Here is a 72,089-nt window from a genome sequence, read left to right on the forward strand (position 1 = left end):
GTGAGCCATGTTGAATACGATTTGTTTCTCTAAGCTTCTCTTCCCTACAGATCAAGTATCAAAGTGATGTACTTGGTATTCAGTTTTGTGTCCAACAGTAGGTCAGGCCCCAGGTCAACAATGGTAAAATGCTCCATTTAACACAATTAGAGCCCAGTATCCCTTTTGTACCTCCTGGCCCCCAAACCAGTTCCATATAAATTAAATCTTTACTTTATATACTATTGACTCCACTCTGCCTATAAAACTTTGTTAATCCTGCATTACAGCAAAAACGTCACTGCAACCATATATCCTTCACCCGGCATAATACAACACTGTTCACACCTGTCTTGAAATAAATTATGTTATTGTATTGTTATACCAGTAATTATGTGAGACATATGTCAGAGTCTATTTGACTTGACTTGACTATGTGTTTATATGTCAATGTGAGGTTGTGACCGCTCTTGAAATACCCAGTTTGGTGTTATTTTAACAAAGAAAACCTCTTTTTGAAATCAAGCATTATTGTTCTGTACTATAAATGACCTAGGGCCCGATGTAGGTAAATCCATTTTACCGATTTTTAAATACCGAATTTTACTGATTTTTACAGAATCGGTATTTAAAAATCGGAAAATGATATGTAGGTAAAAAATCGGAAAAATATACCGAATCGGTAAAAATCGGTAACGGGTGATCTGTATTTACCGATCGGTATTACCGATCGGTAAATACCGATCGGTATTACAGATCGGTATTTCCAATGCATTCCTATGGGCCAAAAGTCCCATAGGAATGCATTGGAAATACCGATCTGTAATACCGATCTGTAATACCGATCTGTAATACCGATCGGTAAATACCGATCGGTAATACCGATCGGTATTACAAACAAACGTGCAGCAAACAAAAGTGAAACTGAACACAACAGCCAATCAGGTGCAACCACCCTCCCCCTTCCTCCCAGGAAGTGCCTGCCCAGCCAGGTGCAACTCATTAGAAAGTTCTGGAGACAGGCAGAGCAGAGCACACAGAGAGAGGAGCAGGGAGAGAGTTGTTTGTGTTGAAAACCCAGGAATAATGTCAAGCAGCAGTGAGAGAAAGAGAAAAATTAAGTTCAGCAACACTGAGCTTGAACTCCTAGTCGAGGAGGTGGTCAAGGTGCACACCCAACTATTTGGGAAGCTCTCCCTCACCATGGCTGAGTCAGCTAAGCGAAAGCTGTGGCTGCACATAGTGGAAAGGGTAAATGCAGTGGGAGTCACCAGCAGGAGCATGGAGGATTTAAAGAAAAGATTCTATGACCTCAGGAGCCAAACCAAGAGGAAGCTTGCAGAGCTGCATAAACAGGCTGGTGTCACTGGAGGAGGCAGGAATCCAGCACCCCCCCTGACTGAGCTGGAGGAGTTGGTGGCGTCTACCATCGAGCCAGACAGTGTGGTGGGACTGGGAGCAGTGGACAGCTCAGCCCGAGCCAAATCAAAAGGTAAGATGCATGCGCAGCACAACACCCCCTACCAAGCAGCATCCCTTAAACCTCTGAGCACAGGCCAAGCCCAGTCCAGTACTGCTAGCACTATACAGGAGCAATGCATAATGGGAAATGTAGTCTGCCAATATTAGACCATGTATAACTGAACAGACATCAGCAAGGCATTGAAAGTATTGCAGAATCATGAAAGTTAAATGTGTAAAGATTTATTTACAGTCACTGTGACACAGTAACAATCAATGTACATACGCTTATTTACACCTAGGGGCACCATCAGCCAAGCAAGGCACATCGACACCAGGGACTGCAGCAGCGAGGGAGGAGAGTGAGGAGGCAGGGCCAAGCCATGAGCAACCATCGCAAGATGAGGAGGACACAAGTGGCATTGCACAGGAGGAGGAGACAGGCCTCACCCCCGACCTTCCACACTCCCCACACCTGTCACAATCACCTGCATTGGTATTCTCACCGGAGACTTCCCCAGTAATGCAACAGGCTGCACCTGCAACACCACCAGCCAGGAGGCGACTCGTGGCCACACTGCCCTTGATGGAGGCAGCATTAGATCAGGCTGAGCAAACTCCACCTATGCCTCATGCTGCACCGCAGGCAAACACTGATGAAGACACCATGCCAAGACGTCGCCGCATGCACAGCACTGCAGGAGGCACTGGAGAAGGCACTGTCTTCCGGGGGCTGGAGGGAAGCATGGTGCGCATCCAGCGCATGCAGGGCAGATCCATCCAGGCCTGCCACCGGCAATTCCGTGCTCTCAATGAAACTGTAGGAGAGATGGGGAAGGGCATTACTGATATAGCCAATTGCAGCAGGGACATGGTAAAATCAAATGACAACCTAGTTGCTGGTATTACGTCTGCTATCACGCAGCTGTGCGACAAGATGGACCACATAGAGAATACAAGGCGCAGGGACACCCGCGCTACCAACAGGGCGCTGAATCGCCTTGCCACTGCCACTGCACAGCTATGCAGGAGAGGAAACAATATGCAGGAAAGTCTAACACAAAATACAGCAGAGGTCACAAGGGGCATAGCCAAAATAACCAGTGCCCTAGAGGCAATGATGATCAGTAATGCTGCTCACAATCCTGCCCTGGATGTGGCTGAAGGGGAGGACAGTAGTAGCCGCAGCAGCTTGGGTAGTGCTGTGGTGCCTGCTCGTAGGGGCCGGAGGCGCACAGCTGAGCCTTCAAGCCTGGAGGAAGGCAGTGGGGATACTCCCAGTGTGTCTGGGAAGCGGCAGAGAAAGTGACTTTAAAAGTTTGGGTGAAGTAACCCTGGACATGTTGTCCCCACCTTTGTACATGTTAATTTGTTGCACCTAAGTGCTGTAAGTTCGTGCCAACAGATAAATACTTTACTTCCATTCACAACCTGTCTGTGTGTCATTACTTACTCAGAAATAGTTGGCTGTTATTTCGTCACGCCTGTATCTCCCATCACTTGGTGTTGTGACTCCAGCAGGTTGTATGTCAGGCACGGCATTGTCGTCATCATAGTCCTCGTACTCCTCCAACTCCACCTCTGTACCCTTTTTGACAGCCAAGTTGTGCAACATGGCACAGGCAGCTATGATTTTGCAGCATGTTATGGGGGTATACTGCCTTGCGCCTCCACTCTTGTGAAGGCATCTAAATCGGCTCTTCCAGATGCCAAATGTCCGTTCAACCACATTCCTTGTACTTTTATGTGCCCGGTTATACCTCCTTTGGCTGGGTGTGGAGGGGTTGAGGTAGGGAGTGAGAATAAAAGAACGTAGGGCATATGCACTGTCTCCTAAAAGGGAAATGGGAGTACATTAGTCACATGTATACTTGTAAGTCTCACTGCAATATGTGTGAATGCTGTCGCAGACTCTGTCTTACCTAGGAGGTATCCTTCGCCAAATTCCCCTGCTGACAGCCGTTCATAGATGCCGCTGTTCTGAAATATATAGGAGTCATGTGTACTTCCAGGGAATTTAGCTACAAGGTCTGTGATAACGTACTTTGCATTGCAAATCACCTGGACGTTGATGGTGTGGCTTGACTTCCTATTGCGGTAAATGTATTCGGTGGCAGCAGGGGGACAAATGGGGATGTGTGTCCCATCAATGCATCCGATGATATGGGGAAATCTTGCCATCTGGTAAAAGTCTGATTTTGTTTGTACCAGTTCAGCATGGGTGGATGGAAATGAAATATAATGCTCCATCCTGTGCAACATGGCGTCAAGGAATCTGTGGAAGAACCTTGAGAGGCTGCTCTGGGTCACCCCTCCCGCCACAGCAACCACGCTCTGGTAGCTCCCTGACGCCAGCAGGTGGAGGCTGCACAGCACCTGCACATGTGCTGGTATTGCATGTGCCCTTGGGGTGGGGTGCTCCAACAGTGGTTTAAGGTCCCTGATGAGCTCCATGATGGTTTCTGGAGCCAACCTGTACCTTTGTACTATCTCCTCCTCTGTCAGCATCAACAGGGTGACCCTCTGCCTGTAGACCTGCTCCTGTCTCAGCCATTCCCTCTCTCCTTCCTCCCGTAGCCGTAGACGTCTTGCTATTACATAGAATGCCGCCATTGTGCAAACTGAATTGCATTTTGGGTCCTTTTTTATAGGCTGCACCTGGTTACCACCTGATTTGAATCCATGGTAAATTCCGACTCTCAAATACCGATTTTGAGGCAAAATCGGTATTTCTGGGCCTCCCTACATCTCGATTTTCAATTTTACCTACTTTTATTTACCGATCTGTAACATTTCCGATCGGTAACAATACCGATCTGTGACATTACCGATCGGTAACATTTCCGATCGGTAACTTTACCGATCGGTGACATTACCGATAGGTAAAATTACCGATAGGTAACATTACCGATCGGTGACATTACCGATAGGTAACATTACCGATAGGTAACATTACCGATAGGTAACATTACCGATAGGTAACATTACCGATAGGTAACATTCAATTTTCGGTATTTTACTGCTCGGTAATCATAACGATCGGTATAATTACCGATTCAGCCTATTTTTGGTCACCTACATGTCGAACGCTCACTACCGATCGGAAACGGCCGAAAATCGGTATTTTCGGCCGATTCCGATCGGTAATAGCCTACCTACATCTGGCCCCTAATGTCCAATACCATTTTTTTTATCGTGGCAGTCCATATTCCGTCAATTAACTTTATTCCTCCCCCAAACTCCACTAAATAAATTTCCATGACTGAACTACTTATCTTAACGAGAGTCATTTATTTCTGTGAATTATTTTCCTATCCTTTCTTGCTAATAGGATGAGCCATGTCTAGTCTACTCACTCAACTTTCTACACCACACAGTTAATCTTTCTTTTCGTTTGCCCATTCCTACCAGAGTATATGCAAGCATTTGAATTTTCGATAAGTGCTACATCTAATTATTCTAGGAGTGGAACTGTTAGACATGGCATCTTTTGGCGTGTTTCCCCTAGGTTTTTGCTATCTGACCTCCCGGTTTTGACTCTGTTTCTGCTGGCTTAGTGTTCTGCGCACTTTTCTCACTGCTGATCAGTGGTAAAGTGCAAGTGCTCATGTGGTAAATTGTGTTATGGATTGGTGTTTCCATGATTGGATATTTGATTCACTTGTTAGTCCCTAGTAAAGTGCACTGAGTGTACCAGGGCCTGTAAATCAAATCCTACTAGTGGGCCTGCAGCACTGATTGTGCCACCCACATTAGTAGCCCAGAAAAGGTATCTCAGACCTGCCATTTCAGAGTCTGTGCACAGTTTGTAACTGCCATGTCGACCTGGCCAGTATACACACTTGCCAGTCCCTAATCTTACCTTTTTCTTACATGTCAGCCACACCCAAGGAAGGCCCAAGGTACCCCTGTGGGCAGAGTGCAGTGTATGTGAAAGGTAGGACATACCATGGTGTGTGGCATGTCCTGATAGTGAATTACGGCCAATTTTGTTTTTCACTATTGCAAGGCTACCTGTTCCCGATAGGAAAGAATGGGGATTTTGTTTTTTAACATTTTATAAACATAACTGGCCCAGCGAATTAGTTAGAAAAATAACGTTTAGCCTGCCTGAACTCAGAATCTAAAGATGCATCTTTTAGTGAAGGTAATTTTTACATTCAGCCTTTGAAAACTACCACTTTTAGGGCCCGATGTAGGTAAATCTAATTTACCACTTCTAAAATACCGAATCATACCGAATCGGTATTTTAGAAGTGGTAAATTAGAGGGGGGGAGATGTAGGTATTTCAGAATACCGAATCGTTAAGATTCGGTATTTACCGATTCTGTAAATACCGATTCGGTATTGCCCATTGAATCCTATGGGCCCTAAAGCCCATAGGAATCAATGGGCAATACCGAATCTGTAATTACAGATTCGGTAAATACCGATTTTAGCAAGGGTGCAGGGGGTGTCACTTTGACACCCTCTAGCACCCCAAAGACTGGCATGTTTGCCATGTGGCACACAGACATGTCTGTCTGTCACATGGCTAGGTGTGCATGCACACATGTGCATGCACACATGGAATCGGTATTTTACCCCCCAATTGGATTGGGTGGTAAAATACCGATTCTGTAAGGCCATAGGGACTCTGAAGAGTCCCACCTACATCTGGCCGTTACCGAATCAGTAAAAATACCGATTCGGTATTTTACAGATTCGGTAAATTTACAGAATCTGTAAAAATGGCCCCCTACATCTCAAGATGCCAAATACCGGTCGGAAACGGCCGAATTCGGCCGTTTCCGACGGGTATTTGCCACCTACATCGGGTAGGTATTTTCTTGCTCAGTCATCCTGTGTGCTGAGGGTTGTGATCACTCAGGTCGAGGGATCACCTAGTATTCGATCAGTTTTGGGCTTACATTTTTTAGAAATAAAAGTGTAGTCAATGATTGAACCATGTTTAGAATTTTTAAAAGATGGAACAAATCTGGATATTTCTTTTAGCAGAGTAAATCCAAGCTGGTACATTTCACCCCAACATTCTTTTCCAATACAATTACTCTTTCCATTTACGGGATTTGAAGCGACTAGATGCAAATTAAAATCACCAGAAACTATAAATCCGGCTTTTGAGTGCCGAATTATTAATGAGCTTATGAACCCCATAAGGTATACAACTGGGTAATCTTATTTTTCTTGCACTTAAACATACATTAAGTATTATCAAACTTAGACCTTTATACTGCAATACAAGGCACTGTAACCAATCCAATTGAAAATCAACTACTTCTACAGTTAAATTTAGTTCAGCCGCAATATAGCATGAGAGCCCACATTTCTCAAGGCCTGATTTATTAGTGAGTACTGCTGGGAGATTGAACTCATTAAACCCAAGAAAAGGAGTAGCTTGTTCTCTCCACGTTTCTTGGAATAGTAGATTTGCAAAAGAGTTCAAAAATAGAATAGTATCTAGATCGAGGAGGTGTTTGGAAGATTTATGAAAGCACACAGAATTGTTGAGGTATGCTGGGCCAGTTCCATGTAGTGCCTTGAAAGTGTGGGTAAGAAGTTTGAATTGTGCTAGTTTTTTAATGGGGAGCTAGTGGAGTTCCTTCATGTTTGGTGTGATATGAGTGCAATGTGGGAGGTTGAGCATGTTTCTGGACGCTGAGTTGTGAATGGTCTGCAGCCTTGTGGTTAATATTTCTGTTGACCTATACGTGGAATTTATTCCCATAGTCCAGGTTCCAAATTATGGTTTTCTGAGTGCTGATTGCGAACTGAGGAAAAAGGGACACTGGTGATATACCTACAGCAAGGAGAGGAGCTGCCTAGAAGAACCATCTGCTCTCTAGTTACCTTAACAAACTGAGGAAAACTAGAAGTTGTGTGAGAGTGATCAAAGCCAGAAGTGCAAAGCATTGAATAAGGCATTGGAGAAGGAGCTCAGTTGCATACAGTTGTGATCTGAGTTGTTCCTTCCCTCCCCTGCCAGTCTTCAACTGGACTGTGTCTCTGGATAGGCTTGATGCTCATCTGTGAGTGCATTACACCTGGCAGAGCCCCCCCTTCTGATCAAGGTCACAGGCAGGGCTGTGGACCTTGGTAGCCTGAAGGGTGTTGACCCTTGTTGGTTTGCTGTCTATAAATGAACAGTGACCTATCCATTACAAACATAGGCTAAGACTGAAGCACAGTCTAGAACTCACCTTCTTCGCACCTGCTGAGAAACTCTGGTGTGCTGGCCACAGATGCTTTCAATAGCCTCCCCCCACCCCACCTTGCATACCCATCAGCAACCCGGCTTCTGCCCTACAGCTAGCGGCTCTCCAGTTTACATTTGTGCTGGGGTTTGGACAGGGTCTTCACGATCCCTTGGTGACCACCACCAACTCCTTCTGCATCCCAGGACTTTGAAAACAACAACAATCATGTGTTTCTAGCAGCAGCAATATGCCTTCTGCTCTCCAACCAGGAACACCAGGGTTAAGTTAGCTGCCTGCAAGCATGCCCACCAAAGAGAAAGAGAAAGCACCTGGCAAAGCCAGTTTATGAATGAGTGCACTAAGATGCACACTGGACTACAGGTTAAAAAATACTCTCAAAAAACTTTTAACCATCAAAATGCTGATGCTGAAGAACTTAAAGTGCACAGTAAAAGTCAAACTTTCTGGGGTGGGCCAAAGCTATTGATGGATTCTGACGGCAAGTGGAGAACCTTGGCTTACAAGTCTTTGAGTGCACCAGTGATAGCTCTGAAAACAAGTCATAAGAGATTGTGGCAGCAGGCATGTGACACAGAAACAGCTATCCTAGTTCAGCACTGGGATTCACCTATTACCCATAACCACAGTGGTTTGATTAACTTGAACATTGACTGCATAATATTATATTATTAGTGGAATAAAGCAATTTCTCTTTTCAAAACAAAGCATAGTTGGACATTAATATTTTGTATGGTATGTGAGCCATGTTGAATACGATTTGTTTCTCTAAGCTTCTCTTCCCTACAGATCAAGTATCAAAGTGATGTACTTGGTATTCAGTTTTGTGTCCAACAGTAGGTCAGGCCCCAGGTCAACAATGGTAAAATGCTCCATTTAACACAATTAGAGCCCAGTATCCCTTTTGTACCTCCTGGCCCCCAAACCAGTTCCATATAAATTAAATCTTTACTTTATATACTATTGACTCCACTCTGCCTATAAAACTTTGTTAATCCTGCATTACAGCAAAAACGTCACTGCAACCATATATCCTTCACCCGGCATAATACAACACTGTTCACACCTGTCTTGAAATAAATAATGTTATTGTATTGTTATACCAGTAATTATGTGAGACATATGTCAGAGTCTATTTGACTTGACTTGACTATGTGTTTATATGTCAATGTGAGGTTGTGACCGCTCTTGAAATACCCAGTTTGGTGTTATTTTAACAAAGAAAACCTCTTTTTGAAATCAAGCATTATTGTTCTGTACTATAAATGACCTAATGTCCAATACCATTTTTTTTATCGTGGCAGTCCATATTCCGTCAATTAACTTTATTCCTCCCCAAACTCCACTAAATAAATTTCCATGACTGAACTACTTATCTTAACGAGAGTCATTTATTTCTGTGAATTATTTTCCTATCCTTTCTTGCTAATAGGATGAGCCATGTCTAGTCTTCTCACTCAACTTTCTACACCACACAGTTAATCTTTCTTTTCGTTTGCCCATTCCTACCAGAGTATATGCAAGCATTTGAATTTTCGATAAGTGCTACATCTAATTATTCTAGGAGTGGAACTGTTAGACATGGCATCTTTTGGCGTGTTTCCCCTAGGTTTTTGCTATCTGACCTCCCGGTTTTGACTCTGTTTCTGCTGGCTTAGTGTTCTGCGCACTTTTCTCACTGCTGATCAGTGGTAAAGTGCAAGTGCTCATGTGGTAAATTGTGTTATGGATTGGTGTTTCCATGATTGGATATTTGATTCACTTGTTAGTCCCTAGTAAAGTGCACTGAGTGTACCAGGGCCTGTAAATCAAATCCTACTAGTGGGCCTGCAGCACTGATTGTGCCACCCACATTAGTAGCCCAGAAAAGGTATCTCAGACCTGCCATTTCAGAGTCTGTGCACAGTTTGTAACTGCCATGTCGACCTGGCCAGTATACACACTTGCCAGTCCCTAATCTTACCTTTTTCTTACATGTCAGCCACCCCCAAGGAAGGCCCAAGGTACCCCTGTGGGCAGAGTGCAGTGTATGTGAAAGGTAGGACATACCCTGGTGTGTGGCATGTCCTGATAGTGAATTACGGCCAATTTTGTTTTTCACTATTGCAAGGCTACCTGTTCCCGATAGGAAAGAATGGGGATTTTGTTTTTTAACATTTTATAAACATAACTGGCCCAGCGAATTAGTTAGAAAAATAACGTTTAGCCTGCCTGAACTCAGAATCTAAAGATGCATCTTTTAGTGAAGGTAATTTTTACATTCAGCCTTTGAAAACTACCACTTTTAGGGCCCGATGTAGGTAAATCTAATTTACCACTTCTAAAATACCGAATCATACCGAATCGGTATTTTAGAAGTGGTAAATTAGAGGGGGGAGATGTAGGTATTTCAGATTCGGTAAATACCGAATCGTTAAGATTCGGTATTTACCGATTCTGTAAATACCGATTCGGTATTGCCCATTGAATCCTATGGGCCCTGAAGCCCATAGGAATCAATGGGCAATACCGAATCTGTAATTACAGATTCGGTAAATACCGATTTTAGCAAGGGTGCAGGGGGTGTCACTTTGACACCCTCTAGCACCCCAAAGACTAGCATGTTTGCCATGTGGTACACAGACCCTAAGGGCATGTCTGTCTGTCACATGGCTAGGTGTGCATGCACACATGGAATCGGTATTTTACCCCCCAATTGGATTGGGTGGTAAAATACCGATTCTGTAAGGCCATAGGGACTCTGAAGAGTCCCACCTACATCTGGCCGTTACCGAATCAGTAAAAATACCGATTCGGTATTTTACAGATTCGGTAAATTTACAGAATCTGTACAAATGGCCCCCTACATCTCAAGATGCCAAATACCGGTCGGAAACGGCCGAATTCGGCCGTTTCCGACCGGTATTTGCCACCTACATCGGGTAGGTATTTTCTTGCTCAGTCATCCTGTGTGCTGAGGGTTGTGATCACTCAGGTCGAGGGATCACCTAGTATTCGATCAGTTTTGGGCTTACATTTTTTAGAAATAAAAGTGTAGTCAATGATTGAACCATGTTTAGAATTTTTAAAAGATGGAACAAATCTGGATATTTCTTTTAGCAGAGTAAATCCAAGCTGGTACATTTCACCCCAACATTCTTTTCCAATACAATTACTCTTTCCATTTACGGGATTTGAAGCGACTAGATGCAAATTAAAATCACCAGAAACTATAAATCCGGCTTTTGAGTGCCGAATTATTAATGAGCTTATGAACCCCATAAGGTATACAACTGGGTAATCTTATTTTTCTTGCACTTAAACATACATTAAGTATTATCAAACTTAGACCTTTATACTGCAATACAAGGCACTGTAACCAATTCAATTGAAAATCAACTACTTCTACAGTTGAATTTAGTTCAGCCGCAATATAGCATGAGAGCTCACATTTCGCAAGGCCTGATTTATTAGTGAGTACTGCTGGGAGATTGAACTCATTAAACCCAAGAAAAGGAGTAGCTTGTTCTCTCCACGTTTCTTGGAATAGTAGAATTGCAAAAGAGTTTAAAAATAGAATAGTATCTAGATCGAGGAGGTGTTTGGAAGGTTTATGAAAGCACACGAAATTGTTGAGGTATGCTGGGCCAGTTCCATGTAATGCCTTGAAAGTGTGGGTAAGAAGTTTGAATTGTGCTTGTTTTTTAATGGGGAGCTAGTGGAGTTCCTTCATGTTTGGTGTGATATGAGTGCAATGTGGGAGGTTGAGCGTGTTTATGGACGCTGAGTTGTGAATGGTCTGCAGCCTTGTGGTTAATATTTCTGTTGATCTATACGTAGAATTTATTCCCATAGTCCAGGTTCCAAATTATGGTTTTCTGAGTGCTGATTGCGAACTGAGGAAAAAGGGACACTGGTGATATACCTACAGCAAGGAGAGGAGCTGCCTAGAAGAACCATCTGCTCTCTAGTTACCTTAACGAACTGAGGAAAACTAGAAGTTGTGTGAGAGTGATCAAAGCCAGAAATGCAAAGCATTGAATAAGGCATTGGAGATGGAGCTCAGTTGCATACAGTTGTGATCTGAGTTGTGCCTTCCCTCCCCTGCCAGTCTTCAACTGGACTGTGTCTCTGGATAGGCTTGATGCCCATCTGTGAGTGCATTACACCTGGCAGAGCCCCCCTTCTGATCAAAGTCACAGGCAGGGCTGTGGACCTTGGTAACCTGAAGGGTGTTGACCCTTGTTGTTTTGCTGTCTATAAATGAACAGTGACCTATCCATTACAAACATAGGCTAAAACTGAAGCACAGTCTAGAACTCACCTTCTTCACACCTGCTGAGTAACTCTGGTGTGCTGGCCACAGATGCTTTCAATAGCGTCCTCCCCCACCCCACCTTGGACTGCAATGAAATATACACCCAACAGCAACCCGGCTTCTGCTCTACAGCTAGTTGGTCTCCAGTTTACATTTGTGCTGGGGTTTGGACAGGGTCTTCGCGATCCCTTGGTGACCACTACCAACTCCTTCTGCATCCCAGGACTCTGAAAACAACAACAATCATGTGTTACTAGCAGCAGCACTATGCCTTCTGCTCTCCAACCAGGAACACCAGGGTTAAGTTAGCTGCCTGCAAGCATGCCCACCAAAGAGAAAGAGAAAGCACATGGCAAAGCCAGTTTATGAATGAGTGCACTAAGATGCCCACTGGACTAGAGGTTGAAAAATACTTTCAAAAGACTTTTAACCATCAAAATTCTGATGCTGAAGAACTTAAAGTGCACAGTAGAAGTCAAACTTTCTGGGGTGGGCCAAAGCTATTGATGGATTCTGACGGCCGGTGGAGAACCTTGGCTTACAAGTCTTTGAGTGCACCAGTGATAGCTCTGAAAATAAGTCATAAGAGATTGTGGCAGCAGGCATGTGACACAGAAACAGCGATCCAATTCAGCACTGGGATTCACCTATTACCCATAACCACAGACTTCTGATTAACTTGAACATTGACTGCATAATATTGTATTATTAGTGGAATAAAGCATTTTCTCTTTTCAAAACAAAGCATAGTTGGACATTAATATTTTGTATGGTTTGTGAGCCATGTTGAATATGACTTGTTTCTCTAAGCTTCTCTTCCCTAAAGATCAAGTGTCAAAGGGATGTTCTTGGTATTCAGTTTTGTGTCCAACAGTAGGTCAGGCCCCAGGTCAACAATGGTAAAAGGCTTCAATTAACACAATTAGAGCCCAGTATCCCTTGTGTACCTCTTGGCCCCCAAACCAGTCCCATATAGGTTAAATCTTTACTTTATATACTATTGACACCACTCTGCCTATAAAACTTTGTTAATCCTGCATTACAGCAAAAACGTCACTGCAACCATATATCCTTCACCCGGCATAATACAACACTGTTCACACCTGTCTTGAAATAAATAATGTTATTGTATTGTTATACCAGTAATTATGTGAGACATATGTCAGAGTCTATTTGACTTGACCTGACTATGTGTTTATATGTCAATGTGAGGTTGTGAATGCTCTTGAAACACCCAGTTTGGTGTTATTTTAACAAAGAAAACCTCTTTTTGAAATCAAGCATTATTGTTGTGTACTATAAATGACCTAATATTCAACACAATTTTTTTTTTTAATCGTGGCAGTCAATATTCCGTCAATTAACTTTATTCCCCCCAAACTCCACTAAATAAATTTCCATGACTGAACTACTTATCTTATGAGAGTCATTTATTTCTGTGAATTCTTTTCCTACCCTCTCTTGCTGATAGGATGAGCAATATCTTGTCTACTTACTCAAGTTCCTACACCACACAGTTAATCTTTCTTCACGTTTGCTCATTCCTACCTAAGTATGTGCAAACATTAGAATTTTCGATAAGTGCTACATCTAATTATTCTAGGAGTGAAACTGTTAGACATGGGATCTTTTGTATGTTTCCCCTGAGTTTTTGCTATCTGACCTCCTGGTTTTGACTCTGTTTCTGCTGGCTTACTGTTCTGCGAACTTTTCTCATTGCCGATCAGTGGTAAAGTGCAAGTGCTCATGTGGTAAATTGTATTATGAATTGGTGTTTCCATGATTGGATATTTGATTCACTTTTTATTTCCTAGTAAAGTGCACTGAGTGTGCCAGGGCCTGTAAATCAAATGCTACTAGTGGGCCTGCAGCACTGATATTGCCACCCACATTAGTAGCCCAGGAAAGGTATCTCAGACCTGCTATTTCAGAGTCTGTGCACAGTTTGTAACTCCCATGTTGACTTGGCCAGTATACACACTTGCTAGTCCCTAATCTTCCCTTTTCTAACATGTCAGCCACCCCCAAGGAAGGCCCAAGCTACCCTTGTGGGCAGGGTGCAGTGTATGTAAAACGTAGGACATACCCTGGTGTGTGGCATGTCCTGATAGTGAATTACGGCAATTTTATTTTTCACTATTTCAAGGCTACCTGTTCCCCATAGGAAAGAATAGGGAGTTTGTTTTTTAACATCTTCTAAACATAACTGGTCCGGCGAATTAGTTAGAAAAATAAAGTTTAGTATGCCTGAACTCAGAATCTAAAGATGACTTTTACATTCTGTCTTTGAAAATACCACTTTTAGAAAGTAGGTATTTTCTTGCTCAGTCATCTTGTGTGCCTCTGCTGGAATGTGGATTGCCTGTCTGGGTTTTGGATGACAGAATGCTGGGGAGCAGGAGTGGCTCCAGATAGTCTAGGTGGGTCAGGAAAGGGCTGAATAGACCTGGGCTATAACTGGGGAAGGGAGAGGAGATTTCCTTGCACCTCAAAGGGCCGGGTCTGCCTCTGACCATGCCGTCTCCACCTCCTGCCAGGAAGTCACACCAGAGAAGGCAGAACTGGTTCTGGGTGGGCACAGACACCTTCTGCCTAAGAGATCAAAGTATTTTAGGATATAAACATTGGGGCCCAGACCCCTGACTTTTAGAACTCTTTTGGACCAAGAAGACTGCCAGGAAGAAGAGCTGGAGAAGTTGTGAGGACAAACTACCACTTTGCTGTGTGCTTTGCTGTGTTGGCCTGCAATGGCTGCTTCTGTCTTGGGCAGTGAAAGGACTGGACTGAACTTTCTGCAATCTACTTTTGTGAGTTTCTCCAAGAGCTTGCCCCCTGTTCAAGAAGTCTCAGGAACAGCAAAGACTTCAAGCTCTTCTGCCCTCAGCACTGGGGACTGTGTGCTTTGTGCTGCAACAGAAGAATAAGCAACCCGATGACGTCGCTGATTCCGCTGCTGACTCTGTGTCCTAAAGGCACCACAGAGGGCACCGCCGCAATGCCACACCATGACCCTAGTCTCACCGACGACACCTGCTGACGCCACCACAGAACCGCTGCTCGCACTGCGACCTGTGGGCACTGCACTTTGCACCGCCTCACTTCACGACGATACCTTGGTTTCCCAGACGACGATGCTCCATGCAGCTGCTTGCATGGTGGTTCAAGGGCACTGCTCGTCAAGTTACATGACGTACTGCCCTCATCCCGCACCGCAGCCTTGGCCTACCGATGCCGGCACCATCGACTCCTGTCTGCAGCCGACGACAGCGCTTCAGCAACGATGACCCCGCTGCTTGCACAGCGACCTGCCAGCACCACGACGTGCATCGCATTCCCTTTGCATCACGACCCTGTTCTCACTGACTACGCCATCTGACGCTGCCACCGAGTCGCTGCTCGCACCGCAACCTGAGGGCACTGCACGCTGCACCGCTGCACTTCGTACCGCAGCACCCCACGCATACCGACAACAGCGCTCCTGACTTCAAGGGCCCCGACGACTCCTGCACCGACCTCCAGAACCATCGCCTGCGGATGCTGTGCTTTCGGAAGCTCAATGAGAGGTCGCCGACGCTCTGCTTTTCTGAAAGGTACTGTTTGCAGGTCTTCCCAACATTGTAGCTGTCCCGCGACGCCGCGGTCAGCCAGAACTGTTTGGATTTATTTGTTCATGACGCTGTGATAGCCCCGGACGGAGGAACTGTATTTCAAGCATATTTTGATAACAGAGAATTTTTAAGTACTGTATAGAGGAGTTTTTGGTCTAGTCTTAGGTATATAAAAATATTGGATATTTTTCTAAATTGGTGTGGTGTCCTTTTGTAGTGCTTACACTGTATTACTGTTGGTTATGTACAAATGCCTTACACACTGCCACTAAGATAAGCCTGACTGCTTGTGCCAATCTACCAAGGGGGTTATTTTAGGAGTGTAACTTACTTATACTGACTAGAGTGGTAGTTTCTGCCTGGCTTTGGCAAATGCCCTAGCCTACCACAAATCCCATTTCTAACATGAACCCTCAAAAAGTTAATAATCATTCATCATAAGGACCTATACTGTTTTATAATGTGTACATGTATGTGCAGTAATGTGACAGGAAATCGTAATGTACAGGGTTGCACATCAAACAAAATGGTCTTCATTTTATTCGGGTTTCACCTGACAACCAGTGAAGAAAGTGTGATGGTAGAGTTATGGTGCTGGAAAAAAGACATAGGTGTGTTCTGCCCCCCTTTCAGTAGAGATATGGGTTCAAGGAGCGAGGAAAGATTTTTTTTCCATAAAGCTGGTGGGCTGACACACTTTTTTTCTATTTTTAGTTGAATAATGCCATGATTTGTAAGTAAACACAAGCAGATGATGGTTTCTACGCACTATCGCTGGAGTGATAGGCACAGAGACATCCAGCTGGCATGAGTTTTATATTGGCTAACATTATTGGTGAGAAGGGGAGTTTTACTGAAATTGACCTTCATTTGATTCAACCTTGTCACACCATTTTTTAGAAGAGATGTGCGAAATTTAAATGTATGTTGCATGACTGAGTTTAATTCATAATTACGTACTTGGAATTGTGCAACTGTGCCATTTTCTTTGCTAAATTACCTATTAGTTACGTTTTCTGCAAACACGGATCTCACAGGAGAAGGTTTCTGCAAAAAGTGCATTGGCAAGACTTTTCCCAGCAATGTAAGAGAAAACTCTTTGATAAATTATGTAGGAGGTTCCTCCAATGTTGCTATATCTCGCCTTATCATGCCCTTTCCGTATGGACACAGAAAAATTAAATAACTTTTGATAAATGTAAAATAAACCTCAGCTTGTATTAGTTTAGAGCAAAATAAAATCCTGAGTAGGGTATTTAGGATAAATATATGTTTTTTCTTTCTGCAGGAGGGTTACCAAAATCAGCTTTTCTAGGACAGTCATAAAAAAAGGAGAAACATGTTTCTCTTACTTCAAATAAAAAAAATGCAGGTGAAAATAAGTAAAAAATCTTACGATTTTGCTTTTTGTTGGAAAAGAATCACAAATATAATTAACAGTTATACCTCTTGTTTATCCTTACGATCCAAAAGTGAGTGCAAAGATGTGCAGAATTTCTTAAGTTTTGTTGATGTTTATAGAAAAGTAGATTTGTTCCATTGCTATTGTTACCCAAATATTTGCAAGCCACATCAACTATGATAATGTTGGGAACATAAAGTGATGCTTTTCACAATATGTATGTTCGACAACAACTGAGTACTTAACACTCCGCTGCCTTTTGGCTAGGTTTGTGCTTTAGAATTTTCATATATACTTTCACTGATATCCCATTGTTAAGCACTTAACTCAAACTCATCACCGTAAATACATGATTGTGAAATAACATATGCATACCAATAACATAAGGTGCAGCATAGGAATTTCGTCCTTTGTAATATAACATCCACTTTTCATAAAAATTGATTTTATGTATGTTAGCACGATTAATACATGCAAAGTGCAACCTACAGGACTCGATCCAAACTTCCACAAGCATCAGATTAGAAGCCCCAGCCTCAGAATCACCATCTTTCGAGCTGGAAGTAGTAGTAAAGTTGAGAATTTGTGGCATTTATGTACACTTGCTTGGCATGAGGGGCCTACGGCCCCGTCAGTTATTCTAAGTGAGAAGTGGAGGAAGTGTAATAGACTCACATTTCCAGAACAATTGCTGTATTTCAGAAATGTCTTACATGTTATTTGAGAACTGTAGAACAAAAGATTGATTTCTTCAGGGTCCTTAAAAGAAAATGTCATTCATTCATATATTTCATAACATGGATTATAAGATGATCATTCTGGTGAGTAGATGCCCTACAAAATCAAATCGATAGGTAGACATAACCAACATGTGTTTTGAGCCTATGACCCTGATAGGTCTAAGGCCTTTTCAACGCTGACCATTCCTGATAAGGAATGCAGTAGCAGAAGAAATCTCAGTAACTGGTGGTATGAAAGGACTGAAGTATATCTTAGTCTTCAAAGGCGCAAGAATTTCTAGGTGTAAATATGGAAACAGGATCGAATTTATACGGTCTCATAAAGGAAATGTATTGATGTGGTCTAGATCTACACTGATCACATTATAACACATTTTATTTAAACGTAGACGAATAAAAACATCTCCCTCAAACCAAACTGACCCTATAATGTCTGAACCAGTTTCTAGTTCCCATTTTACTAGAATCTTTTCTACTATGGTAGACTGGACATTTCGACTAAAATAGCAATATCATTGACAATATCCTTAATAAATAAAGGTTACCAAACATCCTCTCAATTAGTAGGTAGCATCTTAAAAACTCATATCAAGTTATCATAACATAAACCTTTTTTTGATGGAAAGGAATTGAGCAGCATAATATTACAATGAGTACTGGTATTAAACCACCAGATTAGGCAGAGGTAGTTTTTTTTCTTCAGGGGGGGCACAATATGCATTTTGAAGGCTAATGCAAGGACGATGGCCAGCCCATATGAAGCTAGGCATCATAATTTCAGCATACTTAAAATCTGTATTTATGGCGGCATGACACTTTTGGAAACAAAAATAGAATTATGGAGTATTGACATTTTTAACCAGGGGAAAAGCTAATAATAGATAAGGGGAGGAGATCCAAATGATCAAAAAGATCTTTGCGTTTTTCAGGAGTGGCTTGTAAAGTAGATCAGACACATCACTGGGAGGGTTTTACAGCTAAATCCCGTTTTGAGGAGGCTAAATGCCCTAACAGAACAATGTCGGGTAGCCCATGAGCAGGTTCATTATGCAACAGGAGCATCAGTTTTTCAATTATTGATTTTATAGCCGTATCTTTCAGTAATGCAGCTGATCATGTCAAGTTTAATATACTTTTAAACTTTTCACTATACTTTACCATATGTAGATCTCTGCCAAGTGTGTGGACTGTCAAATACTGTTGTAAAGTCATTACAATAGTCACTTTAGGGTCATAGTTGATGTTTATACTGGCTCCTCACCCATTTTCTGAGGATGGGGACTTGTACATCTACATTTCTGAGTATCTTTATGCTAAAAAATGATGAATTCTCAAAGTAGTAAGATTACTTAAAAGTGTGAGAGTTAACTTGCACATGTAGTTTTATTCACATGCAAGATTACCTTTGTGATGCGCCCCCAGAATGTTTAAACGATCAGCTAATAGAAACTAATAATATATCATCAGCACAAATCCTTATCTAAGCCATGGCTGGGTGAGGAGAGAGAACTTCATCAAAACAGTATATAGTAATCACCAATTGCGAGATAAGCAGGCTACATAAGATCAGTGATAGGGCACCCTTTCCAAGGCCCCTTGTCACCTTATCAGAGCCCACCACCTGAGAAGAGATGATTATAGCTGTGGTATTGTATTTGCATTTAGTATTTATAAAGCACATGTTTGCCTAAGCTTCATGGCACTAAAAGAAAGAAAAAAGGTCATATAAAACATTGTATAAGAAAATGATACAAGTGATGTGATGATACTAAGGGCTGGGGAGCAGATGATTACAGCAGCTTGAACAAATCCGTTTTTAATGCTTTGTGGGAGGAAAGCAATTGAGAAATCTACTTAATATTGCAGGGAAGCTCGGCCTATTTTCCAAAAGACAATTTAAAAGGCTCTATCACTGAAGTTCTTTGGTCGCTTTCTAGGAATGGTAAGATTTCCAGTCTCAAGTTCTGGGTGGCCATAGAAGATGAATTTGGCTTTCAAAACGTACGCAGCTTTGCCATGTCAAATATAATCTATTATTATCACAGCCTTAAAAATGGCTCCCTTTTTTGCTGGTAGCCAGTGTAACTGGCTCAAAATTGGAGAGATTTGTTGAAACGTACAACTGCCTCTTAGCTGGCAAGAAGCCACATTTTGAATCGCCTGTAGCTGTTTCAGAGATGTCACCACCATAGCTAGCTAGCAGGAATTCCCATAATCGAGATTTGATAACATCAGTGCCTGTTCTATTGGTACTTGGTAAATGTGGTCCACAGACTTGGACCAAACCACAGAATCAAGTTCGGCAACGCTATTTTTAGTGATCCAAAGTTCAGTCTTAGTTGGCTTTATCTTTAGAAAGTTGGTAGACATCAACTGATGTACCTCCAACAGGGTGTAAGTCAGGTTGAAGTGTGACGATGGGCTATATATGACCAGATGAATTCTGCTGGTGCAGATTAAATAAAATCTGCATTTATTTATAATCTTATAAAGTGCAACAGCTACCCACATAGGGTTTCTTGGCGCTAATGAAGAAGGTAAGGTGACATAGCCACTGTTTAAAATAACCAGGTTTTCAGCTTTATTTCGAAATGCAAGAAGTGAAGTACACTTTATCTGAGACTCAGGAAGAGTGTTGCACAGTCTGGGGCCCAAAACACTGAAAGAGTGACCATCCATATGGGCCAGTCTAAACCTGGGCAGAGAACACAGGTCCTGGTTCATTGAGCTTAGCATATGAATGGGTTGATAAGGCACCACCAGCCCTTGGATATAACGCAGACCCAAATCAGCTTTAGACCTGTTCATATAGCACAGGGCTTTGAATTAAATGCACTTAGTAATCGAGAGCTAGTGGAGCTCATGGAAAATATGGGAAACAGAAGCATATTTTGGCAGCCAAAACAGAAGTCTGGCTGCTGAGTTCTGGATAAGCTGTAATCGTCTAATCAAAGCCTAATCCGATGCTTAAATGCAACACATTGCAACAATCTAGCCTTCATAGAGTAAGGGCTTGAATCAGAGTCCTTTGAGCTGGCAAAGTGAGCATCCAGATAACCTTTCTCACTCACTTGAGCACCCTGAAGCAGGAAGAGGTGACCTTGGCTACCTGAGGATTCTTAGATAGACTATCATCCAGCAAAAGGTTTTTGGCCTTAGATGAAGGTTTGAGGAGGGCCTCCAAAGAAGCAGACCAATGCTGTGGACTCTATTAAGAAGGATTCTTACTCAGGACCATGTCATTCATCTTATCCCCATTGAGCTTATATAGGTTGTTATTCATACATAAGGAGATTTGGCACAAGCCCACCTGGTTAGGAGCAGAGGATCCAAGGTCGCTCACAGATGACAAATAAAAGATGACCTGGGTGTCATCTGCATAGGAAAACAGGGTTAGGACGCAGCTCTCCACTACATCAGCTAAAGGTTGAATGTAGATATCAAACAACATGGGGATTAACACCGAACCCTGAGGTACGTCTGAGGTGAGAATCCTAGAAGCCGACCTCTGTTAGCAGATAAAACTTGAAACGTCTGATCTTTAAGGAATGTTGGTAACCAGTTCAGTGCTGTATTGTCAAGCCCCAACATCCTCAGTCTTTCAACTAAAATAGGGTGGAACACAGTATCAAAGGCTGCGCTGAGATTGAGTAAAATAAGTGCAACTGTTTACCCCTTCATCTAAACGTAGTCTTACACAAGCAAGCATGAAAAACTGTACCCCTAATTTGCTGAGTGGCATTGTGAGAGGTGTCAGGTAAATGTTAAAAAGGAGTTAGGATAGAAGAGTCCTTGAGAAGCCCTGCAAAGACTATCGCTAGTATCTGAGGTGCATGGTGGCATGAGTGTGTCTTGAGTCTACCCAGTAAGAAAAGAATGGGACCATTGACCTGTGAGAGGAACACATCCTATATTCTTCAATCTCTGTAACAATATTGCATTGTCAATGGTGTCAATGTCAATGGTTGCCATCAAGACGTCAGAAAGGATCAGGCCAGCATTATGCCCTCTGTCCACCAGAAGCCAAAGGTCATCAAGTATGGAAAAGACCACAAGTTCGATGCTTTTGACCAGGCTTGATTCTGGTTCAAAAGGATGCAATAGATTGTTGGCGCCAAAAAAAGACCACAACTGCATAAACAATAGCTTTTCAAAGACCTTTGCTGAAAGCGGTAGTTCACTGATACAAGTGGGCTATAAGCTCCATGAGCCAGAAAGAGAAGTCAAAAGCCTCTAAGATGGAAGATGCCCAACTCGTAAGATTAAAGGCCTTTTGGCATCTACCATTAATATGGCTTCATTGATCTTACACTGTGATAATGTCAATGGCCTTTTTCAAATAGTGGGTGTTATCTCAGAGTTGATGTCCTGGAATGTAGCCATTTTGGTCCTTACGTAACATATACACTACCTTACTAGCCACCCACAGCACAGTGGCCATGTTCATCACATATAATGAGAATTAAGGAAAGTGATGGGCCTGTATGTATTCAGCAAGTTTATGCAAGTAATCTAGCACATCCTTAATGAAAACTCCAAAATATGATTAAAGAGATTTACAAGTGGGTTTTTCATTATCTCAGTGAAACTTTTATTACATTTGGTGGAAATCCCACCCTTCCCACAAGCTGTTCCATTGGGCCGGCCTGTTAAGTTCCTCACTGTTTCATTATACTTATATAGGAAACCAATGTCACTGCATCTTCTGATGTACAATGGCTCAGATTAATAGAATTGAGATCATTGTTATATTAGATTAATATATAAAGGGCCAGATGTAGGTGGCCAATTACCGGTTGGTAACGGCCGAATTCAGCCGTTACCGACCGGTAATTGGATTTTGAGATGTAGGAGCATGCTTTACAGAATCTGTATTTTACCGAATCTGTATTTACAGATTCGGTAAAATTACCGAATCGGTAAATACAGACTCGGTAAAAATACCGAGTCTGTAAAAGCACATGTAGGTAGCACATCTTTGAGTGCCGCAGGCCTTTCAGATTCGGTATTTTAACACCCAATCCAATTGGGTGTTAAAATACCGAATTCAGGTGTGCATGCACATGTGTGCATGCACACCTAGCCTTGTGACAGACAGACATGCCCTTAGGGCATGTCTGTGTGCCACATGGCGCACATGCCTATTTTTGGGGTGCCAGAGGGTGTCAAAGTGACACCCCCTGCACCCTTGCAAAATTCGGTATTTACCGATTCTGTAATTACAGAATCGGTATTTCCCATTGATTCCTATGGGCTTCACAGCCCATAGGAATCAATAGGAAATACCGATTCGGTATTTACAGATTCGGTAAATACCGAATCTTAATGATTCGGTATTTACAGAATCTGAAATACCTACATCTCCCCCCTTCATATTTACCGACTCTTAAATACCGAATCGGTAAAATTCGGTATTTAAGAGTCGGTAAATATGAATTACCTACATCTGGCCATAAATGTTTAAATGGTAGACTTTCTGATAATGTATCAAAAAGACCTCTCTAATATATTTCACATTATTTGTGCTTCTACTAATCAGAGGATCTTGCAACCTCCCTAACATGTTTGGATTTCTTCTCTTTATGTGGACCTTCTTCATACCACTATTGCCCGTACATACCATTCGTAACCATTTATACTTTCTAGAAAAGCCTTTCTAAGCTTGGTTTTAGCCTCCTATTTGTACATGTCGAGTATATCCTTAAAAACTGTTCTGTCTGTGAGGCTTCCACCTATCAAATCTCAATCTTTTGGTGCTTCTTTTTTCACTACGCATGTTGTTCGTGATATGATCTGCCCATGCATTGTCGCCTTCAAAGCATCCTAGCTCATAGCTTAATGGGTATAATTATCATTTATTTAAAAAACTTTAGCAATAAGCTCCTTGGTCATTTTGATACATGATTCATTATACAATAGTGAATGTTCCCATCTGCACCTAGTCGTACTGTACTGAAGGGAGGGAAACTCAATATCAAGCAGTATTAATGAATGAAAACACTATTCAAAATTTTGTAGATACAGTTTTTTTTACAGACTTCATAATGTAAGAAAATAGCCCAATCTGGCTTCAGATTGGGCCATCAATTGTTCTTTTTGCATTTGTCACCCCGAGTGGGACCCGTATGCCCAGACGTGGGTCCTGTGCTCTGTATGCCACTGGAGTCAAGCTGTCCTGGTTGATGAGGTGTGAAATCCTGAAACCGGTCCTAGAATGCTTGTTTCCAGTCCAGGGAGGACCTGGCCTGGCATTTCGGGCTGGACTGTTCCCATTGGGTGCAGGGTCAAGACTGATTTGCATATGGCTGGGTTCAAACTGGAATGGCATGGTGAGCAAAAAAACGATGGATTTAGGCCCATATCTCTGTACTGGGATGAATCTATGACATTGTTCTGCATTCTGTCCATCAATTATTCTTTTTGCATTTGTCACCCTGAGTGGGACGGGTATGCCCAGATGTGGGTCAGGTGCTCCCCATGCCACTGGAGTCAAGCTATCCTGGCTGATGAGGGGTGAAACCCTGAAACAGCTCCTAGGATGATTGTTTCCAGTTCAGGGAGGACCTGGCCAGGCAGTTCTGGCTGGACTGTTCCCATTAGGTGTAGGGTCAAGACTGATTTGCATATGGCTGGGTTCAAATTGGAATGACATGGTGAGCAAAAAAACATGGATTTAGGCCCAGATCTCTGTACTGGGGTTAATGTATGACATCGTTCTGCATTCTGTCAATCAATTGTCCTTTTTGCAGATTTATATCTAGCAAAAATGCAGGTATAATCCAAAGCATACAATGACTAGTTTATCTAGGGCCTAATAGTGCAGAATCATCTGAAACTGAAGCACCGCTTTGTGAGTCTTTGGCTTATTCAATTATCTTGCAGGATTTGGTGGATCCAATGTTATGGACTGAATAAAAATATAGTCAGTTATTTATATGTTGCCCTACTTGTTGCCTTGAGGGAGAAGTATAGATTAATTAGGGCTGGGGAGTTATCATCTGTTAAACCCTGGTAATTTGTCTTAGCTTGGTTCCATGCCCTAGAGCAATTTTCACCCAGAGCCATCGAACTTTAGTATCCACAGAGGAGTATAACATCTAAGCTTTAAGCTCCGTGTTTAGCAATATTGTGAATTCTGTGTGTGCTACTCATGCATAAAAAAGAGACTATCCTGGGAAGCTGATATGCAATTTAGGATGCTTTAGTATCTGAAAATGTGTCTTACAATTAAACCACAGATGGCTGATTGCTTATCAGCCGGGTGAAAATGTAATTATTCTTGTGCTTGTAATTTAGTACATTATAAGACTTAATTCTCAAGGAACTCATTTTACTTAAGAATAAAGGGGGAAAGCCAAACTGGGCTTAAATATGTAACCTTCTTTGTGACTGTTGAATGGTAAGAATCTCTTTCCCCATGCATCCCACCGGCTTATCAATCCAATCAACTCCTTCCCCCTTCCCTTCAATGTCCCTCTGACGCTCTCCAATGGCCCCAACGTTTCACCTACATGTGTAATTTCCACACCTTCCCCCCGTAGTGCCATGCAGCTTCACCATTGGTGCTGCAATTTTCCTATGTCCTATGTGCTTAATCAATTAACCAATGCCAATACATTTTGAAACCACACAATCAATTTCAGAACTTGATAAAGCAGGAGATTAAGCCGATGGCAAGAGAGAAAAAGAATGAAAGGTAAAACAGAGGAAGAAAAAAGCAATTAGGAAACAATCTACTGAATCATATAATCATATAATGTTTTAAGAGTCTTCATCTACAGGCATCCTGTCATGATGAGTGGGACATGAATACCCTTTGCACATGGTTCTAGAAAGAGGTTTCTCATATCCATTCGACGCGCTGCGCTAAACACAGGAATGACTCCAGACTTGCAATTGGTGATGGCCGTCTTTAATGTTTAGGGAATACGATCCTTGTGGTCCATAGTGTCTTTGATACGCAATTGTGATAGATAGATGCTGCAACCTGGAATTTCTTGTCAGAATTTTGGGGACTGTGTTATCTGTTATTCTTCTACATCAATGAAATGCTGAACTTGAGTCAGAGAAGCAGTCTAGAGCAACATTCATGTTAAATGATTTAGAATTGAATTTGAACATTAGTCCAGGAGACATTAATGGATGATTAACTCTAATATTGCACTTGATTGTTTATTAGAAGAGGTAATAGAAGCCTCATTTTGCACAGACTGCTATGTCCTTCCTTGAAGATGTATGGTCTAAAGGTATTGCTTTAGAAGAGCATATGATTGCTGTTTGTTACATGAACTATATGATTACAATGAGCATCTATCTAGTTACAGTTTATGAACCAGTCAGTTAAAAGTAATCTGAATCACAGCACATTATTGCACAACTTTAAAACTTGTTCTCTTTAGCAAAGAACAAATAATATATTATTTGCATATATCATATACATTTTAAATGTTTTTCAGCTTAAGGAAAACACATCGTTTTGACACATAGATTGTCAAAAGGTGTATCAAATATAATATCAGAAATTAGAGTCCAGAGACAGTATAACAGCTATTCTAAAAGTCTTCTCTTGTCTTTAGATATAAAAGCTTTTGTAGTGCAATATCAGAGCTCCTGTAGTGCAGAGCAAGCTCTTCCGTGGAACCAAGGAGTGTGTTTCCAATTTATGTCTCCTGCCCCTTTCCATGGGTCTCCTTCTAAACTACCTGATATCAGATTACCGGTGGAAATGATTTAATTTAAATGTGGAAGCACACATCCCTTCCGTTGAATCTGATTGCAATATTTATGCTTCGTGACACATCCTAACTACTGTTAGCTTAAAATGGTTCAGAATCAATGCATATTCCATAACTCTTCAGCTTCAGTAAACAAATGGAACCTTTCTCCTGCAGTAACTTTAAAACTAGCCAACTTAACTGTGTCTGTGTTCCAGCAGACCGAAATTCGATTGTTTACTTAAATCTCATTATTTTTAGAAGTTTCCACTATCATGCTGAAAAAATCTAGAAGTATAACTAGTTGTGGGCCTTCCAGGATATGCTTAAATGTTTTTAGAAAGCACCCTTTATTTGATGATGCATTCATCAAAGTACACAAGTATAGTACAGGGGCGGCATATATGGTTGAAAGGGACCCTCTGCTCAACAGATTGACAGGCCGCTCTGAAATTCTGGGAGAACACGTTTTTGTAAGATCTTCCACCATTACATGGCTTTGTCTGTTTTTTTTACTCCTTGTTTTTTTCTTAGATGGCATGTATCCTTATTTAATAATGTCACAGTTAACTGTATTTCCAAATGAAAATCATCCATATCAGAAATATGATCCTCAAGTTTTGACCTCCTACCAACAAAAATAACAAATGTAGCACAAAAGATTTCCATTTTGGTGCTGATTTTTGTCCCAGACACTTCTTGTGTGATTTCATTCTATTTCACCTCTGTGAGGATGTGAGATAACTAGCGAAGAACTGTTCCAATTTGATCTTCAGAGTGTTCACCCTCATATATGTTTTGCAAGGGCATATCTACAGAGTAACCCTGCAACTTTACTTGCAAGGGGGTATGAGCTGCTTAAGAGCCTACGTTAAAACTTCATAGCTGATGTTACTAAATGGGATATCTCATTCTCCAGCATATTTATATCTGTTTTGTCATTTACTAAGTAATTAAGTGTACATTCTCACATTTATCCTGATGATGGTAATTGGTGGAGTACCCACAACAATACCAGTATTTCTTTAGCCCCTTTGAAGTAAATTATTTCATAGGGGCATACTCACTAGTTAAATGAAAATGTCAAGGATCTGGGCCAGATCCATTAGAGGAGCTAAGACTATTATTATTATTTTCTTTTTCCAAGTTCTCAGCTTCTAAAACAGCCCTTTTCACCTTTCCTTCTAAGAAGTACCCTCTCTTCTTACAATTGGATCTCTGCTTCTTTGGGCTTAGTGTAAAGAAAAGTCTCTGACCCCGCTTGCGAGAAGAGATTATGAACAATGCTATCCTGGATCCTGCAGAGGTGCGTTGTGAAAGAGGCCCTCAAAGAAACACGTGTTTTATTTAGTCTAGAATTATTTGTTGCAGATAATGGAGTTTGCTGGAGCATCACAAATCTCATGACATGAAATCTCTTACATCTGGTCTCTCACATCCCTGTTTGTGCTGCTTCCTCAGCTGCCAATTAAGTTATCATACATTTGGCCTTAACTTTATTGATTAGCTGGTCATTGCAATCAGGCTAATTTATTTGAGTGAATCCTGAGAGTTGCGATATTGCATGGTGATGGGGTAATAGTGTAGCTATTGTCTCTGCCATTTGAATGAATTCTGATGTGACTTGGATCAATTCTGTACCTAGTTCTTTTTGTTTTCTTTTAATTATATTCCTGGAAAGTTTTTTTTATAGCACTGAGCACCATAATTGAATTCTGCCAGGTCATCTTATTGCTTTAGCTATATGTCATGGGGTAAGATGAGAGGCATACAGATCTGAGCACACATCATTGTTCACAAATTGATGAAGATATCGTGCAGCCCACAGATCCTAAACTGAACATGGAGTCAATGGAGTAAACAGAAAGCTACAACAGAGTATCAGGGGATCCATTTTGCCTTGCCTTCCCCACTTCTTGATGGTACTTCAACACCCCCTTAGCAGCCAGTCTCACTGGAGTCCAGTCGTATTCCAAGATGTGTTATTTTTAATAGAACAGAGAGTCTCATAAGGCCCAGTCTGAGTTAGGAGACCAAACCGCTTGGACTGCATACTTCTTTAAACTGGTCACTTTGAGCTTGTGCCTGTGGCACAAGCACCTCCAGCTGTGTCTCCATAAGGCTTATAGGAATGCCTTCATTTTGGCTTCCTCGTGTCGCCACGTTCCACTTATTAAAACTACGAGTGGGCAACTGTCAACTTCAGTAACTTTCGTTTCTACCCCAGCTCTAGAATTTCAGCATTCTAGAGCATTTCAAGTTTGGCTCAGTTGACAGCATCTTTAGTCGCTCAATGTCTATAGGCATGTCTTATCATCTCTCCTTGACCCCACCTCTAGAACACAGCGTTCCCCTGATAAGCGTGACCTGCTTGCTGCAACAATCAGGAATGGCGACCAGCGTTTGGCGTTCATAAAGAATGAGAGGTGCCGCGACATTTTGGCGGACAACTGAGATTTAAAAAAAAGAAGCACGAAGCACTAATGAGCGGAGGTTTGAAACGCCGCCAGAACAAGAAGAGGGATACGAACGTCTTCAACAAAAGGCCTTAGAGATAATGAGCTGAGGTTTGAAACGCCGCCATAAGAAGAAGAGGGATACGAACGTGTTCAACAAATGGCCTTAGAGAAGCTAATCCAACTGGATATAGCGCACTCGAATACAGGAGCATTAGCGGCTGCATATTGCCCACATAATCACAGCAACACGCAGCGTCTAGGATAAGTAAGAATCTGCAATCTGAGAGAACGTGTTCATGTTATTTCAGATAAGAATTATACAGCCCTGATGAGAGTCCTGAGAGGAAACACCAGTACTCGAAACGCATCGGCATATTGGCTAAATAGGCTAAGACATTGAATTTGAATTGTTTCACTGTACAATTAAGGGATTCAAAAGAAAAATGTTTTCCTTGTCTAAAATGTATTCATTATAGTGAATTACTGTACAATCAAAGAGATTCAAAAGGGAAATGTTTTTCTTGTTTAGATTGAATAGTGCAAATTGAGAATTTCAAAATAAATGTTCTTGTTTTATGACAATACTTATTCACAATTATTGTTTGTATTGTTTAGGATATTGTTCTTGTGAGCATGGTCACTTTATTTATGATTTGAGTTGGATTATGAAATGCTTTGGAATGAAATGTTTTCGGATTTTGTTGTGAAATATTTATGTTTTTTTCTCTGCACACGGATGTATGAGATTTAAAACAAATTACATAAAAGTGAAAAGGGTATAAATAAATATACCGAGATAAACAGAAGCAAGGTGTTTGTCTTTAGTTGAAAGGATTTTTCTGAGAAATAATAGTGAGGTGTAGGCCATTCTCCCTGAGAGTATATTACTATCAGGATCACAGCATCAGACAGAGCATGGCGACATTTGGGATTACTATAAACACATTCAACGTTTTGAACAACCAAGTGAATTTTAGGTGCGCAAGTGTTATGTGATTCAGAATTGTGTGAAATTCCACTAAATGAAAAGTTGTAATGCATAAGAATGTCTTTTTTGCTGAGCCAGTAGTTAAATGCAGATTAAAAAACCATGAATGGAAAATTAAATAAAATCGATTTTAGTCCTTGGGCAAAACTCCTAGCAATCTGTATAGACTTATAATGCTATACTGGTTTGCAGAACTGTTTGCTAGTAATAGAACTACGGACCAGAGGTATCAAAGATTTGTTTCTATTCTCAGTCTGTGGGAATATAGTTTATTTATATGGGCTTATGTGCTCAAAAACAATACATGGGATAAAGTGCCTGTGTCATCCATGGAAGGATAATGCAAGTCACTGAGGAGTCCCAGGACCATATAGAGAAACAAAGCAGAAGGCTCCAAAACTTTAGAATGCCATGGAACTCTGAGGGGGCATGCAATATTGTTTTAATGTATGGCAGAGGGTGTAGCGTCCTGCCAGCCCAGGTACTCTCCAATAACCACGCCACACAAAGAGAGTAATTTTACACATCTTTATTCCACTGTGTGTGAGTCAGAACTCAACTTTAACTCATCTCTCCAACGCTTATGTCACAGGCCTACTGTGTACAGTGAGAACCAAAAGACTTCCAGCATTCTTTAATTCACAAGACACTACAGAGGGTATTTGATTCCTTATAATATATGGTCAAACCATCCCCTTTGTCATAAATGGCGTATACCTTGAGTGTCTATTTCTTTCATGTTCATTGCAGAAAAGAAGAATTTAATCCAAATCTGTACAGTGAAATTAAATACACCTGGAAAAAGCAGTCAGTAATTTTGGACAAAAGATATCAGAATACGTTTAAGGTGAGTCACATCTAAACAATGCTGTGGCTCTGATTGGGTAGAAACGTGCACAGAGTCTACCTGTCTTGTAATGACTTTCAGCTTGAAAAAAACATGTGTCCAATGATATCATCTTTCTACTGGTCACCTTTCCTATTTTAAAAAAATCATCAGAAAAGGAAAGCTTAGTTCCAGTTTTCCTTGTTTCAAAGCCAGCTGCTCAACCTGGCTCTGGCAGCAGGCACTGTGGTATCAGAACTCAATTGTAATGACTTATTAGAGTTGAGCCGTGACATCATTCTTTGTGACAGGTGACGAGATGTGTCAGATGTCCTCTGTAATAAGTAGACTGGCATTCGTGCAAGGATTGAGTGCTTCGCTGTGGTATTAAAGGATGATATCACTGCTTTACGTAATGCGAAACCTCCGGCATTATGTCATCCTCATGCTAGGTCTATCAGTAAAACAGCTAAAGAAACGTCCTACCAGTATGTACACCTTTTTAAAAACGCACAGTGAAATTTCCAAAACGTTCTAGAAACCGATGAATCCTCCCTCACTATTTTTGTTCGATTGATGGTCAAAAAATAAAGAGATTTGTTTTAATTGTTAAAAATATTGCGTGCGTTTACTATCCAATATGTTGTTTCTTCCAAGTTCCAAGCATTTCTGTGGTGAGGATGTTGCAGTTCCTGTAAATGGTTGCATAAGCTTGTTATGCAATGGAAAAACAAACAGAACCTGTTTTGGAAATAAAGTCAGAACTGGAAGAATACATGGCAGTAAATATCCGCATACCAGCGGAGTGCTACAGTCATGCCTCTTTTCCACCTCCCCCTCACTTCGTTTCACTTCACTTCAATTGTGTATGTACAACAGAGAGGGGAGAGAGAGAATTATCTCCAAACTTCCAGGGCAGCTTGGATGATGAAAGCAAGTCCTGTCTACAGTCCGCAACATCACGCGACCTTTGCCCCCAGTGGCATAAAAGAATGTGCCTTACACAATCTTTGACTCCAAGCCATCATGGGAAGTGACATCACATGACCTGGTACGCCAGTATCATAAGGGTTATTGCCATGTGTAAGTGCTTAGTTTTAAAGTGCTTACATAATGAAGAACCTTAACATAGATTAACATATAGTTTGGATATATTTATGTGGTTGATGCATGAAACGCCCGTGCACAGTATAATTTTTACTTAAAGTAAAACGTTAGTTATTTTTTCATTTTTAAGTTGAGCATCTCCCTCTGCACTAGATGGTGTGAACGTGTTTAGAAGAAGGAAAGCGGCGTAAGGCAGGCGAGTGGGACGTCCTAAAATAAGGGGGAATGAAACTGGAATGGACACCAAGGGGCTGACTCTGGGTTTGGGGAGGGGAGAGAGGCTGGGGGCTGCACGGGTGTCTTTAAAACGAACGAGATAGTAAAGGACAAATCCGGTTGAAGGAAAGAACAGGTTGGGTGGAAGAAAGGGGCAGGAGATGAAAGAGTTATACAGGAAGAGACCCAAAGAGAGCGCTAGTGGAGAGAATCGAAAACGTGATCAGAGGGCAAAGAGGGTGTTAATAAGCGGGAGAAGAGCGAAGACGCGACAGAGAAAGAAAGATAGGCGGGGTATATAGGAGAGAACAGTGAGAGAGGATGGCAAGAAGGAATAAATAAAGGGGTGGTGAAGAGAGGATGGGTGTAAATAAGTGGTGAGAGAAGAGTGAAAAGAATACTAAGTAGCAAAATTAGTGAAATAAAAGTGAGATAGGACAGTAAGGGGGAGCTAAGAAAATGGTGGTCAGATGGAGGAGCAGGACGGTTGAAGAGGGATCAGAGGTGGCTTTGGGAAGAGCTAGATAGTGAGAATGGACATGAAGGGGATGAGAAAGAGATGAAGGCAGGGAAGGTTGGGGATCAGAAAAGGCGCATGGTGACGGGAGTAATAGAGAAGCTGGTGAAAAGATGAAAGGATGAGAGAGGCGGCGAGGGAGCAAAAGAGTGAGAAAGAGTCAAGGCAGGAAGAGATGAGGGTGGATAGTTGAGGGCGACGTGAAATTGCAGAGATATGGGAAAAGAGGGAGGGCAGATGGAGATGTACACAAGAGAGGGGGATGGCAGGATGAAGTGATGGTGATTATCAAAAATGTAAATACCAGAACATTCCGGGAAGTCACGTTATTGGCAGAAAACCCTACTTTAAACTACAGATGGCAATATGACACCTGCGGAACCTCATGAGTAACATCACAAGAGATGTCACACTTATGAATGACAGAAATAGCCTAGAGGATAAAAGATGGTGACAAACATTCAAGGAGAGTCGAAATCCTGGTGTAAAAGTAGTAGAGCAACAGTACACAGTAAGCCAGAATAAAGATGGAAACCAAGTTGGATTTGCTTTGCAAGTGTATGTGGTAAGCAGACTGAGTGTGGGTGTAAACCCTACTGCCCCAATTATCATATATTTCACACCTACACAATCTGCAACCCTAAATCTCTTCAATCCCCTCTCTCCAAATACTCTGATGATGTCACCTCTTCAGTTGCATTCTACTCACTCAGTGCTGCACCCAATGCTGCTCCTTTCATGACATCTACCATGTGCTTCTGTACTCCTTATATCCTCTTGGTGTTTTTGCCCATCACATGCTCAGAGTGCTGTACTCACTCTCATGGCCCTCCCCCCACTGCTGCTGCCTACTCATGTTCCCCCAAGGTTGCTGCTATTATATTTTGTCCACCCTGTGTTGTCACCTCTCCCTTTTGCCCCTTCTTTGGTGCGGCCCACTTGTGATACCTTGCCCCAGTGCTGACTCTCATCTCCCTATAATGCAGTCTGCCTCTGATATCCCCAGTTGACTTGAACCATTGCCTGAATGTGGGACCCAGATGGACCTGGGTGAGGAATAGTCGGCCAGATGGCTCAGGGCGTTTGCCATTCTCAGATTCCCTCTGCTTTGCAGCACATTTTCTAAACACTGCTTTGAAATACTGACAAAACCTGGCTGCAACTCTGACGTGGGAAGCAGATTAGGCCTAATTGCAAGAACTGCCAACTTTAAAACATGGGGAATCAGGTTCCAGTCCCCAAGCAGACTCAATATCCTGGTATTCTGGGCAAATCAGCTAGGGTCATATGTACAAACGTCACCTTTGGCGATTTCCAAATAGTGATTTGATAGAAATCACTATTTGGAAATCGCAAAATGAGGTGTACATAGGAAAGTAGTCCACTATTAATGATTCCTACAAATTCGCAATTGAAATTAGGACATTTTGTATTTGGAAATCGCACTGATGCACTGGATGCAGAATGATGGCGTAAGAACCAGGAAGTTTAGAAATACCGGCTGTGGCCATAACTCAAAAGCCAAGGAAGGAATGGTCCAGTGTGACTACTGGAGGTGAAAATCAAATTTCCCAACAACGCTATGTCTTGGGATGATAGGGAAAAGGATCTTGGCAGCAGGAAGTGGAAAGTTGCATTTTCAGATAAGTAGCTGGAGCTACTGACAGAGGAATGTGTGGCACACATGGACCAGCTGTTTGGCAAATGCATAATTTTCTGTACATGAGGCCCAGAAAAACTAAAATTTGGAAGAGCACCCTGGAAAAAGTGAACTCTCTTGGTGTCACTCAGAGGACCCTACCTGAAATAAACAAAGGCTGGTATGACCTATGAATACTTACTAAAGAGAAGGTGGACAGCGGGATGGCTGAAGCTCATTGCACTGGTGGTGGACCCCCGAACACCCTGCTCCCACTCCAATGGAAGCACTCTCCCTGTACTTCACCTGTCCTGCTGTTGGTTCTCTGTCTTCCTGATTCCACCTTCCATGTTGGTTCACCCACCTGCGTTCTTTCCCCTGCATGCTTGTGTTACTGTTTTAAAAATGTACTGATACAACACGGATCAGTAAAGAAAACACTTGAGTCTTTTTGTAGGTGCATGCATGACTGGTAAGCCTGCCTACAAAATGACACAGCCGGGCCTCTTAGATTTTTTCTTGTTAATTAGACATTGTACACAGCATGAGGGATGCTTTGCATTATTGCAAAAATTATTGACAATGACAATATGTCCTAAAGATGAAACGTATTGGCTTTACTAATGCTGGTTTCCCTTTGGTACTGTGGAGCTTCACATTTGCTCTTCTGGTGCCACACTTGCATATAGTCCTTTTTGGATAACCTTGCTATTTTATCTGCAGGTTTTACTACCATTATTCATCTGATTTTTCAAAGAAATGATGCAATTTATGTTTCTTGCTTTTCATTCTATGCTCTTATTTCTTCATGTCTATAACATATCTATACTATTCATGCACATCTGATACAATGGTTGTTATCGAATATGTATGAATTTAGGTGATTCTACACCTTTGGAGCAGCGTTTTGGGCCTACCCTTTTAACATCTTTTTTATTTAACTGTGAGGAGAGTTAATATTGCATCAACCAATTTCAATTAACAGTGTAACCCATTTGCTACATAATAAGGACCAGGAATCAGTAACTAAGGTTAACAAGGTTAACTTCAAGTTAGCAAATTAGCACTCAAGGTAAGGTATACTAATCTCAGTAACATGCTATAAAGATACAGAATAACAGCTGGGAACTTTGTTTTGCAGGTCTCTCCTGGATCCTGGCCTACTTTACATCTCCTCGACTATACTATCTCAATAGGGTGATCCTTTGGAGATACCCTTACAATGTGCCCTCACTCCCCACAGGTTCCCTGCCCCCACCATTTTGTCCTGGTGAAGACCCCAGCCTAAGGTTTCCAGCTTTATCCTAGAACTACAGGGGTCGAAACGTCGACGATCTTGCACCATGCCCACAATTAACCATATTATGTTATTGATTTAAGTGGTTATTTCTAGAGGCTTATGTGTAAATGGTTGAATGACATTCATGTACATAGTGTGGCTAAACTTAAGAGCCAACACGCTTTTGATTTTGTACTCTAAATTGGGTCCTACTGACCAGTATTATTTCACTATTTGTTTCCCAACCCACACCATTCCTTGCACAACCCCCCTCCCCTCCCGGGGCACTATTGTCTTTGGTCAATTTTGAAGGTGTTGAACCTGAATAGAATTATATTAAACGTGAAGCATATACTGTGTCCTGATTCTATGTGATGGCTTTACATTGAATCTAAATTCTCTCTCTTCTAAACCTGTGTTTCTGAATTTGAAATATTTTTCCTTTTTTCATCTTTGTATGGTTCCACACTGGGACCACCTGTTAATGTATCATATCTAAACACATCAGCCTGCCATGCTTTGAAATTAGGGCACATCATCAATAGGAATGTTATTCTGTGTATTGGCTTACTGTGATCCTGTCCCGCTTTCACCCCCGCCAGTACTACAACCCCCTAGAACCTCACCGGTATCTGGGGTGCCAAACACAAACCCTTTCAGTCGACCACCTGTGACTCGCAACAGTGCCGGAGCGGTATCCATGACGCGAAGTACCCCGCCCCTCTCTCTGTTGCAGGAGCCAACCAGCGGCCGCCGCCAACAGGAAGCACTCGGATCCGACCCTGGAAGTCCCACCCCTGAGGCAGCGGCAGCACCAGTGAAAAACGAACCCATCGACCAGAACGCCGTCGGAGCATCGTGGCAGGACACTCAGACTGGCGGAGAAGACGGAGAAGAAGAGAAAGGCGAAGAAGACGTATGGTCGGAGGATTGGTGGAGTCCCTGAGGAGGTGGTTGAAGAGCAGCCGTGGCTCACTGGAGAGCTACGGCGGACCGCGTGAGTACTTAGAAACCCACCTCAGAGCACGTTAGGCGCTCAGTGTATATAGTGTATAGATCTCTCCCTTTCATAGTCACAGAGCACGTAGATATCTCACTGTGAAATTTGTAAAGCACCCTCACAGTATCGCCTCTGTTTCCCATCACTCACCCTTCGGACACCCTCGCTATTCCCCCCCCCTTCTTCGCCCTTCCTCCCTTCCTTTCTCTGGAGTTCCTCTTTCCTCACGACTCCCTCCTCTAACCTTCCCCCACAACCCGGTGTCGGTGACTGGTAAAAAGCCAATTCCACGTCCGGAACTAACGGTCCCTTTCTTTCTCTTGTTGCCCTCCGAGGTGTCTCCCCGAGGACAGACACGACCTGAAGAACACCAGATCGGACCCAGACCCGACGCGAAGGAACCCGAACGGACCCAGACCCGACCGAAAGAAAGAACCGGACCTTCCCACAGATTCCATAGTTCTCTTGTTTCTTGATGTTTGTACTTAATAAATACCGGCATAGCCCACTACATCCGGCCTCCTTGTCTGATATGTCAGCCCGCGACACACCCACCATCACACTTACCTATGTAGCTTTCCTAGGGTTTGCGAACAACCATTGCTGGCATGCATCAGGCTATGAGAGGGGAATACCTACCAGTCAATAGTATGATCTCTGCTGTAATCAAGGACCAATTACAATGTGGTGTATCTTAATATTTTGTACCTTAAATATTTATTCTGTTGGTTAAATGTCAAAATCTATAAAAGGTAGTAGTTAGATGTTACTGTCTCATAAATATTTTCATTTGGGATACCATATTATTATATCTGCCGCCCTTTTAGTAATTTTTGCAATGTTTCTTTCTGACCCAGCATAATCCTACCTGCCATATTGAAATGGTTTTAGCTGCTCATGATCCAATATCCGGGATTGGATGAACGATAACCATCTGAAACTAAACTTGGATAAAAACGAGATAGTCCTCACCAAGAATAGGATTATCTGCTGCAACCTTACGTGGTGGCCCAGTGAGATGGGCTCCCCCCCACTCCTAAAAAGGCAGTAAAAATCCTGGGGGTGATTATTGATGAGAATCTCTCAATTAAACAGCAGGTCAGTGCAGTGACTTTGTTCTGTTTCCTGCAACTGCATCGGATAAAAAAGATTAGAAAGTTCCTTTCGAGGGAGTTCCTGGTACAAGTAATAATGGCCTTGGTTATGTTCATAATTGATTATGTGAACTCTTTCAGTTTGGACATCCCGAAATCCCTCTTACGCAAGCTTCCGTTAATTCAAAACCAGACTGCCAGGTTGATAGTTTACCTGCCCAGAGGGGGCTCGATCTTGCGGGTGACGAAGGACCTTCACAGCCTTCCTATGGCGCAGGTATGTTGTATGGCATTTAAGGAGTTACATATAAGCTGCCTGATCTTTGTGAAAGCTCGGATCGTGAAATACTGTCAGACAAGCGACGTGAGATCCAGCTCCCTCCACTTCCTGGTTACCCCAACCTATAAACAACACGGATGGGAGGTCACAGGTTCTCTGTCACGGTCCCCCTTGACCTTGGAACACACCCCCCCTGGAGATTGGGCTGTCCTCCAACTATACTTAATTTAGGCAACTCCTGAAGACTTGGCTGTTTATACAGGCTTACCAGTAATGAGGGTTTTATGACATATAAGTACCTCACGCCAAGAGACCTTTCCGGTGAACGTTTGCTCTAGAGATAGCCCATAACATGACATAACATATATTATGCATGTCATAGTTCCTTTAACCAGTTAAATATCAATCATACTGGCCAATCGGTAGGACCAAGTTAATGCAAAATTGAATCGTCCTAAATATAAAGTGCACTTATGGGGTAAAATATAAACTCAACAGAACAGGTGGTACTATACCAAAGGATTAACCTTTCACCAAGTTGGTTCGTAACATAAGATACACAATGGTATCAAATATCACAGTTATTTGGCTATAGATAATATTAATAATGTAAATGTTATAAATAAAGTTAACATGGTATTTTCTTACTGATTTTCTACTTTTTACAATTAACAGCTATATGCAGGCTGCCGAAACTCTGCTTAGCTCCCACAAGAGCATCTCTAAATGCTGCTACTAGACTCATCACGGGTTCTAAGAAGACCAACCACATATCGCCGGACCTGAACTCGCTTGCATGACCCATAGATCACTACACTTCAAAACCCCACTCTACCTGAGAAACAAGCTGGAACTATACAGGGGCTCTAGGTCCACAAGAAACACCGGCACACTGCGGCTCAAGTCAAAGAAATGTAATAAGCTTAAAACCTACAAGTGCTCATTCTCTGGGGTCACCCCGAGAATCTGGAACTCCCTTCCAGTGGAAATAATACTGATTCCCTCTACACTTGCCTTCAAAAGGGAAGTTAAAGCTCTACTAATGAACAATGCCTTGAACTAGATTCTTTGCTCCTCCTGCCTCTAGCTTCCTGTACCAATATCACTTGTTGTGACACTCTGTCGCCGGCCATATTATCTGGTTTGCTCTTGTTTTATATTGCCCTATTTTTCGTTCTCACCCAACCTGGTTCCTATGTCCGCTTTAATTTTATCATGCACCTTTTGTATTTTGTCCCGCTGTTTCCTTGATCTATCGCCACTAGCTGTTTTCCTATGTCTGTCACAACCAGATATAAAGCTCTCTAATACTCAATTGGGTCATGTTCGCGCTATACAAAACTCTAAATAAATAAATAAATAAATAAAGTCTGCTGTGGTGAGAGGCGGGGTATGACTTTGCTTACCTCTGGTAAAGGCAGGCAGCACTTGGCACACAAAGTCCACTCAGTGGCAGGATGTATCTTCCAGAGTGTTCTTGGAACTGATACAAAAGAATGTCCTCTCTACTGGTGTTTCATCTTTTGTGTAGTCTTTCACCAGAGGGACTTTGAGAAGGTGTGTTTTCAATACTGACATAATGTGTGAAGATTGCCATGGAAATTTGCAGTCTTGTGTACCTGAAAATCTGCAATGCAACAATAAAATTAAATAAACCACTATCCCACAATAAATATATGGATATATGAATGAAAGATGCACTACTATATAAAATAATCAAAGATCCCAATTTTCCGTTTTTACTGATTTGTACAGATAAATGCAGACAGAAAACAATGTGTTTTCTGCATGTATTTCTTTTTTAAAGCGGAAAAATACAGAACATTCTGCTTTTTGTGGGGGCCTATCAATGCTGTCTTTCCTGATTTCCAGGACAACAGCTGAGCAGATACACAGCATAGGGAGGTTAAGAAACAGCTTGAGATTTCCCTAAATACAGGCATATGTTCACTTATATTTGTATTACAACGCTCATATTTACCTATGGGTGTAGGGTTTCGCTATATTTGGCTGCTTAATTTGGTAAAACTCGTCATGCATCAAAGTTTGAGTGCATGTTTTTCAGTTCAATAAATGTTGAAATGTACCCTTTTATGACACCATTTATTTTCAAAACAGACAAAAAATATTGATAGATACTAATAAGTTGCACACAAAATAAATGGATAAAAACAGATGGAAATATGAAAGAAAGAAATACCACAAGACCGGGATCCCTAAAAATCAGTACTAATGCTAATATGTGTAATGCAATAAAAGCAGTTGGGGAAAATGTCAAAGGTAAATGTGGACTCTTAACACAGCTATGAAAGCAAACAGTTGAACATAACAGCTAAAGTCATATTGCAGACTAACATCTTTGCAGGAAATATTTTCTGGTGAATTTGGTTATTATTAAACGAGTCAATACATTGTTCCACACGCAATTTTGTTTACTTGTGAAGAATGTTAGGTGAAATTGGGTCTTACTTTTGGGGATGTTTTTACTTCGCCTAGTAGGCACTCAAAAGAGAATAAATCAGCAAAAATCTGTTTGCAGATATGGGGCCTCATTTATGAGGCCTTGCGTCAGTTTTGCGCTTCCGATGCGTCACTTTTTGTGACCCATCGGCGGCGTAAAACATGTCTCCTGTTGCGCACTATTTACAAAGTGACGCATCTAAGCTACATTATACCTGTGTCAGGTATAATGTATGCAGAGGGGGCGTTCCCCCGCAAAAAGCCTCGTAATAGTCACGTAGTGAAATCTATGAGATTTCACTGCGTCACTTTTAGGACGCTGTTGCGTCAAAATCTTGCGCCTGCCTCACAGCAGACGTAAGACTGACGCAGGCCCTTTCACATGGGGCTTGCCCCATGTGAAAGGACACATTGCTGGAGTTGCATCACTTTTGTGACACACCCCAGCAATGCGTGACTTTTGCGCTAACAGATACGTCAGAAATACTGACGTATCTGTAACTCCTTGCGCAATGATGCGTCATACGGTAAATATGATGCATCATTGGTGTCGCAAGGAGGGCGCAATGAAAAGTGACGCATCGCTGTTTTCACGCAGCGATGCATCACTTTTCATAAATGAGGCCCATGATATTTTGTGTGGCTAATGGCACCACCTTCTCCTGCAGTGTATCCCCGGTCAACGTTAATTGTCAAAGGAAGCAGGTTAAGAATGCTTTGCAAGGTGGTACTGAGACATGTTTCTGTAAAAACATGGAGACCATATTGTTTTATCATGGCCCCTAACTGAAAGATCTGCATTTGTGTGTTGGGCCGAGTTGGTCTATGTTTTTATGCTTTTAGATTCCATGGGCATTCAATCGAAACAAGTAGCATGACTCAGTTAAACAGACAGAAAGGATTTGAGAGGGAGGGGGGGAGTCTAAAAATGGAAGGAGTTAAACTGCTAACATTTAATTCGTTTTTCCGTATGAGTGCATTAAGCTGCTGGTTTTAGTTGGAAAAAGTCTGACTGACCCACCATTCTACTTTTCCACTATTCTACCAATTATCACTTTATCCCATATGTGTGAGTGGGCCTAGTGTATGGGACAGGAAAAGCCTTAACACCTTAACTGCGGCGGCAATTCTGCCGCGGTGCAGGCATTCTGATGAGTGGGCGGGGCTGTGTCGGCCAAGGGACGAGTAGGGCTTACGATGGCCATTGGCCGACAGGCACAAAGAAAGGGTTAAGAAGCGCCCATATCAAAGGAACCTATGGCATAGTTTGCCATTTGCTGGGCATTCTGGGTAACAAAAGCTGATACGATCTATTTGTGCCACATATCCTTGGGTTCATTATGGTCTCTTGGTTCCAGAAATGCTAGATTGTGGTAGCTCTCATTGTTCTCTTGCTGTTATCTTCCCATTGGTATTCACTACCATAACTGGGAGAATTTTATATTCATGTCCATTGAAGCATGAGAAAAATATAGATGGGGGCTGTGGCACTGAGCCACTTGACTCTTGTGCTGTTACCAGGATCTGTCTAGGAGACGGGTTGCACTCAAACTTTGGCTGTATTACCACATAGTGATTTTATGGGATACACACTTCAGGGTGTTCTTTGCATTATTGTTGGGAGAGGCAGATTGGTCAGAAAAGAGCTGTAGACCCTGGTGAGACTCTCGAAGTGGGGGCTGGTCCTAGGTTTTGCATGGCAATGTTTGGCTTGCTAAATGTAGTATTTATGGACATAGATGAGTAGAATGTATTAAGGTACACACTCTTAGACAATTTCTTGAAGTTTTTTGTTGACTTCAAGGAGTTCTTTGCTTGATTGTTGGGAAAAACGACGGATTTGGGCCCAGATCTCTGTACTGGGGTGAATGTATGACATTGTTATGCATTCTGTCCATCAATGGTTCTTTTTGCATTTGTCAACCCGAGTGGGATGGATATGCCCAGACATGGGTCCCGTGCTCTCCATGCCACTTTAGTCAAGCTATCCTGGCTGATGAGGGCTGAAAGCCCAAAACCGGTCGTAGGATGCTTGTTTCCTGTTCAGGGAGGACCTGCCTGGCAGTTCAGGCTGTACTGTTCCCATTGTGCACGGGGTCAAGACTGACTTTCATATGGCTGGGTCCAAACTGGAATGGCATGGCGAGCAAAAAAATTATGGATTTAGGCCCAGATCTCTGTACTGGGGTGAATGTATGACATTGTTCTGCATTCTGTCCCTCAAATGTTGTTTTTGCATTTGTCACCCAGAGTGGGACTGGTATGCCCAGACGTGGGTCCTGTGCTCTCCACGCCACTGGAGTCAAGCTATCCTGGCTGATGAGGGCTGAAAGCCCAAAACCGGTCCTAGGAGGCTTGTTTTCAGTTCAGGGAGGACCTGGCATGGCAGTTTGGGCTGGACTGTCCCCATTGGGCAAAGGGTTAAGACTGATTTGCACATGGATGGGTCCAATCTGGAATGGCATCGTGAGTAAAAAAACAATGTATTTAGGCCCAGACCTGTGTACTGGGGGAATGTATGACATTGTTCTGCATTCTGTCCCTCAATTCTTTTTTTTGTGATTGTTGGGAGAGGCAGATTGATCAGAAAATAGCTGTAGACATAGGTGAGACTCTCAAATTGAGGGCTGCTCTTAAGTTTTGCATGATAATGTTTGGTTTGCTAAATATACAATTTATGGAGACAGGCGAGTATTATGTATTTGAGAAAAGTGAAAAATTCATATGGAGTCACTGGTGGCTCGTGGCTATGGGTGTCAGGGCTCCACCCTCCATTTATGCTGTCATCTTTTTTTCTATCTGTGTGAGTCCATTTGACTCACAACAGTGAAATTAAAACCTAATGTTTAAAAATAATGCTTATTCTAGTGTATGGTTTCTAGTCGGACTCTCGCCTTGAGCGAGGGCCAAGCTGTAAGGCATTCCTTTAGGCCCAGAGGGCAAGTGCTCATGCACATCTTCAAGAATTTCACAGAGCTTTCAAGTGTGCAGCCCATGACGTCAGTCTTTCGATACTGCAGTCACACCCAAAATGGTGAATGCAGAAGCGTCACAGAGCATAGTGCCCCGGGCATGTTAGGCTACATAACTTCTTCCAGGGCATCAGTATTAACCAGGGCCGGACTGGGAACCAAAACTGGCCTTGGCAAAGAGCTCAACTACACTCGCCCCCCCCCCTGGGGTTGGAGGTGCCATCGAGCCTTTGGCAAAAACGGCCCTGTAACAAAATCGGCCCCCAGGGGCCCAAAACCGATCCCTACCCGTGCGGCGCACCAGGCCCTGCTACGGCCAGTCCGGGCCTGGTATTAACAAGAAGTCAGGCACGTCACTCTTTTCCTTCAAATTTTGTCACAGGGTGGGTTCATAGAGCCTCACGGACCCTGGAAACAGATGAATCTAGGGCTATTCCATGCACCTACCATGGTTCTCCAGAGTGGGGGAGGAAGGTGGACAGACAAGTTTGTTGAATAATCATGTAGAAAATGTTTAGAAAAGTGAGCCTAACAGAATATGTGATGGTGAGTGGCGCAGCATTAAATCTCAATTGGCTTCTCTTCTAATCCTTTCACCTGGAAAGTTGAAAACTATATGTTCATGCCAATGTTCATGCTAGTGGGAAACATGGCCTCAGATCTCATTCTCAAATGTAACTGCTTCCTGCTCACCTCATTTGTTTTTTCCTAAAAAGGCATCTCGAATCCTAATTAGACGGAACCATAGCAAAGAAGGGGGTTGCTTCAACTTGTTTGGCAAGCTCCAGGTACCTCTTATAGCACGGGCCTAAATTAGAGCATAGAATAAATACAATTGTGCTTTTTTATATATTTAACACAGAGATCAGGTTGTAGCCCTGTAATGTGACAATAGGAAATATCCGTCCTAGCCCCCTCCTCCCTGCAGAAACCAGCAATGGTGTCACCTTGTTCGAGTGACAGTAGGTGGAATATGACATCTGCTTGCTTAGCCCTGGCCCTGTAGGTCCTATCTGTGTGTCCCAAGGCCGTGTGACAGCAACAGCTACTGGGAGCTGCAGTCCTGTCCAGTTCATAGGAGGAGAGCCAGGACCACCAGTTGTAGATCGCCATTCTTGGGGATGAACCTTCAGTAAAGGTGAGAACTCCCTCCAGAATTTGCATGCATGCTCATCATGGGGATATTTTAGTCAAAAAGATTAATGGGGGGTGGAAATTTGAGATTTGCAGACAAGCACAGTGGTCAGGCGCGGTGCGTCCATTAGGGCGTGGGGGCGTAGCCCCCCCGCCCGCAGCCGCCCACAGCTCCGACGTTTCTGAACTTAAGTAAACTGAATAGTTTACTTAAGTTCAAAGACCGACGCCGAGGGAGAATTGACAATGCATGCCAGCCAGCATGACGTCAGACCACGCGTCATGTTGACTGACATGCATTGTCAGACATGGGGGCAGCAGCACAACACAAGTGCGCATTAGTGGGGAGGGAGGGCGAATTTTCGCACCGTGCCCACGCATGCGCACTTGTGTTTTAACTTGTTAGCGCATGCCCATTAGGAGCCCCTCGGTCTCCTAATGGGCGTGCTGCGGGCGAGGATTAACTGTGCCCTGGCGCTGCAGATTGGCTTAGGGGTTGCCACTCGGTGCTGCTGTTCCTGTTCCGGTTCCTGTTTGGAGATGAGGCGCCTACGCGGACCAGGAGCAGAGGCGGTCAGGTAAGTTTTCTTAATGTTATCTCCCTTGGCGCAATCCCCACCGCGACCCCCTCCCCCGCCGCCCCCCCTCGCGAGTACTGCATTGATTTGTCAGTTTGTTAAAGAAGATGAAGATAAGGCGTGTAACCACTGTTCAGGAGACCGCTTCCAGGCACCGAGGGAAGATCAGTGCTTAGTTGAGTCTGTGTGTGAGAGACTACAGGCCTCAACACTCACTGTCACTCCCACATGTTATTGAGGCTTTTGGATACAATGCAAGGGTGGGCAAAGGGACTAAAGTGATGAGCTCAAGAAAAAGGCCAGATACCAAGGAACAGGAAAAAGTGGCTGAATGCCAGCACGGTCCCACTTTCCTTTGCAGTGTAGGCTGTTGCAGTGACCAACAGCCTACAATAACACAAGTGTCTGTGGGGGGGCTGCTTGCATTCTTGGGTCTGTGCTGAGCACCCCCAGCTGCTCAGAGGGCCCAGCTGACGTGGTGTTATGTACTGGAGTCTGTCACCAGGCAATGTCGGGCCTAGACAGGCTGAAAGACATGAAACCTATTGAGTGCAGTGCATTGAAGGGTGAGTGATGTCTGTGTGAGTGCAGGGTGAGCAGTGTGCCTGTGTGAGTCCAGGGTGAGTGATGTATGTGTGAGTATAGGGTGAGCAGAGTGCCTGTGTGAGTCCTGGGTGAGTGATGTCTGTGACAGTGCAGGGTTGGTGATGTTTGTGTAAGCGCAGGGTGAGCAGTGTGCCTGTGTGAGTCCAGGGTGCTTAAGAATGCACCATTTGCCCACTCTTTTTTCAAAATGTTCTCGTGGGAGAACCCCCGAATCGCCCATAGATGGTTGGGCCTCGCACGCTGCGCGCGCTCGCCACAGTGCAGTACTTACACCACACCACTTTCAAATGTCACCAGCCGCCCCTGACAGTGGTGGGCCCAACAGAAATATATTGCAACAAAAGGGCATGGATTAACTCGGTGCACAAGTGTACCTAATTCACCGCAGTGAATGGTGAGCCTGTGACATTATGTTGAGTTTTCAAACACTGTCTCTTCGTGTGGTTGAGGTGCAGTAACAGGATCACACATTTTGTGGCATGTACTATAAATCAACACAGGGCCATCGCTGAGAGACAGCATGAGGCAGGGTCCCTGCCCTGCTCCGACTGGTACAGTAGCTCTCCATGCAGCCTTCAGATATGGAATTTGCCCTGGCACAAAAGCCTGGGAAACAATGCCACCCGCCCCACTTCCTGTGCTCACCTGCTTGCCCTGTCCTGTAATGAGAGGACACATGTGCTCCCTGGCCTGTCAGTACTGCTTCCTGCACATCGCTAATATGCACATTAAGCTCTGTAGCACCAAGACTAGCTCTACCTAAAACATAAAAGAACAGCTAAGGAAATGTTTTACTGCAGCCACTATGACCCACCTCACCTCTTGTACCCCTTGCTTCAGTAAGCTAGAAGCAGCTGCAGGCGGCAGGAGCAGCAGCAATTATTTTATCCACGTAGAAGATATCAGACCATCTTGGGATTCTGGTCATTTGTGGTCACAAAAACCTCAAGTTAGTCCATCTCTTAGACACAACATTGTATCTTTTGGTTGCCCGTCCCCCAGTTGCTGTGGACTAGGATAGTTCCATCTTCGAAGTGAAACGTGACTCCAGTCAGTTTCACATAGGCTTGAATTCAGAGTGAATTACAGCAATGAATTATCATAATTCATGCAGTTTCATTCATTTCATTTTTAAAAACTTTATTCGGCTGCGAACAGCCATAAAGGCACACAAACAACAAAAGCAGTGCAATACAAGTTAAGAAATGCATTTATTCATTTTACATAAAATGATTAAGCTCCTAATACAGAGTCCATTAATAGACCTGAACGAGGCATGAGCAGCAATTTATGAAACCTCCAATCCACAACGTGGGCTAAATGATGTAGCTAAATTTTCCTAATAGTGGGCGGCTGCACGAAGAAAGAGCCCCACACACATACGTGTTTCTTTGTCCTCCAGTTGTTTAAAGATAATAATAGGCTCTATTACACTGTCTAAAATCTCTTGCTTTCACAAGTTTACTAAAATCTTTTGGGTAAAAAGTTTATAAAAACCACAGAAGAATAAAAAATGCATCATTGATTGTTAATTCATGCAGTTAAATAGTAGAAAAAATGAATAGACCGGCAAAGACTCAAGTAAATTTTTATATAATATTATCCCAGCAGCTTTAAACTTGATCATGCCTGCAATGCCCTAAGGTCTGGATGTAACACACTGTGACAAAATGTTGCACAAAATAACCACTCTGGCAGCTCAAGGAAAGCGTGGTCGTGCATTGGGCCTGAGGGGGCTCTGGAGATGCGATGCTATGTGAATCTCTAAATTGTAGCAGTTTCCAACTAGTGTTTACGTGGTATTCAGCCAGCCAGGGGCAGCTTGCTTTTAAAGGAGCTAAATGGAAAAAAACAGAAGCAGATCCACATTTTCGTCACTGTCTTGAGGATCACAGGGAGCTAGGGGTCGCAAGGGGTAGCAAAGTACAAGCCACGGGTCGCTGGTGAAATCCCTGGCGACCCCCAAATGACGTCCATGGTAAATACCACCAGATTATGGACACTGGTCTCGCAGAAACATGCTTTACTCTATTTGAAAGACATCTTTGGCATCTACCCTGCTTTTATCACTTGGACGTGGCGCAAGAGTGGATAAAGTTATCTATCCACACCTTGATGTGGGGGCGGCGGAGGGTGCTCCCAGGCCTGAACTGCGATTTTAACATTGACCTATAATCCTTGATAATTCGTACATCAAATGTAACAAAGTGAGTGCGAAAAGAGAGTCCCTGCTCAACCCTCTTCATCGGGTCTTGGAGAATTCATCTCAGAACCATTTTAGAAAATGAAATGTGCCTTAGTGCATTTTGTAGTATATTTTCCAAAATACATTTGCACGTAATTCATAACTCATAAAATAACACAAGGTATTATCCGACTCCAGAGAAATATTGGCAATAACTGCCCATTACTCAACAGAAATGCACACGCAATCAGTATTATATATATATTCCCGGCAAGAAATCAGTAGTTCTATCTCAACGCAGCACTTTGACATTTTCAGAAAGTACACACATTTTTCCCAAATACCAGTCTTACAGTTTCGACTAAAACACACATTTATCCACACAAGATCTGCTTCTTTTTAGAAAATCCCCGGCACACCCATTTTCATTTGTAAATTGATGGGATTGACCTCCAAATAGAGAGAAGGGACCTGCCCGTCCCCCATTATGGCTCTTTGCTATCTAAATGGGAGTTGGAGGGTGCATTTATTTTACTTTCATTAGGGCCCTTCACGCCCCAGGTCCACCTCTGAGTTCACCATCTGAAAGTGGTAGCCACCAAATGTCAATGATGCCCACCTTATACCAGGTTGCCAATCAGAAGCAATGAAGTTACAATATGATAGGGGTAGCATAATCCTTGGTAACAAACAACAAGGAAAGGAAGACTACCTTTTGCCTGTGCAGACAGCTGGGGGCATTGGCAGATGGTTGTTCATGCCACAAGATAGCAGTCAGCAGGTGCCAGGCAGACAAACATACATGCACATACACAGACACACATATATACTCTTTCGCTGACCCCTGCCCTCTGAGCTAACTGGAGCGCAGGAACATATTGACACTGCCACTCAGTCCAATTGAACTAGCGCTTTCTTCTCTTGCTCCACACCAGTGGTACTGCAACTCAGGGATGTCTTCATTACTCCAGCTTCCTGAAGCAGCTGCACTGCCTTTTTCATAATCCACAAAAGGACATAGGAATAAAAATGGGCTAACAAAAAAATGAATGTGTCCTCATGTAACGCAACTGGTGCTATGTAAAGCGCTCTGATACCCGATACCGGGTCAAGTTTGCGATATATAAAACTCTGTAAAAAAAAAAATACATGACAGAGAGGGACAAGCTACCTTTGCATATTATTTTATATGGTTTTCGTGGTGTCTAGTGGTTCCTCTAGTGACCCTAGGGAAGACAGATTTGGAAAAATGCCTATTCTGCCAGCCTAGGACTTTGAAGGCCCACTAGACACAGGGGTTTATTTTGGTGAGGTACACACATGTATAGAGTGGGGTCAATCCTTTCCTTGCATTCAGCTGTAACCCGTAATCTGCCCCTCTGGAGGAGAGGGGCTAAATTGGGTGCTGACCCAAGGAGATCTGGTTAGTGACCATATGCTAGTAGGGGCAAGCCTTTTATTCAACGTAGTACTTATGCAAACAATCCCTGGTGTCTGGGGTGGGGGCTACACCCACTGACCACCCCCCCCACACACACACACACAGCAGAAATGGGGAGCTAAGGATTGTGGAAACCCATTTGCGGCCCAGTCTCCATATGGATCCTATGGACAAGAAGAGTGACCGCTGAGAAGCAAGTTTGCCACCTGAGTATTGGATGACTCAAAATGTGTTGCTCACTGCAAATAAGTTATGTCTTGTGAAAGTGAAAGTTTGAGACCCTCACCTGTACATGTTTCTGAAATATGTTCTATTTTGACTAATCCAGCTAAGTATGTCCAAAACAAGCAGCTGTGTTAACCTGAGCCTGTAACAACTCTCTGTCCATCAACGGAGAAGCCCACTGCCTGCACCGACACACTGTTGGTTGCTCGTTGCTGTGCATAAAATGTTCTTTTTCAGACTCTCAAAGTCTTTACTAGTTTAATGGCCTTGTAAAATGTGACCGCCTGACCGGAGAGAGCAGTTGCTTTCATGAAGTCACGCCAGTGGCTGAAAGTGAAAGTCCGCCATGTCAATAGAGCCACCTTCAGAATGACTGACCTGTTTTTATGACCAGATGCCCGAGCATACAGCTTTGACTGTAATCTCTTACTCTCAATCTTGCAATATAAGTGTGTAAAGCCTCTTTGATGAAAAAATCCATTGCCTTGATTACAAGTGACTCCTTATTGTGTGATTCCACGCGACAACAGGAGTTTGCACAACATCTTCTCAAACACAGGAGATGCCGAGTGACCGGAAACATGTGCGATGAATACCTCACTTCCGGTGTTTTCCTGCTTCCAAATCTGCAGAAATGTAACGAGTGAAATAGGGCTGGGAAATACCAAGACATTCCGATTTTGGATTGAAAGCACCAACATCTGCATGTTATTCCCCACTGGTAGACGATAACATGGCATAGGTGCCGTCGGTCGCTCCTGGGTGCTATTTATAGAACGCTAACTTCTAGGAAACGTGTAATCAGGGACCATATGTTGTGGCAGTCAGCATTTAGGTATCCTGCAACAGAATGTCTGAGGTAAATGACATGTTGCATCATTAGAACGTCCCTTCAAATGGACGTTATGGCAAAGCCTGGGCCAACATCTGGAATGTTCTTCCAATAGGCAGCCAACAGCTCCCGATCATACTCTGTAGGTATGGAACATCCGGGTTACAGCTGGCGGAATGAAATAGGGTGTTTCGAGCACAGTTACTTCAGTTTCTTTCTTCTTGTTTATGGCTTAATGTGCTTATTTTGCTGAAGTAAAATGTAGATACTTCCAAGCAAACTCTGCTGTACTTCACAAAAGCACTCATAAACCCAAACGTTGAAATAAAGAGGCATCTGTTTTGTTGGCAGTGCTCTCCAAACAAAAATCACTGCGCGTGGTCAGTTTACAAGAAGAAAGTAATATCAGCTGTACCCAGGAAACTTAATCCTAACCATGCCTGCTTAATCCGCATTAGCAGTGCTTGAAGGGAAATAAAGAATGAGCGCGTGGGTACGTTCTGCGTGCCTGCGTGCTTCTAAGAAACCATGCCACATTCCATTAAATAAGATTGTCCTTCGGGGAGAGCATAATGCCATCTACGGTCAGGGCTGGCACGAAAACAGACAAACGCTCACCAGCCCGCTTGGCTTGCATTTATCAACGGATATCATCTGCCTGCTCTATCCAAAGGGATGTGGATTTGGATTAGGAATTATCTAGGGGTATGAAACACACACATGCACGCACACACACACACACACACACATGCACACACACCTACACACTAGCAAGTACACATGGACCCACACACACTTTAGTGCACCCAAGCATACACAGGCATGCACGCTATCCATGTACGCGTGCACATATGCGTGCACTCACGCACACACACCCACACACACATACACACTAGCAAGTACACATGGACCCACACACACTTTAGGGCACCCAAGCATACACAGGCATGCACGCATCCATGTACGCGTGCACATATGCGTGCACTCACGCACACACATGCACACATGCACACACACACATGCACGCATGCACACACACACTCACCAAGATAATACCATAATCAGTGTTTTTGTTGAGCTGGTAGTTGCAGGTGGAGCCCACTGGCATTCATTTTTGGGGACCGGCACTTATTTTTGGGGACTTTGAGCCTGGGTGAGAGAGGGAAAAGTATACAAAGCTGAAAGAAGGGGGAAAAGAAAACGGGAAAAAACATGACAAATGGAGAAAGCAGGAAGCAGCAAGAGTGGGATAAAGAGGCAGGGAGTGTCTGATGGCGGATAAAAGTGGAATCAAGACTACACAACCTCAGTATTTGGCATGACACCACTCAATAGCGCCGGCCATGGCCTTCTGAGCAAAACTTTGGGCCCTAGGACTTATTCTTTTCTAAATTATGCACTGACCATAATATGCGATCTCAGAACCATACCCTGCAGAGTAAGCTCTGCAGGCAGCACATAGAGGGCCCCAAGATGCATGAGCTCGTGCAGCAGAAGGGCAGACAAGTACACTTTTATGCAAACATCGCTGCATATCGTGGAATGTCGAAGGCTCAAATCACATTATATAACGTGCTTTATTATCATAATGTTTCCTAATCAGAGTTCTTTAATTCAAGATGCAGTCATATTTCTATGCATCTCAGTCATATCTCCAACATAATAAACACATACTTCAATGTCTGCATGCTTAAAATTTTACTGATGAAGAGGAGCTTTGTAGGGTTTCTTATGAGGCTTGAATTACGTATTTTGTTGCTATTGGAACTATTCATGTTGCAAAATCTATAGCAATTGTACGATAATATTTCCACAGCATACTAAGAGATTTGAAAAGCCAAAATTCGGTCTGTTTTAATTCTGGTTATAATATTTTGTCATTGTCTACTCCAGAGTTGATTTTCTTCCTGAGCCAGCTACCTTGAAAATTGGTATTCATATCTAAATTAACAATTGGAAGTTCGTGTTGTAAGAGCAATCGATTTACAGATCGGTACTAATCCTGACTCAGAGGCCAATATACCTGATTATCGGTACCTTCTCTGGTACGCTTCCCCTTCTAATATTGTTCCATCTTTGTCCCATCATACTGTTCACTTGTTGCCCTACACTACAATACCTTTCCCTATTTCTATGTGTAGATTCTCCTTACCAGGAAATATTGTTCAATATCTACATTTTGGGATTTAAAATGTTCCATGTTTCAGGGGCCTATCGTCTCTGTTACAACACACATTTTCTCTTCACTTAAAAAAGCATGGCAATCCCCCACTCTTGAGAGGGAACCTCATTATCCCTTTAATTTAGAAGTGGTTGTGTCTAGCCTTGTAGGCGCTGGGATCATTGTGTGAGATAAGCTACACCACTGTATGGGAATGAGGATGTGTTCATGCACAATAAACGCTTGATCGTCTGCTGTGCCTTTGGGTGGCATCCAGCATTGAAATGTGTCCCATGATATAGTTTGTGCTTTCCATTTGATTTCATTTCCCTTCATAGTCATCTCCTCGTGATTCTCTGGTTCTTTTCTAAGAGACTCGCAGAATGCTTTGAATGACACTATTTTACCCCCTTTGGATGTTGTATCGAGTGAATGAGGGTTTCACAGGCATGGCAGACTCAAATTACTCCTTGTCTCTTTCTGATGACTTCCATTGTTGGTTGCGTGTCAAGTGCAGAATATAAGTTTCTGTTGGTTCTATTAATTCCAGTTGTTGTGAGGTCATCAGGAGTCTATCCTGTTTTCTTTTTATAATGTTGACAATAGTCCTTTTGCCATCTCCTGGCCTCCATGGCTTCTTCAGTGCTGTTTGTTTCCTGGCTTGTGTCATGGCTTCGATCTGTTGTCAAAGCTGCCTTCTTTCTTCTTTCATCTTTCCTTTTTCTTCTTTAGCTGGCCACAATTATCTCAATATTTCTTATCATCCCTTCATCAGTGATGGCATCTGCATTGGCGATCTGCATCAGTAAGGAGGCCGACTCTATAAATATCAAAGTCATAAAAAATGTAAAGGTGCCTGAAACCATTACTTAAAGTCATGTTACGAAAAAGAGTAAGTGTGTTTTCCAGTAAATCCAATATTTAGGACTGGATGGTTAGTAAAGAACCTCAAAAAGTATAACTTAAAACAAGTGTAGGTTATAACTACTAAAAGTTACAAGTTATGCATATTTGATAAATTGGACTCTGTGACCTCTGTATATATTGGTTGTGTTTTACAAAGTGTTGTTCACAAATGATTCATACTTACACAAATCTATGAATGCGTAATTTTTATTTTGTGCTAATGCCCACTAAATCCTTTGGCATTCCTAGAGCAAAGTGATTTACCACATTCCTGTAACTCCACAAATATATTAGATATGAATTACATTCATGATACATGAATAAGGTTAGAAATATTAATTTCTACTTGCATTTATTTATATTTAATATACCTTAAAAAAATGCGTTTTCTCACATGTCATCACTTCCTATGAATAACATGTTCAGTTTTCATTTATTATCGCATTTAATTCCACTTGTCGCCCACCATATATCAGGCCTATTTAGGTGTTAATTAGGTGCTGCAAGTGCATTCCAAACTTTTGTTCATTAATATATAGCCTATCATCACTTGGTCTTTCATTGCATGTCCTTACCCACTTAAACCATAATGAATTTTGAATGCACAGCTTAATGCTGTTTTGGTTTTTGAAGTTCTCTTATGTACCTTAGAGATGTCTAGCTTTATGCAAGCAACAATTAAAATAACATCTAGGCTTAAGTCAGTCTTACGCACTGAAATTTTGAGAACACACCTTATCTCCTACAAGAAAGATAGGAGAGTGAAAAGACTATATATCTTACTGCAAAAATAGGTAAACTTATATTCAGCAAAACTGTTCAAAATAATATAGTGATTGAAATAACGAGTACACCATTGGCCCTTTTCAGGTGTAAATTGGACATATTTTCACCAAATCCTTCCGCATGCATAGAGCACGGTGATGTACCTGTATTTGTGTATTGTGTGCATTGCATACATTAAACATGCATAGGTTAAGGACATTTATTTATACTTACATGTATTTGTGTTTCGGTGAACTTAATAAAAAAGACGTTCTTACATTCTGTAACTTTATATAAACAATTTTGAATTTGTTATTGGACCTCATCCTACTTTTCACCCACCTTATGTCTGGTCCAATTAGATATGAGCTAGGTGTTGCGAGAGCATTACCACTTTTGTAGGAATAAGCCTAATGTCTATTATCATTTGGCCACTTAGCAAATGCATGTTAATTTCATGTCTTCAACCACTTAAATCACATGCATGCATGGCCTAGACATTTTTTCTTGTGTGACTTAGCTTTGTGAACCTTGTGAAAAAACAAATCCAGTCTTATACCTGGAAACCATTGTATTTTCGGCCTAGGGCATGGAGGATAAAGGATTATTTGAAAATACAAACTGTTCAAAGTATATTAGTTATTGAAATGAAGTGTAAACCACTGTCTATTTTTGAGGGGGAATCCGGAAGTCTCTGTAAAAACATGTTGTAGTTAATGGAAGTGTGATTGTGTGCATGGTATTTCAGTCAACAGTAATGACACATCTCAATGAGTGATTAGAGGGTAGCTGTGTTCTTTGGGAGAACTTTAATACCACTTTACACATAGTTTGCATCACACAGATGATGCAAACCCAGCGCAGACTGTTGTATTGGATTTACTTTCCAAAGCGAATCCCGATTTGAGTTGAAGAGTAGCCTAAAGTAGCACAAAGTAGCGCTATGTGTTCTTTGCACTGCAATGTATTATTGGGGTGGAGCATTGATGGTATCTGGGCATTCCCATGCAACCCCCCATGGGTTTTGATGCACATTCCTATCCACTAACATTAGTAGACAGGGATTTGCACCAAAATGTACTCATCCTTGACGCAGACGTAAAGTTTGAGAAAAGTTTTCTTTTCTTATTTTCTCAAAACATTTCCAACGTTACATGTGAGCAGCACTATACAAAACAAATACAAAATGGGAACTGTTAAGGTAAGTCAAAACATAGTATTTTATCCTGGAAGGGTAGACTTCCACTGCTTGACATCACTCAGACATGCCAGCTCTATGGTGCAAGTGTGTACGCTTTGGTGCAAGTCAGCCTAATGTGTACCAACTCAGGGGGAGAGATAAACAGTGCCATATCTTAGTACACAAGTGCTCTTCTGGTCTCTCCCTTTCATGCAATGCAGTGCAGCGCAGAAACGTTGATGCTGCGTTGTATGAAAATGCAGTGAAAGAGACATCTTGATGAGCCACAAAGCCTTATTCAGAATGCTTGGTCCAGGTGTAAATTGATGTGTAATCTATTTACTCCTGCATAGACTATGTATTCATTCAAAAGTTTTAACTTAGCTTGCACCATTGGGCTTGCCAAAAGAGTGGTCAGTGCAAACCTTCGGATTTATATTGCAAACACTGTCGCCGGGCTTCATTAATGAGTATTTACAAACATTTGTAAATGCAAATCTTTTCAGAACATCCAAGTTGCACCTGAATGATCTTTTTATATGTTCTGTGAAAGTGTAAAAATGCACATTTGTTTCTCACGTTTTTCACGGAGAGCGATGTGAAGGATGGAGTCACAAGTAGATAAAATCATTTAAATTGAAAGCAATCGAAATCAAATGATCAGATTAGCAAACTACACGCACTCTCTCTGTGGTGCATTAGTTGCACATGCAGGATTAGCAATAGTATAAGTTAACTTTTTACAGGAATTCTTTTCTGGTAGCTTCTGGCAGCTTCAGTATGCATGTAACACGTGTGCACCACAAATGCTTGGCAATTATCAAAACAAGTGTAAATTAGGGCAATGCGGAGACGTATGCATGGCATAATGTAACTTACTTTTTCTGGATCTGGCATTATGTTTTATTGAGAAGACCGATCAAGCAGCAGGAAGAAGCTAGAGAAATAAATGCAAAGTCTACAGGGAAATTTGTAAGAGAATCAGCTTAAAATCTGTATGTATTATAGCCTCGTAGGGAAACTGAACATCAATGTGACAGGATTTCGGTAAATGTGTAGCAGATCAAAGCACGGCTTATGAAAATGATAGACATAGGCCAGGACTTTTAAGGATAAAATACTAAGTATTTTTGCACCTTTGAGACTGCACTACTCTAACAAATTTAGTGGGACAGAAAGCTATCTTCTTAAATGGCCACACCACTTCTACAGAAAACAGCCTTAGCTTTAGTAAATTAAAAGCCAAAATCATAATACAGTAGAAACATATATTTTCTAACAGTAGTGTGATTGTGCCGATTTGAGCATTATGAGGACCATTATGCAAACTCAGAAACAGCTTCATCAGTGCAGTAAAAAATGCATCTACTATGGGAGCAGGTAATCTGTGTTTCTTTGTTCCAGTGATGACATGTGCACGTGGAATCTACTTTACAACTATAAAATATTAAAGCATACACACTCCAGTCCTCATGCTGCAGACATGTTTGATTCACCAGAATATTTTTCTCATGTTGAGAGGGGATGTCCCAAATGCCACAAAGTCGCCGAATCCAATTCTAGGTGATGATTGTACTTTCGTTATATTGAAAAGTAAAATATTGGGAAGGTAAGTGTATATAGGTAAGTAGAGGTTTAATATAGTTAAAGCCACATATATGTGTCATAACAACACACACACACACACATATATATGTGTGTGTGAACTTTGTTGTTTTATTTTCAAGACTGCACATTAAGATTTTCCTTTTTCGCCAGTTACAACAACGCCCTAACCACTGTGTTGAACTTATACAGCGCTACCTACCTAGATTCTCGCATTGAATTCTGGGAGTTGCAGTTCGTCATCCTGTGAAGAATTGCGACAGGTGCGTGGCATACTATCAGGGGGCGGAGCAGCTCTGCTTTATCAAGAGGGGGCGGCTCAACTGAACAATTAGCGATACTTGGAAGTGCGTGCAATACATCTTGGGTGCTGAGGAAGGCGTAAATCGTCGAAATTCATTCGCCATTTAAAATGCAATAAAGCTGCTTCCAAAGGATTCCCCCGGTATGGCCTCTGCTCTTCTTTCCTTGGAGGAGTTTGGAAATATGTAATTTGCAGTGGCCAGAGACGCAACAACAGAGGCCCCCGCCTTACAAGTGGCCCGGAGGACACTGGCAAATGCTTCGGCAGTTTGTTCTTTGCTCCAAGGGATTGCATTGCTCCAGAGCCCGCCAAGACGTTCAGGATGAGATGGAGCAGTTGTCAGGTATTTGACCTGACACTGGGCGAGATGTTTTACAGACTTGCCCCTGTTGTTATTAATACTTGGGCTGGCAGGCTGAGGCGGTGTGGGTACCCGAGGGAGAACTTTGTTGTTTTATTTTCAAGACTGCACATTAAGATTTTCCTTTTTCGCCAGTTACAACAACGCTCTAACCACTGTGTTGAACTTATACAGCGCTACCTACCTGGATTCTGGCATTGAATTCTGGGAGTTGCAGTTCGTCATCCTGCAAAGAATTGCGACAGGTTCATGGCATACTATCAGGGGGCGGAGCCGCTCTGCTTTATCAAGAGGGGCGGCTCAACTGAACAATTAGCGATACTTGGAAGTGCGTGCAATACATCTTGGGCGCTGAGGAAGGTGTAAATCACCGAAATGCAGTCGCCATTTAAAATGCAATAAAGCTGCTTCCAAAGGATTCCCCATATTCACTGAAAAAAACAAAGGTTACAGGGACATTATAGTTAGGCTCACATTTCACTTGTAAGAAAAACATTGAAATTCAGCAGTTATAGTTATCTGAGCTAACTATAACTTACGCCTGCACAATGTACTGCTTATGCCCTCACATATTACATCAGTCTTGACATGGTCAGTGACCACTGATGCCATCTCAAATAACTTCAGTGATGACATCATCAATCAAATGTAAGTGTTTAAAATAGTTTTTGGGTGTTAAACAAATAGAATCACCTACTACAAAAGTTAGATTAGTGAACGAGTTGTACTGCTAATGAGAGATACTATCTCTAACATGCATGATCTGAATCGATGTGTGACTGTATCAGTGTGTTAGTGGCTGCATGGGTGTGTGAGTGCATGCATGAGTGACTATGGGTCAATGAGTGTATTTTTGACTAGGTCTGTAGGTGTGTGATTGGTTGTGTGAGTGGTTGTAAGGGTGTGTGAGTGAGTGTGTGAGTGGTGTTGTGGGTGTGAGTGGGCATGTGAGTGGCTGTATGGGTGTATATGTAGGTATGTGAGTAAATTGTGGGTGAGTGAGTGTGTGAGTGACTATGTTGATGAGTGAGTGGGTATGTCAGCGTTTATGTGGGTGAGTGAGTGGCTATGTGAGTGACTGTGTGAGTGAGTGAGTGGGTGTCTGAAAGGCTGTATGAGTGAGTGAATGGGAGTGTACGTGGCTGGATGGGTGAGTGAGTGGCTGTTTGAGTGAGTGTTTCTTTAAATATATTGTTTTTTGAGTGGTTGTATTGGAGAGCGAGTATCTGTGTGAATGACGCGATACAAAAGGGGATGATGGACGGAGCGTTTGAGCAAATCAAACACTCACCCCCAGTCAACTGATCTGGGTTTAATCCATCACCATTCTTTAGCCCACTCAGCCACCCCATTTCAGACATGGCTATATGCAAATCAGTCTGACCCTGTGCCTCATGCTTGTTTCCGGTCCATGGAAGACATGTCTTGGCAGTTCGGGCTGGACTGTTCCCATGAGGCACAGGGTCAGACTGATTTGCATATAGCCATGTCTGAAATGGGGTGGCTGAGTGGGCTAAAGAATGGTGATGGATTAAACCCAGATCAGTTGACTGGGGGTGAGTGTTTGATTTGCTCAAACGCTCCGTCCATCATCCCCTTTTGTATCGCTCTGTGTGAATGACTTCATGGGTGAGTGTGCATATATGGGAGTGCTTGTATGGATGTGTGAATGGGTATGCAAGTGGTTGTGTGGGTTTGTGAGTGTGTGAGTGCTTGTATTGCTGAGTGAGTTGCTCGGATTAGAGACTCTATGGCTGTTTGAGTGGGTGTGTGAGTGGTTGTATAGGTGAATATGTCTGTGTGTGAGTGGCTCTATGGCTGTGTGGGAGAATGACTGGTTGTATGAGTGGCTATATGGGTAAGCGTATGGTTGTGTGAGTGGCTGTTTGAGTGAGTAAGTTGGTGTGCGAGTGGCTCTATTGAGGAGTGAGTACTTGTATGGGTCTGTGAAGGGTATGTGAGTGGTAGTGTGGGTGTGTAAGTGGGCATTGTAGAGGTTATATGGGGGTGTGAGTGGGTGTGTGAGTGGTTCTGTACATGATGTCATCAGTGATGTCATTTGAAATGTCATCAGTGATGTCATCAGTGATGTCACTGACTATGTCATGAGTGATGTAATATGTAAGGTTATAAGCAGTGTATTGCGGGGGTGTAAGTTATAGTTAGCTCAGGTAACTATGTTTGGTAAATTATAATGGTTTTGTAAGATTGAAATGTGAGCCTAACTATAACGTTCCTGTAACCTTTGTTTTTTCCGTGAATCTCTCTGTTTTTATTTCCTAACTATAACATCCTTGCAGCCTTTGTTTGTTTCAGTGAAACTAAGTATCTGAGTGACTAGTAACTCTCTTTGTGACTTTGTGATTGGGTGTGTGAGTTTATTAGTGTGTCTCTGGAGGTGTGTATGAGAGTCTGAATGAGTAACTGGCTAAATGAGTTTCTAATTTTTGTCTGACGTGGTACCTCAGTGTGTCAGTGGGTGTGTGAGCCTCTAAGTGCATCTGTGAATGGGTGCATTACTCTTTAAATGGATGTATGAGTGAGTACATAAGTGTAAGTGGGTTTGTAATGAGATATTTTACAATGCTACTCAATTTTTTTTAAACTGTTTATTGTAAGTTGTGTATAGTGAGATTCTATTTAAATTTATTGTTGTAAAATAAAAATACCTCATACTTTAGCCACATATATAGAGAGCGTTTTATAGTTTACTTTTAGGTTAGCGGTTAAGTAATATAGTAAAGATGGTAGTGTAGTATGAAATAAAAATCATTTTTATAGATATTTTAATAGATTTTAGTGAGTTGCGACACCCTTGTGCACAATTGCCGCCCGTTTGTCCGGAATTGTGTAGGGGACATGACTCAAATGTAGCTTTGGTAGTAGTAATACATATATATGGACACTTCTATGGTTCACTTCTATGTTAGAGGTTTACTAATACAGTAAAAATAGTAGTAAAATAAGAAATGAAAAACATTTTAATGGTTGTCTTACTAGTTTTTAAGGAGTCAGGACACTCTTGCGCACTGTCACTGCACTTCTTTTTGAAGTTTCACTGGGGACGCGACTTATTGAAACATTTTTTTAATTTACTTTAAGGAAAGATGTATACTAATAATAAAAAGAAAATAGTATATTTTTTTAGATAATTTACTATAAAAAAGATTTCAATAGATTTTATGGCATCACATTCCAGGTGTGACGGAACTGTATAGGGGTTGTGCATCCCATTTGACAGAGAAAGAAAAGGGTTAAACACCTTTCCATCATCAAGAGAGAGAGAGATCATACCCATTTCCTTCTTCGTTTGTGTGTGGCAGTCACTTTTCACAGTTTTTCAGGCAGTTTGCATTTTGAAGTTCACGTGGTAGTTTTTTTTGGATTATCTTTGTCTTAATTATGGCATCTACAAGAGACTTTAAGAAGGAAGAAGAAGAGAATCTGCAGGAGGAAGAGGAAGAACCACCGAGAAAGAGAAAGAAAGTGTGATGTGAGAATATTTTACCTTCCCAGAGGGGCAGACAAAGTTAAATGCGCAAAAAGTGACTTCTACCATCTGCCACAATGTCCTCTCACGTGGCAGCGAGAAGTAGCAGTATTCATGTGGTACATCTTCGATGTACAAACATCTCTGTACTATCCATAGTATTCGCCTCACAAAAGCAGAACTGAAAGGAATGAAAGAGCAGGAAAGAACATCAGCTGCTGTGAAAAATTAGCCAGAAACATCTGCTGCAGAAGGACAACTTTTGAAAATACCACTTACTCCTCCGGATTTTGCTAAAGCTGGCATCTTCTCCCCAAAATGCAAGACAATTCCTAGTGTTGGAGAGTAAGTTGTGGCTAAAATGCTTGCTAATATTTTTTTGAGTTAAAGAACAGGTTTTTTTTTCTGGAGAAAAAAACAAAAAAACGTTTTATAAGTTTAGAGAAACCAAAATTGTAAATTGTAAAAAAAGTTCCTTTTAGAACCACCTATTCTGATTTAGGAATGGAATAATGTCATGTTCTATGTATGTTTGTAACAGCCTCTATGAGTAAGTAAATGAATGTTGAATGTTTGCATGGTTGAATGAGTGGGTGTCTCAGTGGGTCTATGATGGAGTGAGAAGTGCATAAGTGACTAAATGTATGAGTGAATGGTGTATCAGTGGCTGTATGGGTGAATTCTAGGATGTGTGAGTAGATGCATGACTGACTGAGTGAGTGTGTGAGAGAGTAATTCAATGGGTGAGTGAGTGGCTTTGTAATTGAATGTATGAGTCAGTGAGAGGGTGCATATGTGCTATATGGGTGAGTGAGTAAATGGTTCATGGGAAAATATGTAGTGTGTGAGTAACTGAATGAGTGAGTGAAAGGGGGTATGAATTGATATATAAGTGACTGAAAAGGTATCTGAGTGGCTGTATGGATGGGTGATTGTTTACATGAGTGGTTATATGGGTGAGAGGGTACACAAGTAGCTCTATACATGAGTGACTGAGTGTGTTAGTAACTAAAGAGCTGCGTGAAAGGGTGCATAAATAATTGTATTGGTAAGTGAAAAAGTGTAAATACTTACTCTATGCATGAATGAATGGATGTGTGAATAACTAAATGTGTTAGTGAGCGGTTTCTTTGCATATTTGTTGAAGTATGATACTAAAGACTATCATTTTTAATGTGTCTATAATGTCTAAATATGTATCTAAGGGGGTGCATGGACTGCTTTCAGACTGTGTTAGTGAGTATAGAGGAGTGCAATTGTGTATTCTGAACTGTTACCAGTAGGCCTTGATACATATGATGTATTTATATATCTGAATGAATGCTTAGGAGGTATTGTAAGCGAGTGGCTGGGTGTAATAGTGGTTCTATCCCTTCGCAAATAGGTATGTGATTTGCAATCTGGCTGTCAAACTGGATGCATAACTGGGCATAAGGGTCTGTAAGTGCAGTTGTCAGTGACTGAAATGTGAAATCATATGTGCAAGTGTTTACGCAGATAGGTCACTGCCTGTGCCTTAGCTGCTGTCCACCTTCGGGGTGAGTTATATGTAATAGAAGAAAAGTTTAAGGCTTAGCAACATGTTTCTAAACTCAATTTGGCTTACAATTAAACTGCACACACTGGTTCTACAGAAGCAGCTATAAGACATGCTTGAAGTGGCAGTACTCTATATGGGTGACTTGTTAGTGTTAGTCTCTAAATGAGTGTCTCAGTTCCTATTTGGGTATTTCTTTGCATTATGATACGACTATCATTTTTAGTGACTATAATGTCTAAATCTGTATCTAAGGGTGTGCATGGACTGCTTTCAGGTTGTGTTACTTAGTATACGGGTGTGCAATTGTGTATTCAGAACTGCTACTAGTAGGCCTTTGTAATGGCCTGATTTTTTGCCAATAATCAGGACATGCAAGCCTATTCTTCTTGGGACCCAAAAGGTACCACACTCCACAATACTTACGCAAGATAGGAACAATAACAATTACAATTCTATAGCCCTTTCCGAGAGGACTCGCACACCATATCATTCCCCCTAGTGACAGGCGCTGCGCGTGAGGCAATTTACCGCTCCTCTCTGCCACAGAATACTCACCTAGGAAGAGCTACATATATTCAACACACATACACATAATACCGCTCACAACAAGGCTGGGGGTGGAAGAATTTGAATTTCTCTCCTTTCTGGGAGCAGGTCAACCTTCCATATTAAAATTACTTGCCAGAAGGGAATTTACCCATCCTTCTACAATGAGCATTTGGTCAAGAAGGGGCCAGTACTCCCGCCACAAGGAAAACAGACAAATAATGATATGCTCTGGGGTTTCTTTTATTACATTAGAAAAAATTATACACGGTAGGCCTTCTTCGAACTAACACCTAAGCAATTGCTAAACGCAATCAGTGAAACATATGTAGAACTTATATGTATATAAATGTATAGAACCTGAAAATAGGAGAAGATAGTTAGGCAAGAATAGTAGAAATATAAGAATCAGTGGAACACCTCACCAACTGTCTGCTCATCCCGCTTCCACTTCGCCAGAGGGGAGCCCGTTTCTCCGGCCGAATCGGGAGACAGGGCGGTACCATTCGCTCCACCGTCAAAGCTGCACGTCTGCCCTGTGTTGGACTTCCGATTATTGGAACCCCTTTAGTACCAGTGGAAACGTAAGACGAAGCTCCTGTGAGCCGTGCCCCCTTTTCCCATCAGATTACGTACCACTCCGCACCAAGGCCACAGCTTCAGCTGGCCAGGCGTCTGTTATGACTTCAGAGCAGAACGAGTACATTCCTCCGACTAGAACTAGTTCCTACCAGTATACGAAGTGCAGAAAACAAGTGAAAGGCAAAACATGGCTTCTCACCTAGAAAGGCTCAGAAGATGGCGACAGCTTAGAAAATGCAGTTGCTCAAGCATAGGCCACTATTCCCGCAAACAAGCAAAATTAGTATGCAAGACCGCATAAGAGTATGCCAAAGCCAATAGCAAGCACTACTGTTAAGCAAGATAAAGTCAGAAACAGAAAGGACATAATCAAGCCCTACTTTGTAGCTTATTCTTACTAGGCAGGCCTACACATCACTATATTAGATTAAAATATACTGAGATGGTGATAGGCAATGGTGATAATCAGGCCATTCAACCATATAAATGGCACATTCATTACAGCTTTGTTACATATGATGTAACTGTATATCTAAATGAACGCTTAGAAGCTATTGTAAGTGAGTGGCTGGGTGTATTAGTGGCTGGAACCTTTTGGCAGACAGGTATGTGAGTTGCAATCTGTCAGACTGGATGTATAACTTGTCATAGGGGTCTGTAATTGCAGTTGTCAGTGTTTCAAATTTAAGACCATACGTGTACGTTTTTAAGCAGATAGGTTACTGTCTATGCCCTAGCTTCTGCCTACCTTGGCGGTGAGTTATATGCAATAGAAGAGGAGTTTAAGGCTTGGCAACCCGTTTCTAAAGTCAATTTGGCCTACTATTAAACTGCACACACTGATTCTGCAGAAGCAGGTCTGAGACATATTTGAAGTGGTAGTGGTTTCTCCCTGTACGGCTAAATACATATGATGTATTAATATGTCTGGATGCCTAGATGCTAATGCAACTGGGTGTAGTAGTGACTATCTGCAGGGCCACATACATATGATATATCTCTATTTCTAAGGACTGAATCAGTGAGAGTGTGTATCAACACAGTATGAGTGAGTAAATTAGTGTATTAGTGACTATTTCAGTAAAGAAGTAATGTGAGATACAATGTATAAATGAAGCAGTGGGTATGTTCGTGTTTGTAAAAACAACTTTTTGAATAAGATATGTGAGTGACTAATTGTACAGTTTCATACTAAAATGTTTATTTACAAAATAAGTGAAAGAAAGTTATGAGAAGCTTTTCCAAGACCACTTTATGTGTAAAGACACTCTTCATGGATATCTCAAATCAATATATCTGTGGTAGAAAACATATTTTGAGACATCTTAAAACATTTCAACTGTTGCCACTATTGAAAAGAAAAGGACAGAAAATATATTATTATGTGATATAGAAAACTGCAGCATTATAGCAATACATGCTTCTTATACTATAACACTGTATTACAAAGTGATAAAAATATCACTTTCCCTGTTTTACTGTTCTCAGCTTTCATGTTTCTTCACCATACAGAGTGGTGTGCATGTAGCATCATATGTGAACACTGAGTAACCGCATGAACTGTACGAAAAAAAAAACCAGAACTGCACTGTACATGCATCTGAAAACATTTTCTATTGTTATTATACCTGGTACAATATTTGAAATAAATGTATACCATACTTGAATTCTTAAGATCCTTTTGAAAATATCACCCCTAGTTGGTGGAATGACGTGTAAAACACTGATCATCTATGCTGGTGAAATCTAATAAATTTCTTTTTTTTGTAAATAGTATGTAGAACTTTGCTTGAGGAAAGAAAGCATACCAATTTTGTATTTCCATAGACATTTTTGGTATCAATTGAAGGTTGCTATATATCTTTTCTTTTCTTCCAGTTTTAAAGTTTAATTAGACAATGTTATATATACATGCTATACCAACTCCTTTGCAGATGATAAAAGGACTGTTCTATTGTAGACTACTCTTTAAGGAAATCACCCCCAATAGGCCGTATGATGTCCTCAGAACTTTGGTTGAAGAAACAAGAGGTAAGAATTTCATGATTTGAATGGCAGTTTAGCTTTGAATTTAAGGTTGCTATCATTACAATCTATCCATTCGCTGTCACTTTTTAAACAGACAGATTATTGCCCAGATGTTATATTAGGTCCTCCATGAAAGATGATAGCCACAGTAGTGTAAGTTCTTCGAGAAATTGGTATTTGACCTGCTTTTAAGTTTGTAATTTCAGATTCCAATTTAGATCCATCTGCTCTCTATCTTTGCAGCATTAAAATGAGGTATTTTACACTTCTTTGTATTTGCAATGTAGACATAACCTCAGATTTACAATTTGGACAGGTCATATTTTGGTTTGGTGTTTTAATCAATTTGCCAAAAGACACTGTTTAGCAATCTGGTGGTGTCAAGAACAGGAATTGCTCAGCATTTACATCAGTGGTAGATGTAAATGAGCACTTTTCACAGTCATGGTCCCATTTGTAAGTTAATCCTTCTTGTTCTAAAACTGTAAGCATGACAATGATGAATTCTTGTGCAGGTTGTTGAATAGTGAGACTAAATCTACCTGATTCACTACAGGTATCCAAACGTTCTTGAATGCCTGAAGCAGAATGTATCAAAGTTCTGTCACTGATTAAACGTCGGAATAAATGTTACATTGCAGAACAGAACGTTTTTTCACGTTTTTGTTCAAACAGATTAGCAAGATATGGTAAATGAAACACTACCTTGAGAACCATATTTGCATAGCAGTTGATACCTGAACTGTTTTCCAATTAATGTCCTACAATATCTCCCTGAGATTCCACATTTTTCTTCTAAGCGCCTTCTACCTTATGCTCTATCCTTTCCTTTTTTGAACATCAGTTTAGTCTTTTGTATGCTTCAGTTTTCAACACATTATCCTTTTCTCATCAATAGGATATTGACCTAAATGAGGAGCACATAGACTTCTAAAGCGATTGTATTCTCTTACACAACTTCCATCTGCTTTAACTTTCTTATCATAAAATTCCATCAAATACAAACAGGACTATGTTCTTACTTGAGACAATGCAATATAGGCCATTCCTTCTTCAACACACTACTACCGATGTTCACAAAAGCTCTGTCTACACTTAAACCTTGGGATTTGTGGATAATGATGGCGTATGGTAGGGACACTGATGTCATCAAACATACACGTCCTTTACGAGCAAATAATGTACAACACATTGCCCAATCTGCTTTACGCCATCAATCTGATCAAATGTTATAGGTACTAATTCTATCTGATCCCTGTTTAGAAAATGAACAAAATCAATAACTTTACCCATAGTACCATGTACTAACCCTTCCTCTATGTGCAAATTACCCATCCAAATAACTCGACAGTTTTTACACAGGTGTAAACACTTTTCTAAACCTGCACTCTTCAATATAGACTTCTCCAAAGAATACATTTTTGCGTGTAGTTTATCAGTTAGAAGTATTGTTAATCCCTGGTGTTCCATTTTATTGATAGATGTAATTTCCAAAATATGTTGTGTTTCCAATTTCAGTAGTTCTTCATTAAAGTTGGAGCACTCTGGTAGTGTACACATTAAACATACTATGAATTTGTCTTCTGCAATGAAGTTATACATTAGTTGTTCTGGTGTGTTATTATGTGCCCGGTTTAGGCCCATGTAGCGAATCTGCACATTTTCTTACACTATCCTCTTTTAGCACAGTAACATTGCTAATATGACCTTTTGCACATATTCGTGTGTGTGACAATGTTGGATTAGTTTCTCTGAAACTAATTCTGTTTACACATCTGGCTTTGCATAATATTATCACAATGCCTCAAACACCAAGTACAAGGCCTCTACGCACGAGGTACAAATGTAGTTCTATCTTCATCCAGTGGTTTACAGGGCTATATACATATCCATAACATTACCAATCCTTACCCACATTGCAAGGACTCTTTTTATTATAAATAATAAGCATCTCAGAGGATTAGTAGCGAGGCACTTCAGCACCTTCCCTGGACTTGGGAATGCAACTGATGGGAAATTTTGCAGCAGTATCTGCCATTATGTTAATTACCATAAAGGTGAAGGCAGCAACATTAGCTATACACCACTGCCTGTGGGAGTCCACTTCTGCACAGCAGGAGTGGTTATTACATACAATTATTAAATAAAAGTAAGCTAATCTAGTTGGAGTTAATACAAGAGCCATACCAGGAAAACCACAAGCTAAGAGTAATTCTAAAAAGAATAAATCTAAGTAATCACCCAATTCTTCCAAGAAGAAATGGGACAGTAATCAAAAAAATAAACAAAACTAAACACAATCACGGGCTGAGTCTACTCAACAGGTGACCACTAAACAGGAATATCATTTTAGGAACTGTGATAACATCATAAAGCCTGAAAGGTATCAGGATACTGATACACGTTCCTTTCAGGAGTCATCCGATATATGTTCGGGGAGAGGTGGACGGTCATTGCGCAGATCAGAAGAGCGCGTGAAACAAAAGAAGGAATTAAAATGCTCATCAGACTACATCATTCAAAAAGAAGACAAACATTAGAATAGTAAACCTCAATTCAAGAAGAAGAAAGTAGCTAGGATTAAAATATGACATGTCCAGGCTACTGAGGACTCTACTTCTGAATTGGGAATGGGCAGTGACGATGCTAGACAGCACAACAGCGTTCACGATAACTCATCGAAACCTGACGGATTATCTGGTGGCAGTAGCGCTGACTGAGCATATCATGGTGGAAACACCTGATACCACAGTGAGATCTCCTCATGATTTAGACAAAATAACATTCCAATTGGAAGGGGACACACCCAGTAACCTCAAGGCTCTTTTTTGGGAGAACTTGACATTTGGTTACAACATTCTGTTGGCTGAAAAAGACTGGAAACCTGAGTTTGTAATGGAATGCTCAAATGGGGAAATGGTAATTTTATCATCTTCCTCTGACCTAATTCCTGGATCAATTAAACATTCATACACCAAGGAATGGGAGCTAGCGCTGTCTAATGCACTATACTGAAATCATGTTGAGTGGGATGATCAGTCACCTCATCATGAGATCCCATTAAAATCAATTTTTCAACTCCAGAGAAAATACTCAATAAAACATGAAGCTAAAAAAAAGTTAGGGAAATCCTAGACCAACTTGAATACCCAGTTGTAATAGAAAATTGCACCTCATCAATGAATAATCCTTTATTTACTGTAATGAAACCTGTTAATTCATACCAACTAGTATTATACTACAGACATTTAAACACATCTACTCACACATTTGATGTACAAAATGCACACAGTGGTGCACTAATGAATAACATTGTGTGGAAGAAATACAAAACAACATGAGATATCTCAAATGGATTCTTCTGCCAGATATAATGCCTGAAAACAAATATTTGACGGCATTTTAGCACTAGGTTCACTGAGGCAATTTTGCTGTTTACCTCAAGGGAACAAGAATAGCTCTGGGATTTTAAAACTTTGGCAGAACATATAAGTTGAATTATGCAGAACAAGTGAAACCGTTCTACGATTTGATTAGACCTGATTTTTCAATCACCGATTGGACACAGAAACGTACAAATATTTTACGTTCCATACAAGATGACATGATAGCTTCCAAACATTTATACACATGTGTAAACACAACTAACCTGGTGTTCCGTGTAGTTGCTGGATCAACCGGGTATACGTACATCATGTTCAATGAAGGTGATACAGTACCGATTGTATACAAATCATATTTGTACAAAACTGTTGAAATGCGTTTTTGCACCCAACAAGACATTTCTCACAAGGGGCACAGACTGCTGTAGTGAGAGAGAGAGAACACAAGCTCAGGGAAAATGCATATTTGTCATAACCCCAGCACCGAACTTAGAGGCCGTCCCTAAAGCGAGCATTCCAAATGCCAAAGCATTACATCCCCAATGGATACAAAAGGGCTAACTCTCTCACTGCAACAGATGTAGACTACAGATTTAAATCTACATTACAAACACAGTCAATTTTGCAGTACGAACAAGGATATACCCTGCCGAATTAAATAATGTCTCTAGATCAATATGATTACAATATCTACACTGATGGTTCTGCTCAGCCTGCCATAGGGACAAGACACCATTATTCTGTGGCGTGCGTAATACTAAAAGGGTGCATGCATGATGGAAAGTTCCATCCTGAAAAAACACACTCAATCCTTAGGGAGCAGTGCAGCACAGCTAGCAGAACTCAAAGCCCTGATACAGGCACTACAAAATATGGATCATGGATTCCCTACACTTATTGTGTGTGATTCATATTACTTTGTCCAGTCATATAACGAATACCACTATTGGGGCCAGAATAGATTTTGAGATTCCAAGGGTTGCACAATCAAGGCACATGATGCTTTGGGAACAGGTGGCGAAGCTGAAAGAATGCTTGCCACGGGCTCATGTTATCCACATATAGGGTCATCAACATTTTGGGTATTCATGTTGCAGGCAATTCCAAGGCTGATGAAGCTGCTAAGGCCGTTGCAGCAATCACTTTTTCTAGGCAGAGTCATCATGGTGGCTGTCAATGCTTCTCGCAATGACACACACACAGCTGTCAAAAGGCTTTCCACACAAGTACTCCTTGAAAGTTAGATGCACAAAACATTCCGTATTCTCAGATTCCAGGAGTGGTGGATAGAGTTATACCAAACACCTATAGCAGATTGGGGTTAATACTAGCTGCACATAAAGGTCTGGATTCAGCACATGTAGGGATTACTGCTACAGCTTCATTTCTGAAGCAGTGCTATTGGTAGTCGCATCTTACAAAACAGACCAAGGACTTTGTCCTCAAATGTGACATCTGCCAGCAGATGAGAGGCTCCATCATAGCACATCCACCACAGACACCTCTTTTTATTTCTAACAAGTCTTTGGCTAGTGTCTATTTGGATCACTGCAGTCCCTTACAATCTCATGGGGCTTACAAGTACATCTTGGTGGCAGTAGGCTCATGCTCTATATTCCTGTGGGTATGGCCACAGTGGTGGGCTGACGCTGGACTTGTTATCAAGGATTTGTGAGTCATTATCGGCACTCTACAGTCCAACCAGGTCCTGCGTTTAGCTTTCTGGCTTGCAAAGAAGCCATGGGAAGTTTAGGTATGACCCTATGGCACTCCTCCCCCTGCCATCCTGAGGGAAATTTTGTGGTTGAGAGGAAAAATTGGGAGTTAAAGCAATCTTTAACATCAAGGGTACTAGGTTCAGGTCGAAGTTGGATCCATCACCTATTTGGGGCCCAGAGGGCACTGAATAATATGCCAATAAAATCCCTGGGTGGTCGTACTCCATATGAAATCCTGTTTGAAGTAAGAATGTGTGCACAAGACCTCGATAATGTCATCACAGTGGCGGCATTCAGACCGTTTGACATCAAAGAACATTTGGCTGTTATACAGGAACTAAATAAATTAAGAGACACACAAAGCATCGTCCAAGTAAAACACACCGCCACTGGTGAAGTGACGGTTTTACCAGCAATACCCGGCTGGGTTCCAAAGATTGGGGATCTGATCAAGAAAAAAATTGTGGAAAAGAAGGAATTTGGGCCATCTGTACCTGCCCTGGCTGTTAAAGGTACCAGAACTGTACGTCTTCCATCCCTTGCCGGTGGACGAGACAAAAGGTTTGTCTCAATTGATCTAATAAACCACACTTTGTGGGTGATTGTCAACAGAAGGCCTTGTGGGCTCCTGGGTAGCTACAGCACTCCTCTTGCTACTATTTAGGAAGTTCAGATGGAAGCTTTAACAGCTAACAACGATTAAGTATTTTTCCTTCCTGTTGAAACAACTTCAACTGTACAGTCAACTAGTACAGAAACACTAATTTCAATTTAAAAAGTTACATCTATGTGAATATGCCATACAGTGAGGCATCTCCCAGTTCTTCAAAACCTGCTGAGCCTCCAAAAATTGACCGAACGGTGTCAGGCTACTTCGTGGTCTATGACGATTTCTCATTGGATTTAACTGAACCTGAGATGCCATCATCACCATCTTTCCCTTTCAAGCCGCCACAAGTGCCTGCTCTATATCTTTGGCTGAAAAACACATACTTAGTCAGTCCTTGGGTACACCTCTAGATTACTAGTGGATTACTATTTCTGGTCCTCTGAATTGGTTTGGTGACTGTCTTTTTCCTACTTCTGAATGGTCATTATCCTCCAGAACGCTCTGCAATACAACATGTGAACTTGATATTGAAACCACCTGCATCATCATGGCACCGTGAACATACGGATCTATCCCTAGTGAACATAACAGCAGTTCCAGTTCTGGAAGAAATAGTGTGGGACAGGGTATTATATTATGTGCATTGTCCTACTGA

The 72,089-nt window shown here is 41.8% G+C and overlaps 1 protein-coding gene across 1 annotated transcript; it reads left to right on the plus strand.

Annotated features, from left to right (window-relative positions):
• Positions 1–898: 898 nt before the first annotated feature.
• On the plus strand, positions 899–53,225 carry LOC144824215 (uncharacterized). Its single transcript, XM_078683363.1, has 7 exons — positions 899–1,471; positions 1,743–2,515; positions 25,347–25,399; positions 30,615–30,711; positions 36,185–36,364; positions 37,684–37,819; positions 53,149–53,225. The coding sequence occupies exons 1-7, from the start codon at positions 1,066–1,068 to the stop codon at positions 53,223–53,225; spliced, it is 1,722 nt and encodes a 573-aa protein (XP_078539489.1). The 5' UTR covers positions 899–1,065.
• Positions 53,226–72,089: the final 18,864 nt, after the last annotated feature.

Source organism: Lissotriton helveticus, chromosome 3_1 (genome assembly GCF_964261635.1).
Source record: "Lissotriton helveticus chromosome 3_1, aLisHel1.1, whole genome shotgun sequence".
NCBI lineage: Eukaryota > Metazoa > Chordata > Amphibia > Caudata > Salamandridae > Lissotriton > Lissotriton helveticus.

Coding starts and splice junctions, on each gene's coding strand:
- LOC144824215 (XM_078683363.1), top strand. CDS start 1,066: ATGTCAAGCAGCAGTGAGAGAAAGAGAAAAATTAAGTTCAGCAACACT. Junction 30,712..36,184: donor GATATCAGAATACGTTTAAG/GTGAGTCACATC, acceptor TCTCTGTTGCAG/GAGCCAACCAGCGGCCGCCG. Junction 36,365..37,683: donor AAGAGAAAGGCGAAGAAGAC/GTATGGTCGGAG, acceptor GAACTCTTTCAG/TTTGGACATCCCGAAATCCC.